This window comes from Sturnira hondurensis, unplaced genomic scaffold (assembly GCF_014824575.4).
Source record: "Sturnira hondurensis isolate 20B ecotype Veracruz unplaced genomic scaffold, ASM1482457v3 Scaffold0001989, whole genome shotgun sequence".
NCBI lineage: Eukaryota > Metazoa > Chordata > Mammalia > Chiroptera > Phyllostomidae > Sturnira > Sturnira hondurensis.
In genome coordinates, this window is record NW_028074620.1 from 216,973 (window position 1) to 287,500 (window position 70,528).

At 34.8% G+C, this 70,528-nt stretch overlaps 2 pseudogenes; one reads left to right on the forward strand and one right to left on the reverse strand.

The window, feature by feature from the left end:
• Window positions 1-33,023: 33,023 nt before the first annotated feature.
• On the forward strand, window positions 33,024-33,178 carry LOC118981650 (uncharacterized; annotated as a pseudogene).
• Window positions 33,179-57,546: 24,368 nt separating this feature from the next.
• LOC118981520 (heat shock cognate 71 kDa protein-like) lies at window positions 57,547-58,752 on the reverse strand (annotated as a pseudogene).
• Between the last annotated feature and the right edge of the window lie 11,776 nt (window positions 58,753-70,528).

Consider the following 70,528-nt stretch of genomic DNA (forward strand, 5'->3'; position numbering starts at 1 on the left):
TGCAGGCCAATTCCCAGCAGGAGATGCATGAGAGGCAATCACACATTGATACTTCTCTCCCCCTCTCTCCTTCTCTTCCCCCCTCTCTGAAAATGAATAAATAAAATCTTTTTTTAAAAGAATACGGTTTTGTAATGCAAAAGTCTCCAAGATTCCCGGACAAATTTTGGTGAACTGAGAATGAGAGATTTTGTGTGTTTATACAACTAATTTTTTGTGTTTATATAACTGATTTAAATTTCAAAATCAGGTGATCCCTTTATACACCAAACAATGACATGAGATATACCAATTAGAAATGTACACTATTATGTTTTCCCATATAATAGGTTCTCTTTTCATTTTAATGCTGTCCTCTTTAGCCATGAAGAAGCCTTTTAATTTGATGAGGTCTTATTTGTTTATTCTTTCCCTTATGTCTCTTGCTCTAGGATACATATCAGTGAAGATGTTGCTGCATGGAATGTCTGAGATTTTCCTGCCAATATTTTCCTCTAGGACTTTTATGGTGTCACAGCTTGTATCTAACTCTTTTATCCACCTTAAATTTATTTTCGTGTATGGCGTAAATAGGTGCCCAAGTTTCATTTTTTGCATATAGCTTCCAGCTCTCCCAACACCATTTGTTGAAGAGGCTATTTTTAACCATTTTATGCTTCTTTCCCCTTTGTCAAATATTAATTGACCATAGAGACTTGGGTTTATTTCTGGGCTCTCTGTTCTGTTCCATTGGTCTATATGCCTGTTTTTATGCCAGTACCAGATTGTTTTGATTACAATGACCTTGTAACACAGTTTGATATCAGGTATTGTAATCCCTCCTGCTTTGCTCTTCTTTCTCAAAATTGTTGCAGCTATTCAGGGTCATTTATGGTTTCATATATATTTCTGAAATGTTTGTTCTATAGCTGTGGAATATGTCATGGGTACTTTAATAGGGATTGCATTGAATCTATAAATCACTTTGAATAGTATGGCCATTTTGATGATGTTAGTTCTTCCACACCGTGAGTGTGGTCCATGTTTCCATGTTTTTTCAATTATACCTCAAATGAGGGTTTGATTTCCAAAATATATAAGGAACTCACACTCCAGACTCAACTTCAGGAAGGCAATCAATCCCAAAAAAAATGGGCAAAATATTTGAACAAACACTTCTCCAAAGAGGACATACAGAGGGACAAGAGACATGTGAAAAGATGCTCAGCATCACTAGCCATTAGAGAGATGCAAATTAAAACCAAAATTAGAAACCACTTAACACAAGTCAGAATGGCCAGCATAAACAAATCAACAAACAAGTGATGGAGAGGATGCAGAGAAAAGGGAACCCTAGTGCCCTGTTGGTAGGAATGCAGGCTGATATAGCCACTATGAAAAACAGAATTAAATTTCTTCAGAAAATTAAAAATGGAACTGCCTTTTGACCCAGCAATTTCATTGGTAGGATTATATCCTAAGAACCCTAAAACACCAATCCAAAAGAACCTATGCACCCCAATGTTCATAGCAGCACAATTTGCAAGAGCCAAGAGCTGGAAGCAACCTAAGTGCCCATCCATAAATGAGTGGATCAAAAATCTATGGTACATTTACACAGTGAAATTCTATACAGCAGAGAGAAAGAAGGAGCCCCTACCCTTTGGGACAACATGGATGGAGCTGGAGAGCATTGTGCTAAGTGAAATAAGCCAGGCAGTGAGGGACAAATACCGTATGATCTCACCTTTAACTGGAACATAATCAACAAAAGAAAGCAAAGGAAATATCAACAGAGACATTGAAATAAAGGACAAACTAACAATAGCCAGAGGGGAGGGGGAGGGAACCATGTAGGGGTGGATTTCAGGGAACCACTATAAAGGACACATGAACTAAACTAAGGGAGAGAGTGGAAGAAAGGGAGGGAGGTGGGATTGCCTGGGTTGGGGGGAAGCGGTGGGAGGAAAATGCAGACAACTGTCACTGAACAACTATAAAGTAATTTTTAAAAAGAAATGTACACTATTATGGGTATCTCAGAAAAATTTTCTTCTTTTCAATGTATACAGGAAAAGATGTCTATGACAGCAGTATAGGAAATAGGAACAATTATAGTCATAGATTCATGTTTAAATAGTACTTTTTGAATGCTTATAATTTTCAGACTCATAATTTAACCTCTTAAATGTTTCCATGTGTTGTTTTGAATGAGTACCACTGCATTCAATTCAGAGATATCCCTTGACCAATGCCATGTGTTGACAAACTTCTACCAAATAACTCAATTTAAACAGTAATGGGTAATTTGTAGTGGTTCCAAGTGAAAAAGGGGAGAGATCATCTTTCATCCATCACAAAAAGACATGGAAAATGTCACCTTTAAAGTTTGGAAGAAACTAAAGTGCAAAAGGAGAAATAAAACAACAATGATATACCAGATAACCACAACCTCTAGATAAAATCTCTGGCTCTTTAACTATATTATAGAATAAGTAAGTTATTACAAAAATATTTTCATTAATTTTCAACTGGCATTTCCTCTGAAGCATAACCTAGCATTGGGTCATGTATAATAGATATTCTATAAACAGTTAAATATAGAACCTTACTTAAAATTCTAAATTTTGTTACCATAATATATTAGACTTAAATGTACTTAGTATTATACTGAAACTTTAAAAATTTAACATGTACATATCCTATATTATGTCATTCAAAAAATGTAAATGAAATTAAGTTATTCAAGTTTTTAAGCTTTTAATTATAATTTAATGCTCTAATAGACAGATACTTTCATATTAAAATATTCTTTCTCTGAAAAAATCTTTATTCCAATTGCATTCCAAATATACGTTGTTATATTCAGTACAAAGCAATTTATGACTGTTATATTTGGGGGCCAATTTGTAAATATAAATTAACCTTCTATTTTTGTTAATTATTTGCATATTGAATTTTACTTGTCTATTAGTTTTATTTATTTTTTTGTTTAGGTTTGTCACGGGTAATTTCTATTTCTTAGCTTTTTTATTCATTTTTTTTTATTTTTATTTTTTAAATGTATATGTATTTATTTAATTATTTACATTGTATTTTTAAATTACCATTTATCCCTCTCCCTCTCCCCTCCCTGCTACAGTCAACACACTGCTTTCCATGTCCATGAGTCCTTTCTCCTTTTTGCTTGATCCCTCTACTCCCTTCTCCCCCATAGCTATCTGAGTTTGTCTCTATTTTGTTTATTTGTTCATTAGATTCCACATATAAGTGAAATCACATGGCATTTGTTTTTCTCTGACTGGCTTATTTTACTTAGCATAATGTTCTAGAGATATATACATGTTGTCACAAAGGGTAAAATTTTCTTCTTTTTAAGGCTAAATATTATTCCATTGTGTATATATACCATAGCTGTTACATTCACCCATCAACTGATGGACCCTTGAGCTGCTTCCATATCTTGGTGATTTTAAATAATGATTCAATTAACATAGGTGTACTTATGTTCTTTTAAATTAGTGTTTTGGGTTTCTTTGGCTATATTTCCAGAAGTAGGACTGCTGGGTCAATAGATAGATGCATTTTTAATTTTTGAGGTATCTCCATATTGCTTTCCACAGTGGTTGTACCATTCATTCAGTGTTCCCACCAATAGTGTAAAAGGGTTCCTCTTTCTCCACATCCTTGCTAGCACTTGTTTGTTGATTTATTGAAAATCACCATTGTGACCAGTGTAAGATGACATCTCATTGTAGTTTTAATTTGCATTTCTCTGACAATTAATGATATTGAGCATCTTTTCATATGTCTACTGGTTATCTGTATGTCCTCTTTGGAGAAGTGTCTGTTCAGGTCCTTTGCCTATATTTAACTGGATTTTTTTTGGTGTTGAATTTTGTAAGTTCTTTATAAATTTTGGATATTAACCCCTTATTGGAATGGGAGAACATATTTGTTGGTATGCCACTTTGTTTTATATCCAAACTTTATAACTAAAGGAAGTTTAAATATTAAACTAATAAACTACAACTTGCAGAAACCTTCCAAAGCTATGTGATATTGTGCTTTTAATGGTATACCCATTTTCTTAAAGAAGACCACAAGCTTTTATAAGCCTCAGGTATCATCAAGCTTGGATTTTACTGTATGCTGGCAACACATAGTTGGATTTTTAAAACTAAATCTAAAATTATTTCTTTTAACGTGGTATCTAACAGACCCCTTATCTCAACTATCCCTTACAGTTGAGATAATCTTATTTCTGCCACTTTTTACAGTATTTATACTGTCCTTTTCATATGGCCTCATCCTTTTGTTTTTGAACAGTTCCTTTCTTTCTGGTTTATCCAATTTTTAAATCAAGGTCTTTGTCTTATATCATAAGGTAAAAATTCTTCATATACTGTGCCTATAAACTCTGTATAAGAGCCATGTTTACAAATATTATCATACAATCTGTGTCTTGAATTTCCATTTCTTTAATCATGTTCTATGAAGAGCAAAAATTTTTAATCTTGATGACATATAGTTTAACTAATTTTTTGAGTTTTTTAAAGATTTTATTTATTTATCTTTAGAGGGGAAGGGAAGGAGAGAGGGAGAGAAATATCAATGTATGGTTGCCTCTCATGCGTCCCCTGCTGGGAACTGGCCTGCAACCCAGACATGTGCCCTGACTGGGAATTGAACCATGATCTTTTGGTTCACAGGCCTGTGCTCAATCCACTGAGCTATACCAGCCAGGGCTTTTTTTGAATTTTTAAAACAACTTTTTAAATAATTCATGCTTTGGGTCTCTTTCAAGAAATTTTTGCCTAAGCCAAGGTCACCAATGTTTTTTCTTACGTTTCTTTGAGGTGTTGTATAGTTTGAGCTTTTATATTTAGGTCAATTTTCTGAGTCAATGATTGCATGTCAATTTGTGTATATGTTATGAGGCAAGGGTCAAGGCTTATTAATTTTAAGTCTCAAGCAAGTAGAAAGACTTTATAATCCAGGCATCAGAAAGACTCTTAAGAAGGTTATTGCCTTAGTAACAGGGCTAAAATAGTTCTACTTAAGTCTCTTCTAAATGTACTCTATAAAAACCCTTAAAACAAAACTCAGAATGATCCAGCCAATTCCAAGTAACTGCCAGGTAGGGACAAAAACCATTCCAAGCCCTTCGTAATCTTTGGGAATTGTTTGCCCCCTTGTCTGGTAGTTCTTTCCCTGGCCACAGGTATCCACCTGGAATGCATGCACAGATTAGTACTCAACCAAAGGCTTGAAGAGATTTCTCTTCCCATCTCAGGATCTGAAGACAACTTTCTCCTTGTGAAGGTCACTTTTCTCTGGTATTCGGCCTCACAAGTTCTAGCCTCCTGAGCTCCTTCATGAGGTCTCTGCAGTCTGTTTCCACACATGACAGTTGCCTGAAAACCACCACCAGACAAGACAGTACATGTGGCAGTGACAGGGCTCATCTCATTTACATCTCTTTCCTCAGGGATACATCCTCCTTTGTTATCCAACTTCTGAAGACTGTTATTTCTTATATATCATCTGGTTTTCTGTTTTATAAAGCAGGAGGTAAATCTGGTCCCTGTTTCTTCATAGTGCCTGGAACCCAAGTATATTTTGAATACTGTATGAGAGTGACTAGCCACTTTTCTGGAATAAAACTCTTTCAAATGTTTATGCTATAAATAAATCAGTGATGAGCATGAGCATGTTAGATAAATTTATTTCAATACAAAAAGAAAAGCATAGCTAAGAATTATTGAAAAGTAAAATGCTCAATTTATAAATTTGGTCTTGCTACTTTTCCAGTTTCTCAAATACTTAATATTATTATAGCAAACAAGTAAATAAAATATAATCAGGTTGATAATTTTTTAAAAGATTTTATTTATTTATCTTTAGAGGGGAAAGGAAGGAGAGAAGGAGAGTAATATCAATGTATGGTTGCTTCTTGTGAGTCCCCTGCTGGGAACTGGCCTGCAACCCAGGCATGTGCCCTGACTGGGAATCAAACCGCAATCGTGTGGTTCACAGGCCCGCACTCAATCCACTGAGCTACACCAGCCAGGGGGCAGGTTGATTTTAGTCTGACTACAAATAATCTTGACTGGCTTCAAGATTTTTGTGCTTAACACTTTGTTTCCAAGAAATACTAGTTCAGTCTGGAAAAGGTCCATTCATCGTTAATAAAAAGAAAATGGTTTACATGATATCAATGTAATCTGGCAGCCAAAGAGAGTGGACTGGAATGTACATGTATGAACAATGACCACTCCACTGAACTAGTGTTTAGGGGCCATAGATACTGCTCAGTGGGCAAATGTATTTTGTAGCCATCATATTCAAAATCATTAAGTGAACAGAGCAACAAATCTGTATCAGAATTTCTGTTAAGCTTGAACATTCCTCCATAGAAACTATTCGGATGATTTGGGAGGCTGCAGCTATGGGCAACTCATGATTGACAGCTTCATTACAACAACATGCCCACTCATGCATCATGTCTCATGCAGAGTTTTTTTGGCAAAACATCAAATCAGCCAGATAACTCATACCCCTTAAAGCCCTGATTTGGTACCCTGAAACTTCTGTCTTTTTCTGAAAATTAAAATCACCTTTGAAAGAGAAAAGATTTCAGACCTAGATGAGATTCAGGAAAATACAATGGGGCAACAGATGGTGATTGAGTGAACTGTGTGAGGTCCCAAGGTGCCTGCTTTGAAGGGGACCCATGCATCACTGTCCTATGTACAGTGGTTCTTGTATCTTCTTCAATAAATGTCTCTATTTTTCATATTACATGGCTAGATATTTTCTGGACAGACCTAAAAAGATACACTATGGGCTGTAGTCTGCCATTTAATCATCAGTATGATGTTTGGTTATTTTCTTGTAGTCCTAAATTCTCCAGCAGCTGGTTCCTACATAGGTTGGAAAGATACACAGAACACAAATAAAAGTACAAGCTAGGCCTCGGTAACATCAGCAATGCAATCTCTCTGCCAGAAACTCTGCTTACCCCCAAAGAAATTAGTATTGCCATTATAAGAAAATGTCTCTCTGAAATATGTGCTAATGCATGATCATTTTTTAGAACACAATAATTATTATTGGTCATATATATACTGTTAGTTTACCTTTCCCCCTCAGTAAAAACAGCGATTATATATTGATGAATGCATATCATGCTATTTATATTCACACCATATCCATCCTCTTTATATACATACACAGACACACATCTACTATTTTCCCTATCTCCTTTTTTATTCTAAAAATCAATAAAACAACTACCCTATATTTCCCATAGCCTATAATACTGCACCCTCTCAAAATTTTTATATGTATTCATGAATATGTTTAATGCAGAATATGATAGTAATGGTAATAACAGGTCTAAAGACTGACTTTTCCCAGTTCCAGAGATTGTAAGCATGTTGAATTAGCTGTGACAAGAAATATATTTTCAAAAAAAAGATTCCTATACATCTTAAACGAGAGTTACTGGTCTTTCTCCATGTCTCTTTTGCCTTCCTTTCTCTTTCCTTCCCTTTCTTCTTTTTTTCCTTTCTTTTCTCTCTCTCTGTCTCTCTTTTTTCTTTCTTTCCTATATGGTAGTAATAGGCATTGCAGAACATTTAGAAAGTGCAAAGATGTTTTAATTTGTTCCTTTCTATGATTAGTGACAGTGAGCATTTTTTCATATATATATATATTTTTTCATATATATATATATGCCCTCTGACCTCTCTCTATAGAGAAGTATCTATTCAGATCCTCTGTTCATTTTAAATTAGATTGTTTGATTTTTTATTTGCTTCACTACTTTACTGAATTCATTTATCAGTTCTAGAAGCTTTTTGGTGGAATTTCTAGTACTCTCTATATACAGTGGTATGTCTTCTGAAAATAATGACAGTTTTACTTCTTCCTTTCCAGTGTGGATGGCTTTTACTTCTTGCCTGATCGCTGTGACTAGGCTGTGTTGAAGTAGAGTGGCAAAAGCAGACATCCCTGTTTTGTTGCCAATCTTATAGGAAACACTTTTAGTTCTTACCCATTGAGAATATGTTGACTGTGGACACATCATAGATGGTGTTTATTGGGGCATGTTCCCTGTATTCCCACTCTGCCGAGAATTTTTATTATAAGTGGGTACTGGATTTTATTAAATTCTTTTTCTGCATGTATTGATATGATCGCGTGATTTTTATCTTTCATTTTGTTTATGTGCTGTATCGCATTTATTGATTTGAGGATATTTTACCAACTTTTCATCTTGAGAATAATTCTTACTCAGTCATGATGCGTGTTGTTTTCAGCGTATGTCTGGATACAGTTTACTAATACTAATATTTTGTTGAGAATTTTAGCATCTGTGTTCATCAGGGATATTAACCTATAATTTTCTTTTTTTGTAGTGTCTTTATTTGGTTTTGGAATTAGAATGATATTGGATTCATAAAATGAGTTTGGGAGTCTTTCCTCCTTTTAAACTTTTTGGAATGGTTTGAGGGTAGGTATTAGTTCTTTTGTGAATGTTTAGTAAAATTCACTTGTAAAGCCACTAGTTCAGTACTTTTTTATGTTGGGCATTTTTCATTACTGTTTCAATTTCATTATCCATCATAATTTATCCTTTTCTATTCCACATAGATAGTAAAATAAGGTATCAAATATGAAGTACCAATGATGTGCAAAGCTGTGTGTTACTTGCTGTGCATAGATTATCCTACTTAGTCTTTGCAATGAGTTATCAGGAGAAATTTAAATTGAGAAAGCTTCATATCCAAACCATGTACATCAATATATCATAAACTTCTATTAACAGAACAAGTGTTTTAATACTACAATTCCATGCTTTGAACTACTCCTATTCTGACCTACTACAATACTCAGCTCATTTAAGAACCCAATCGTTCATTTTTCTCTGACTCCATCATGTGCTTCAGTTCTGTCCTGAATATGAATTGTAAACTCGGGTCTCATAATGATTTGGTATCTCATCCTCCCACTGAAGTACATATTCCTCCAAACATCCCAGTTTAGATTTTAGAATTCAAGAATCTGAAATAAAATACATAATAAAAATTATAAGTAGGGTATATGATTCTTATAGTCATAGAATTTGAAATGAAACTTAAAACTTAAAACACTAGATTTAGCTAAGACAACAATTTTAGTGACTGGGAATAGAAAGGTAGATTAAGACAATTATATTATATAAATTCAGACTACTTGTTTGTAGGAACCGAATAATATGTAGACACCAATGATAACTTTTTCACTTTTCCTTGCAGTTGTGCAGATACAAATATAGCTGTTAAATTTGTGGTTTATTTAGTTTTCAGCAGGGACAAATAAAGATAACACATATTAAATGCCTTGGTGGAAGAAAGGCAAATGACTAGGGTTACCGAATATTTTTAGGGTCATAAAAATATCAGAAATACAATTTTAAAGTCTTAACCTATAATACGTACATTGAAATCACTCTCTCTGAAGGTTATATACTTAGTAGCAGAGCCAAAATTCAAACACAGAGTGTACCTCCAAAATCTATGCATTTCTGCTCATGCCACCCAGTTTTTAAATTGTCTGCAGGAGATAATTACAATCCCCATTAGATTGATTGTGTTAAATATGCACGATTCCTTCATGCTATTGAGGCTTCTACTATTTCACTGCACTGGGGTGTGGTGAGCAGTTAACAATCTGGTTTCCCTTGGTACTACTTTGCAGAAGATAAAACCATTCACATTCACCTTTGCATGTGGCAGATGGTATTTTCAAAGGAATGTGTGCAATAGTAAGAAAGTGAAGCTATAGAGTATTTTCTCTGTGTGTACTGCTTTAGATTCCTTTGGGTTAATCATTTCGTCGTTTCTCTTATATTTACCAAGTCTGCACTTCAGTGCTATTAACTTTATGAACACCTTTTTCTTTCTATCATACCCCACCTCACTCTCTTTTCTGCTGAACTATGATCAGAATCTAACAAGTAATACACTTTATTTAGTGTTTCTATTGATTTTCAAAACAAGCTCTAAAAAGTTGCATTCCTGAATCTAACCGTGAAAGTCAATCATACAAATCAATACCCTTTACTTCATACATATTAGACCAGACAAGTGACTTTTTAAATTACATGCTTTCTCCCTAAGCTAAATATATAATGCACATTCTTCTTGGTGTTTTCAAGTCATAGTCATATCTTCTTAGTTTCTTCTTAAAATGAAGTTTTTGCTTCTTTATATACCACTGAGGCAATATTATGATGAAAGCTGAGTTGGATTCTAATATGCCATCTTTCAATTTGTCAGCCAAATTCTCCTCTCAAAGATGCATCACTGAAAGTGTTGCAAAGTAACAGCATGGTTGCTAGATTCCCAGTGGAGATATCACTGGAACATGAGAAAAAATGTCTCCTAACCTGAGAAAAGTCACATGGGAGCCAGAGGAAAAAAAATGAGCACTAAAATACACACCACTACTCTTGGTAGGTACTTTTAGATTAGAATCATAGTCAGTATTAGTTTTGATATTATAACTTCTGTGGCATTGATAAATATTCATGACTGTGCAATTATTTTCAGACTTTCCAAGACTCTTGAATTTCTATAGTAGAATGAAGATGGAAAATCTGACCAGATCTAAAAGGTGTGACATGCTATTCTAAGCCCATGAACATAGCTCCAACTAAGGAATGTACCCAAGCTCCAGTTTCTATGAGCAGGCTTTAATCTATGGCTGACACACTGGTGACATTAGATAGGGAATGTGAGCCAAGTCACAATTCTTTTTAAAGGGGTTGCATTATTGATACCTAATCAGAAATTAGGTGAACACCTTTGGGTTTTAAAAAAATATTTGCTAAAAGTCAGGTGTTAAATGTTAACTGTGGTGATTATCATAGGTAATTTAGGCATAAAATCTGAGCATTGCAAGCAAAAAGGACTTTGTGACTTGGACTGAATAATAATTACCTCACCTGTTCTACTTTACCTTCTCCTTTTGGTCTGGCATAGATAATTATGGGATTCATTCTTCTCCTTCCCCTTCTTCATTCCCATCTCTCCCTCCTTCTCTCTTTATCTTTCTTCTCTCTCCTTTTGTTCTCTCTCATTATATTTTCCTTTATTCAAATGGAGAAAATTAAAATTTCTAACAGAGTTATAAATATTATCTAAATTTGACCTGTTGTCATGTAGACTATGAGGTGTTTTCATGATATTATAAAGCAGAATTAGTTTGAGAAGTTACATTTACCTTTTAAGTTTTATTAATACAATAAAGACAAAGTGTTTTAATCAAGAAATCAGAAACTTCTGGTTCAGGTCTTCAACTCATTAAGATTTCTTTTATAGAAAATATTTACTACACTGAGTTACAGCTAAATTAAATAAGGTGAATGGATCTCTCCTAAAGGGATAAACTAAATTAAACTGGGATGAAACCAAATCTAATTGTATTGCATCTTAATAATTAAGTAGCAAGAATTCTTAGTGTGCCTCCATCTCTTTTCTTTAATAACACTCATATTTTATCAGTGTGACTGATATTCTGTATTTTTCTTAGGGGAACCTAAAATAAAACATTAAAAACTAAAGTACTCTTAAAGATTATTCATTTTTGTTAATGACATGTGCTCATATTTCTAGGACAAAAGTGTTATAAAGTTACTAATTGTATATTATTATTTATTATGCATGATCTTGATAAATGAGTTCCTTTGTTTGTTATATGTTTATTTATTCAACATTCATTAAGCAACTTCTTACATGATAGATTCTGGGCATAGAGAAAATAACCTCCTTTCTTGCTGGTCTTCAGTCTATTTGGACAGATCTATAAACTAATGAAAATAGGTATATAGAGTGATAGATTGGTAGGTAGATATTAAGTAATGAAGCCTTTTTAGTAAAAAGCTTTATAGAATATGCTTTGAAATACAAAAGAAAAAGTGACAGATTTTAACTGGGGAAAATCCAGTGCAGATTTACATTGAGATTTTGCAGTCAAATAGTGAATGAGAAGGCCAATCTAAGCAAAATACTGGTTAGTACTTACTGAGCACCCACTATGCATTGTACCTAATGTAGAAAAACTGAGGACTAGAGAGGCATATTAATGTCATACTGTTTAGTAGAGAGTTTGAATTGGAACTCAGATAATTAGAGTCTAGAATCTATACTCTTAATCTAGATAGCAACACTCCAAATGAATGGTAATATAAACTCTGATTGTTTTGGATTTTATGATCTAAGAATTTTGGGAACCTATGGTGATGAAGCTAGAAATGTTACCATAGTTCCCTTTTTCCTGGCAGCAGCAGATATTATTTATTCATTAGACCTCAATTTATATGCCAGTTTCTTTAGTAAGCTTCAGTCACTGGGCCTCTTCACCACAGATTTAGTTGGGTACCCATCTTTACCAGTTATCCATTTATTCCTTGGACCTGGACCTTTAAATGTTTTTTCTTTGGTTAGCACATTTTAAACTCTGTTAATGAAAGAGAAAGATCAGGAGAAAAGGGTTTTCCTACTTCCCTTGAGCTCTGCTCAGGCAATATCTACAGTGAGCGAGGCTTCTCCAGTGCCCAGTAATACACTTTCCTCTTCAGGCACTTTGAAGCAAAGTGTCTCTGATGAAACACCTCCTCGTGAATGGTTTTCATCAACCCCAACAAGGCCTATTTCTGGAAAGTTGTACAGAATAGATTTCCAGAAAGTTCTGCTGGTGCAAAGCTATAATGATTTAGCTGCCATCCAGTGAACCATGGCAGGCCCTTGACATCAAGGTCTGAATCTCGGCCCTGGGGAGGTGCACATAGGCTCTTTCTTAGATGTTCTTTCTCAGAGTTAGTGGTAGTGGTTGCTCCTTATATTTGCTATTCTGGTGTTCTTTAGAGTTTTATTTTCTTCTGATTTTATCAATCCTTATTTATTCCAATCCTCTGTTATGGTTAATAATTCTTTATATCACACTTTCAAATTACCATACAGTTTTCCACTTCTGATTGGACTCATATTAATTCACCATCTAATATATTCTCACAAGTCAATTTTTGTCCTCTCAATTTACTCATCATTTCATATTGTAAGCTCCTTTCAAGGCTAGTTTTCTTCACATAACTTTAGTTAGTTCATAGTAAATATCTAGTTATTAAATACTAAATAAAAGAAAGACTAAAAAAAATCATCCCCCACCATTTGCCTGCATTGTACCCTAGAGAAAATCTTATGCTCTAAAATATCTAATTACACACATATATATGTGTATATATTGCTCTTCAAATGTAAATGAAGGTTTTCTGCATATTTTAAAAATTTGATCCAAATTTTATAACCAAATGGTATAAAAGATGAACATAGTAAAAAGTTGAGTACAAAAAGTATAAAGACTTTTTCACATATGATTGTCAGTGAGCTTATCATACTAACTTTTCTGAGCCAGGACCTCCTAAGAATGCACGTATGGATAAAATGCCAAAATTTAGTGTGTTTATGCACCTTCTTGCTTCACATTGAATCAAACTTTTAATATTGATATTTTTTTTACAAAACTCTTCTTTGTATATAGAATGTAGTAAATATCATACTTATGATATACCTAATGTTATCGAAATAGCATCATATTTAGCTCTTTAGCAAGGGAAAAATGGCAATAGTAATGAAGGGGAAAGAAAGAAGATTTAATAAAATCATCTGAAGGAGTATAATATTTAGAAAACAATCACTGTATTTTCCTTAGTAGCCTATGCTCACTTTTTCTTCACCTCCTGATTTGGGCTGGTAGGAAATTCACCATAACTGTCTCAAGAGGAAGATAATAGAGCAGAACACAAATAAAAATGCAATACTTAATTTTTAACTTATATTTCAGGCATTAAGTAATAGGTTTGGCAGAATATGACTATTTAGCCCTGGCTGATGTAGCTCAGTGGATTGAGCGTGGGGGCTGTGAACCACACAAGTGCAGTTCGATTCCCAGTCAGGGCACATGCCTGGGTTGCAGGCCAGTTCCCAGCAGGGGACTCATGAGAGGCAACCATACATTGATATTTCTCTCCTTCTCTCCTTCCCTTCCTCTCTAAAGATAAATAAATAAAATCTTTAAAAAAAGAATATGACTATTTAGAATTAGTATTCCTCATTAATTCTACTTGGAACATGAAAATCTAGACAGCACTTTCCCGTACTGGCAAAGGGGGAAAGAGTTATAAAGGGAAAGAGAGAAGCATAGAGTCTAGTGGCTCTGTGATAAGACTCTATGCCATGTTTTTCTCCTGCCAAATACCAATGGCAGGAATGCCAGAAAACTCATATTCCAAGCTGAGATAATTAGAATATTTATGGGACTTCATCTAGGAGAATTACCAATAATACTTCAAAATAATTATGGACCGGAGACTACTCCATGGCTCCTATTTTTTCCCTTAATAGAGGCATTTATTTCAATTTCTTGTTCTTGTTTTATTTATTTATCTATCTATCTATTTATTTATCTATTTATTTATGGAGATAAAGGAAAAATAATTTGACATTCTACTTCATGAATTCCAGGTCAAGAGGAGCCATATTGACACAGATGTAGAAATTATGATTTTAAAATTTTTATTTAGTTAGTTTTAGAGAGAGAGAAAGGGAAAGAGAAAGAGAGAGAGAGAACGTAAGTGTGAGAGAGAAACATCAGTCAGTTGCCTCTCATATGTGCCTCGACCAGGGACTGAACCTCCATATACCTGGCAATTGATACGGCGACCTTTTGCTTTGCAGGATGATGTCCGACTCTTTGATCCCCACCAGTCAGGCCAGAAATTATTTGTAGAAATTATTACAAAATCTTGTATTTTGAGTCTTTTGTAAACTTTCCTGGTAGAGGAATAAATGTATTCTGTACTTTGATGGAAGGGAAATAACAGTTTGTAACCAAAGTTAATCTATAACGGGTTGTATTATTGTTTCCAATTATATAGGTGCTGCTGCACCTGTAACAGGAGTACACACCCCTATCCCAAGTCGTGTTACTTGTACTGGTTTTTGGTAAGAGGGCTATTACTATTTCACTCTGTCCCATTGTCATAATATTCCGCCCTATGACTTGCTCTGACCAGTGAAATAGGAGAGGTGACATGAGGTATTGTGAACAGAAGCTTCAAGATCCATCTTGTGATCCTTCTAGTTATCTTGCATTTCACTCTGTGTCCCCTCAAATAGCTTGATTCTAGAATATAAAAAGACCCCTGCTGAAAGCTGGCTAATGAAATATAGAAGACTTTATGTCTAGTCCAGAATCTGAAAAAAGCATTAGAGTATCTATAGCTTTAGGCACAAATGAACTGGAGAAATCTAACAAGTTTAATGCTACCTAGTGCTATTTAACCTTCATGGCTTAATTCATGAATCTTCATTGAACTTTAGATATTTTCAGATTATAAATTTATGTAGGGGACCATCCATGTTCTATAGGGGATTATTGATGTCCAGTAGTATTTCTCATCTTTTTCTGAGTAGTTCATGGAGGGTATCCAGATCAATACATATCTGCTAAGGCTACTCTGAGGTGCTTGAGAGTTTAGGACAAAACTAAGACATTGGGTACACAATCTGAGAACTAATGATATCCTATTTAACACTCGAAGGAAGAGTGAAGTATTAGAATGGGACTAATTTTCTAAAAGCATTGAAGAAGAGTAATCAAGCATAGTATTCTAGGAGGGAACAATACCATTTTTAAAGTAAATTGCAAATTGTTAAGATGAGTTCCAAGTAAGAAAAGTCAATACACATTGGTAACACGCTGAGATACTATATAAATAGCAGTGAGTCAGTGAAAATTTTGTGAATAAAGCCTGCTGATTTAGGTCAACATTGAAAATTATGAAAAAAACTATAAAGATGATAATCTTTAAAATCTTTATTCTTTTACTGCACAAAAACTGATTATACTAGTTGTCTAGTTGTAGAGAATAAAGAAGCCCAAAGATTAGCACTTGAATTTTCATCACACCTTTTATGAAACTGGTAACAGAAATGTGCATTTTTAATCTGTAAAAAATTGAATTATATGCATAATATTTAAGTCCCCCAAAGTTATTAATTTAGTAAGAATTGGCCATTTCCAACATGTTAAAGCACCTATAAAATAAAGCACATTATTATTACTATTAATACTATTATTAGTTTTATTATTTTGCTATTATATCATGAGCCCCGACAGGCCAGGTATTGTGTCTTTATTTACTCACTTTTTAGTGAGCCAACATATAGCACTCTGCCTAGAACAGAAACAATACTTACATGTATTAAAGCCTGAATGATTGAACTGATGAAATTAAGACAATTATCTTGCCCCTAACCACTCTTCTATAAGTAACACACACAAACTATGTTCATAGAAGTGTCATTTTCGTGATTTCTTTGACTTAATGAAGCATTAAATTTTATGGTAGTGAATGAATACTGAGGTATTGGCTTCTTTGTTTTCCTTCTGCAGTGAATAAGTGTTTAGGGGCATTCAAATAGTGGAAATTATGGCTATTTTTAAAACATATACAGTAGAAAAGTGGGAAGATTATGATTTACCTCTTCTAAAGTATTTATTGGAAAGTTGTGTCCCCAAAGCATAATAATGTGAGTGGGCAATGACAACCTAAATAATTCACATATACTTTTTCAAGATAGCAAAAGTGGGTTCCACACCCAATTAATTGTTTATTTTTAAGTTAACAGGTTTATTATCTCTAAAGAAAGGATAACACTTGTGGAAGTTAGAAGTTTTAATTAGGCAATAAAGAACATCTATTGGTATTTCTTCCATAAAGTCCCATAAAGGTCCAGATGTTGAAATATTAATATATTTACAAAACATGTGATAGATGCAGAGAGAATGATATAATGATAAACAACAGAGGCATCAGTTGTTACAAGGAAGAATGAGAACACATTCTTTTGAAGTTAGGATGTACCATAGCATGCCTGTTAATGTTTAAGTAGGAAACCAAATTCTCTGCCTGCTCCAGTATTTACATTTTCCTTGGAAAGGATCTATTACATATCACTTGTCTAATCTATTCAGCACAAGAAACAGCTTTGATAAAGAGAGAGATTGCAGAATAATGGAAAAGCCCAGGATTAGAAACAAAGAATTGGGGTTAGGAAGAAGGAAACAGAACTCACATTTGTTCAACAATTGACCAAATGTCAAGTGCTATTATAAGTGTTATCTGATTCAATTTAATCCCCTCAATAACCTAGAGACAAATGCAGTTCACTTTGAAAGGTATGAAATAGGATCAGAGAGGTAATGGAAATAACTGGATGTCACACAGCTGTTTTATTGCTGTGCCTGTCTTATACCAGCTTCTACACTCTATTCCTGCCCTGCTTGTGTGGCTCAGTTGGATTGAGCCTTAGCTTGGTAACTAAAAGGTCACTGGTTAGATTTGTAGTCAGGGCACATGTCTGGGTTGTGGGCCAAGGCCCCCAGTTAGGGCTGTGTGGTTTCTCTTCTTCCCTTTCCCCCTCCCTTCCCCTCTCTTTAAAAAATAAGTAAAATCTTTCACTCTGTTCCTGCTTCTGCTGTTAATGAGCTCTAAGAATTTTTTGAGTTACATTCCCAAAGTCTTTGCTTTGGTGTCCTCTTCTGTTGTACTTAGATAATACCATTTATTATTGTAATAATATGTTCAGGTATTGGCATTTAATTTAGATGTGTTTTAGTTATTCTGATGATAAAGTAAAATAAGGTTCTGAGTTCCTTTTTAACAAACAGAAGCACTGTGCAATACATTACTTGTAACTCACAGTTAATTTACTCACAGTGGAGGGAGTGCCACTGCCTCAGCAGTCTTGGACTCTCTGCCTCCTCATTTCTCATGAAGCACACCTAATGACATGAACTAAGCTATTATCATCAATAAAGCTAAAATGTGATCTTTACGTGTCTAGCCCCTTTGTCTCTTACTGTTTCAGAATTTGAGACAGAGGGGTTTAATTTTTTTCCTGAAATTTGTTGCTGACATTCCTCTTTATTTGTTCTTCATTTTCATCTACCAATTTGTGGATATAAGCTTTTTAAAAATGTCATATTTTTGATGTGACATGAATTTGTATCTATTGGTATCTATTTTAAAGTATTTCTATGTATTCCTGTAAATCTTGACTCTTACAAATAAGTTAAACCATTGCATTAGAAAAAGTAAGAAAATTATGAGAGTATATTTTAAGTAATTGCACGATTTACTTTTTTTAAGGAACTAAACTTTAATATGTACTAGCAACAAAATATACTTGCAATCTTTGGAAACAGTTGAAAGATTTAGTATATATTACCAAAATATCTACCTATTGTTCTCTAGTACAATATATAATATTTTCCTGAGTATGGGATTCTTATCACAATTCATGTAACAAATACACTAAATGCCAAAAAAATAAATTAGGTTATTTGTAGACAACATCTTACATATATAAAATTTCAAGGAACATTTGTCATATAAAATTATATTCAGGCTCATAAATATATTTTAAAGTTCTTATTAACCACAGAATAAAATAACAAGTATCATTACCTTATTAAGAAAATATATCTATTTATTTGGAGAAATACTTTCCCTTTTGGATGCTTCAGTCAACATTTCATATTTTTTTAGGTTAAACAAAATGTCCTAATTATTATTCCATTCTTAGAACTCTGCCAAGTTGCTTAATTGTGATATCTTCACTCATTTGGGTTTTGTCTACAGTTTCTGGCACAAAGGTCGTAAAATCTTGGAAGTTTTCTAAGTAATGAGGACAACAAAGGTATCTTTTGTTATGTTAATGAGGGAACTATTATAAAGCATTAAAGGATGGGGACTGGTTGCCAGAGAGGAGCCAACCATCTGATTAGATTTTCAACCTGTGTACCACAAGAATTTTTAAAACATGCAGTACCTGATTATTTACGCAGGGCACTGACCTCTTTTCACTTAGATTGTCAAATAAAAATCTTACAACAGTCAACACAATAGCCCTCCCATGTGAATGCCCGCATCTTGAACCATAAATATACAGATTCTGGCACAAATAATGCCCTTGATTTATTACAAAATCTGTTATTACAAAATTATAAGCATGCAATTTTGTAACATAACAATATCACACTCATGGCATTTTAGGTGAAATGAAAACTATAAATTATTACATTCATGTTATTACCCTACCAACCATACTCAAGCAGGTGTTACTTCTGCTGAACCCTGTATATAGGTCACATAATAGAGTTGTATCTTATTGGTCATGTCTCATAATGAAGTTGCATCTGATTGGTACCAGAAATCCTAATACAAGTACAGACACCTGATTTTTCAAAAAGATACTTTGGAGCAAAAAGGGTAGGTAATTATTATTTTTATTATTATCGATAAAATACCTTTTTTTGTCAAATTGGCAAGTAATATATGATTTTAGGTGTGCTGTAGAATTTTAGTAGTTAGTTTTTGTGTCCATGAGATTTAAAAAAGATTAACAATCTCTGGATTAGAGGGTTGGAACTTCCATTCTGCCTTCTGAACTCCTAGGATGTGGGAGGGGCTGAAGGTTGGGTAGCCAGCGAGGCAGTCAATCAGGCCATTGCAGGGAAGTATCTGTAAAAACCCGAAAGAAACTTACAGAGGTACTAGTTTGGTTGCTTGATTATTTGGCTTCTTGAGAGGTGGTTCTAACTTAAAGTTGGAAGGAAAGACTCTAGATTTAGTGAATAGAACTGTTCTAAACATTAAAAAACAAAACTGCAAAGGACAGAGTTCAGAGAGGTTCTGTTTTTGTGAACATGTGGATAAATGCAAGAATGTTGTGCTTGGAGAGAATATGGAAGTTCCACACACCTTTCCACATACCTTGTCCTGTGCATTTCTTCCATGTGGCTGTGCTTCAATTGGCATCAGAACCCCTTTTAGATACAGTCCTGAAGTGGGTAGCATTCATGTAATAAGTACCAAGTCTCAGAAAATTTTTGTCACAAACTCTTTAAGAGTCTCCTGATATTACCATCTCTGTTGATGAATGGGTTTGAAGGTACAAGTTAGGTGACAACTTAAATGACATTCATAAAATCACAGAATTTTAGAACTTGGGAGAATTTTTTAAAATTCTCACCTGAGGATGTGTTTATTGATTTTTACAGAGAGAAGAAGAGTGGGGGAGAGAGAGAAACATCGAAGTGAGAGAGAAACAGTGATTGGTCACCTCCCACATGCTCCTGGACCAGGGATCAAACCTCCAACCTAGGTGTGTGTCCTGACCAGGGATCAGGAATCAAATCTGCAACCTTTTATTGAATTGGCCAGTGCTCCAACCAAGTGAGCCATCTGACCAGGGCAGAATTTTGGGGAATTTTAAAGTTCTTCTAGGCTACTAATATGTCAAAGTTTAATAATTTGAATATTCCCTTTGAAATGTCCCGCTTATATCTGAATCATCTTTACCATTATGTATGTCATATTTTTGATAAATTATTTTATTAAAAAATGAGTAAATGTATATATGCATAATTATAACAATCTTGTATAATAGGATATAAATTCATTTTCAAATAAATTAACAGACTATATATGTATGTGAATAAAATAAAATGTAATTAAAATTTATATGTGTATACAGAGATATATATTACATGTAATATATGTGTACTGTGTAACATTATATAAACACAAAGTCCCTAAGTCATGCAAACAATGATCTTCCTGAAAATCACTCATTTGGTTTAACTCACTGTCCTCCATTATAAGACATCTCTGAGAACAAATTTGAGTAAATATCTGTATTGCTGTAGTATTTGTTCACACAGAAGAAGTTAAATATTTTTCCAGGTAATAGCTTTTAAAATACAAATCATGCATCATAGAAATGTACACCTGAAATCTATATGACTGCATGAACCAATATTACCCCCTACAGCCTGGAAAAAAAAGCCCTAGTCAGGTGCCTCAGGTGGTTAAAGCCCAGTCCTGTATACCCAAAGGTTAAGCATTCCTTCCTAGGTCAGGGCACATACCTAGACTGTGGGTTCCATCTTTGGTCAGGGCACATATGAAAGGCAACCAATTGATGCTTCCCTCTCACATTGATGTCTCTCTCCCTCCCTCTCTTTTTCTTTCTTTAAAATCAATAAAAATATATCCCTGGGTGAAGTTCTAAAAAATGAAAAGAAAAACCTCATCTTAGAAAAAATAAAGTAAAATCTATTTAAATGGAGTTTTAGAATTTATCCTTGTTTAAAATAAAAAAAAAAAATCATGTAGAAGCCATGAAAAGATATACTCAATAAAAGTTGCATACAAGAATTGTCTCCAGCCATGGGGTCTCAAAGATCAAATTCAGTAGTGATGGAATTGATCATAATATGTCACAGCTTCTAGCATAAGTGGCTAACTAGTTTTCTGTCATACTGGATAAAAACATTCTTGATACTTTTGCAGCTTCATGTAAAAAGAATATTGCTTTTGTTTTGCAGAATGCTACTCAAAAATTAGTTTTATAAACAAGCAAAAGCAGTTGTACTACTCAGAGATCTTTTTCTCCTTATTTCAAAATATCTTCTTCTTTAAAAGAAATGATACATAGGACAATGATTCCTGGCCCACATTGTTCATTCCAGATGGATAGACTTTCAGCACTTTCACACTTTAACTTTTTCTTCTTAAGTTTACAAAGATGGTTACTGAAGAGATAGTGAATGAGCTTGAGACAAAATGAGTACCAGAGAGAATGTAGAGACCCTTACCTCTTTATATCTACAATCTCAACAGCTCTCTCCAAACAATACCCTGCATGTCCGCTGCCTTCCAAAATTTTTCATCTAAATCCATCACATATTTGAACACATGTACCCATTAAGTTGAATATAGTTATATAAAAATAATTTTTAATTGTATAGTGAAGATTTAAAAAATAAAAATTTTTAAATTGTATAATGAATATCAGTTTTCTTTATAAAAAGATCTTTACTCATAAAGAATCAGAAAAAGAGGCCTTTAAATTACCAAATGTCAGTGACAAATGCTTAGCAAAGGTTTCATGTGTCTCCAGTTATTCTCATTCAGTGTAAGAGTCTCATTCTGATCCACATTTGTGTTTTTATTTAAACACATGTACACAGTTACAATACAGTATAATGGTAATAAATGCATGCCCAGTGTATATGAACCACACAACGGTCATGGTTGCTTGGCAACTACTGACAGGTACTGTATATTGAAGAGTAATGAGATACAAAGCAATGAATGAAAGCCTTATCAACTGCATTGATTTCAGGTGAAGAGAAACCATCTTCAATGCAAAAATGTCTTCTTTGAGTTATGAAATATGAACAGAAATAATAAAATTTATTTGACTATTTTTAAGAATTAAGCTAAATCAACAGTTATATTGTTGGAGAACAGTAAGTCATTTCATGAAAAAGTAGCTGATTGTTAAAAAGAGATAGATGTACCTAACAAATTAGCCCCTGAGTATACTCCTTTGTGATAAGGTGAACTACTGATACTTCTGTGAACACATAGCTTTCTTCCCTTTTTCCCAGATTGAAGAAAGTTTCATTATACTTGAATTTCAGTATGCATTTTTTATGTTGGTCCAAAATAAAACCTATTATGCTACTTTTGAATATTGCATTTTCTCTCCACAATCTATATTCTATAGCTGGCTAATGTTCTAAACATAGACTTGAAAGAAAATAATTTAAATGAAAATAGCTTTGGTCTTTACTCTCGTTAAATCTCTTTAGTTCTGACCTTTTAGGGTTACATAATGTCATATGTCTTACTGAAATGCCTATTTTCTAAATATATTATGCATGGGTGGATATATCTGCTTATAATTTTGTACCTTCTAGTTTTCAGACACTTATTTTCATCTTAATAGGTACCTTTATTCTCTAGGTTGAGTAGTCAAAACACATGTTCATAGATATCTATTGAAAAACAATTTTGTCAAGTGTTTCCAGTGATATAAAACATGATGTCTGAGGAAAATTCATACTTAGCATCTGAAGACTGTTCTTGTGTATCCAAATCTAAAATATTTATGAATTTGAGATTTTTAGTCGCATTGATGTTATTTTAAACTACCATTTTAATTCCTTCAGTTGTGAGAAACACCATAAGCAACATCAAAATATGAGGAAAAGCAGGTGAAAACCCAAATTCAGCACCTGTTCCCTTGAGTCTAGGAAAAAAGGTGATTAAACTGGTGAGAGAGGCACATTATCTTTTCTTACTCTCCAACTCCTACTGGCTCTCCAATAAGAAGCAAATTAGACAAATATGTGATTCTAAAAGATGCTCTTATTTAACTAATATTAATTGAGTTCTGTGGGGGCAGCTTTGCCAGCAAGTCCCCCCATCCACCACAGATGAAAGGAACTCTGCCAAGACATGATCTACTTGGGGAGGAGAGGTGGCCAGTTTCTCAGAGGAAAAAGGGCCAGAAACCCCTTCCTCAATGGCTTTTATTGGGTTGTAATACACAGGAATACAGGCAGCAAGGATCAAACAGTAGATAACATTTCAAAGAAATCTGAGGGCTTAGTCTGAGTCAGTGTCTTTCAGGAAAGGGGGTTGCAGAAACTTTGGGAGACATACTCATTTCCTGCTCGGGCCCTTATCATACGAATGAAAACACTCTTAGCAAAGCAGGCTTCACAGGATTTTTTAGGAATTCTTTCTTATGCTCCATCACCCGAGAATCTGCTCTAGCTGGCAAGGGGCTGCACCTCCTCCCCCCAGTATAGGTTTTAGGCTTAAGTGGATTAGAGCCAGAAAGCACTTCTCTCAGACATAAATGGGGACTTGGGCTATGTCAGATAGCTGGGAGGCAAGGGTCCATAGCTCCCTCTTTGTTGCAGCCCCCCGAGTCCTTTTATGTTGGCCTCACAAATGATCATGTCTGGCTTAGGTTGCCCCTCCTCTGAGGGGTCTTAGCCATCTCTGACTATCTGACCATGCATTGGGGGCAGGGGAGTAAGCAGAGACAAGTTTTGTCTCCTTAGCAGCTCGAATTCCAGAGATCGCTCATTCATTCTTAGCCATGGGAGGCAGTTACAATTTCTGATGGCAGAGCAGTTCCCAACAGAGTTCTTCCTATATACCAGTATTAGCCTCATTTTATAGATAAGAAAGCAGAGACATAGGGAGGTTAAATAACTTGACCCATAAGAAAATGTTAGCTAGTGTCAAAGCACAAACAAAACTGATCTGAACCCTAAACTCTTAACCCCTGAATTTCATTGCATCTTGGGATTGCTTAGCTCACATGAGTGCCCAATTAAAGGGGTCATTGTTCTCTGTAATTCTAGCTACTTGACCACAATATAAATAGGAAGTTGAAATTTCCAATCTCTACATTCATAGGATATTTCTGGAAATGAATCTGCATTTATAACCTAAACTTGTGAGTTCATCTAAAGTGAGTCAAGCTGGCCTTATCTCTTCAAAATTTTCACTTTTGCTGCCATTTGGTGTTATTTCTGTGTTCCTTTGGAAAGACTTGTCTTTATCTTTCCCAACTGGACAACTTAACCTAGAAGAATTTAATCTCACAATTATCCAATCTGTATCTGGAGTTCCTTTAATATCTTGCAATGAAAGTCATTTATGCAAATATAAATTTAAAAAACTTGCCTTTCTAGAAATGTTGAACTTTTCAGCAATCAACTTGTTTTCATTCCTTTGCAGAAAATATTGTGGATGAATAGCATGGAGTGCCTTAAGAAATTGAGTTTACATGCTATCAGTTTATTGTACAATATTTGATATAGGCCATTGAAAGTTGCTCAAAGGAGATTAAAATTTCCAGTTCAATGTTTTCTTATCACAAATGTGTATTATCTAAGTTAAAAAGAGTGAATTGCTCCCAAAACAGTATACACATTTTAATTTGGAAATTTAAAACCCTAGTGCTTTAATAGAGGCTGGGGGGATACAAATAAATTGTTCCATTTAAGACTAGGTATTTTAATTCTGTCTTCTAATTATGATCAGAAATCTATATAATTTCCTGGAAAATGTTAGAAGAAAAGTCTCTCAACCTTTAAAAAATTGGAATAAATCTATTTGAAATAAGAGAAGATAAATTAATAGAGGTTATTAGTTTTGTCATAGTTGAATAATCAGTAATTTATGTTCTTGATACACAATATAAAATCGACAAGAATGAATTTCAGTTTAGACCACAGGTAATGTTGATATGAAATAAAATTCCCAAGTAAATTGACATTAAGGAATTCATATTTTCAACTGCAAAAACTCAATCTAGATATTGTCTTAAACATTGAAATGTATTTTATTAAATGATCAGAATAAATGTAAAGATATCTTCATCTATCTATAAATGTAATTTAAGATGCTAAATGTAGCCTTGATACAGGATTTGAGATATTTTTTCTATTGCTTCTCAAAGAAGTAAAATGGGAACTATACACAAATAAAAGTAAAATATTGGCAAGGGGTAGAAAAAATCATCCAAAGTTTTTAAAAAGTGAAATTCTATTTAATTATTTAAAAATTGAAGTTCTATATATTAATACATCAAGTAAAGATAACAGATAAGTATTACTTTTACATTACAACTCTCTTATTTGAGTCATAATTGAGTAGTTCTTTTCAAACATTGAGTTATAAGACTATGTGAGTGAGGACTGAAGTTCTCATGGAAGTTTTTGTCTATAATCCACACACAGTTAATATAACAAAGTCTTCTGGGTAATAGTGTGGATGTTATCAATTATCTATACTTCACATATTGGAATTCCTTTGGATAGCCAACCATACAGAAGCTAATGACGCCTACTAGACTAAGAAATATTTGGAATTTTTGATCCTTTATAGGCTGCCCTTAGTGTAATTATTTATCTGAAGGACTTAATACCTCTGAACTGTAGCTTGATGACTGGGAACTCAACATCTACACAAAGACCACCCACATAACCAGTAACTTTTGGCTAAGACTTGTGATTTCCCTGACTAGATTCTTATATTGTACTAGGTCCCCAATTGCATTGGTCAGTTTAAGTGTAGAAACATGCTGTGCCCATATCTTAGACTGACTTCTACCATGATGTGGAATCTTCTAGACACTTGGGCACCAAACCTCTCTCACTTAGTAGAACCATTCTATAGAACAGATTCACACATGTATCTATTTTTTCTTGTTAATGTTTTTCCTTCCCTGATAACTTATATTGTTGTGGATTTAACAGAATCTATAAGTAACCTACAAATTCTGGGTTATGGAATGTTTTTATGCATCTCTATTATTGTCAGTGTATTGATTTGTCATTAATAATTATATTTGTCATTAAGTGTCTAGGTACTTTTCACACACACACAAGCATACATTTAGGGTTATAACAACTATTTGAGATCAGTGTAAATATCCTTTTTATCAAATGAGGAAACCAAGGCACAGGTTTTATGAATATTTCTTGAACTCATAGCAAGAAAATGACAGTATTCAAATCTAGGCAATTTGATGTCTGAGTCAAAGCTCTTATCCATTTTATTTCACTTGCTTTTTAAATCATTTTTATTAATGTTCAAATACAGTTGTCTCCTTTGTTCCACCACCACTTTCTTCCATCCCACCCACTCCCACCTCCCACCCTCAATCCTTACTTTTTAATAGAGATACCCATGTAGACTGGTCAACAATTCAGAGAATGTGTTAGTATAGTCTATCTAGAACTCAGTATAGCATTTGATGATATATATCATAGAAATAATTTGCATCTATTTTGGAGATGCAGATGTGCTGAATATTTTCTTTCTTTTTTTTTTTAAAGGTTAGAAATTCCAGTTGTTTTTTTTTTTAAGATTTTATTTATTTATTTATCTTTAGAGGGGAAGGAGAGAGGGAGAGAAACATCAATGTACGGTTGCCTTTTGTGCGTCCCCTGCTGGTAGTTAGCCTGCAAGGAACCGGCCGGCAACCCAAGCATGTGCCCTGACTGGGAATCGAAACGCGATCGTCTGGTTCGCAGGCCCGCACTCAACCCACTGAGCTACGCCAGCCAGGGCCTGAATATTTTCTTTAATCAAGCAGAGTTGTAGCTGCAGCTCAGGATTAAAACATCCATGATAACTGGGAGAGAAATGTGTTTTGAGGCCACAAAACCATCACAATTTCAACAGTTACACATATTTATTAATGGCTTGTGTTTACACATGCAAAAAAATAATCACACTTAAAGATGAGATTTAATTGCAAGAGAGAGTAAAGGCTTTTAATTCCTGAACCAAAAATATCTTTATAGTGTGGAAGAGTAAAAAACTTTTCTCTAGATTTTGAAGTTTTTCACCTTCTATTAATCAACTTATCATTAGACAGATAAACAGAATAAAGTGACCAAACTTAATGACATACATATATATGGAAACCCCATAAACATGAATGATTCAGAGATACTTCCATACATAAGACATTCAGAGACAAAAAGGGAAAATTAAGTTTATAGGATATTTTGAGCTAAGGATGAGGTAAGGCACCTTGGGGTGTCAGATGGGAGGAAGGTGATTCACAGGATGGCAATAAGAGCAGATGTTCAGTAATTAGAAATGTGCCCTGCGCTGTTCTAAAGGTAAATCATAAAAGTTTTTCCTGATGGTAACTTCTACTGTGGACAAGTCCTCTAATTAGAAATTCTTTAATAAAGAGGTAAAAGTTTCTCATAAGCCTGAAGGGTCTCAAATGCCTTCAGTTCAAAATAATTCATACACAAAAGTAGCACACCTTGTGGAGACATGTCCTAAAAATCCTTCAACAGACTGCAGGAAAGGGCTGAATATGAAAAAATGGCATAAAACAGGGAGGAAAAAACCCCTAAGATTTTGTATTTTCCTTCTATTTTCAAAACAAGTACTGAAGCCTGCATGTGGGAGATGTGGACAAGCAGCAGCATCCATGGGAATGGGTTAGAGACATTACATCAACAATCAGACTTGGAAGAAAAAGTAAACAGAGCTTTTTCTAAACAGAGTCAGAAATGCCATCCAGCAGAATTGCCTTGCTTGTCTTACACCTCAAACATTTGGAATGTTAAAACCGGGCAAAATAACATTTGGATAGGGCCTAAAGCAGTACTGTATTCCAAACAATGGTTTGTGAAGCTAATAGGAAAGCAGACATTTTGATTATTGGACTGAAAATTAAAGATATTTTTTTAAATTAGTATTGGTACGTTAACTTACCTATATTCATAGAAATTTTTTTCTTAGTTTGGTAATACCACCGAAATTCTTCCTTTCGATTTATGTAATTATTTCCCTTTCCTTTTTCATAAATACCCCTTGCTTTCACCTTGGGATCTGAACATTATTGGGTGTCTGCCTGAATCAGTGCTTCTGGATTAGCTATTCTTTTGGCTGTCAGATAAACAAGTGTTGCCTCTCACTATGGCATTTTATTTCAGGTTAACTGATTCATGTGAAATATGTTTTCTATGGGAATCAATGAAGATGATTCCAGCCAAATGGTGTGGAAAAAACAGGATGATATCTACAGTGAAAGAAAGAATACTTCCATTGTATTCTGTTCTAGTCAAACCACAGGCTTTTATTTTAATGTCTACCCACACTTGCACTTAAAAGGCAACCTAATCAGTACAGATATATTGCTGAGGAGTACAAACATTTTGGTGAAGGATGCCATATGACATGAAATTGCTTGAAGAAGGTACAGCTTGAAAATTAAATGGAAACGTGTTTAAAGTATGTCAACTTTCCTAAAAAGAGTAATTAGACAGTTGTTCAATTCACCCAAGAGTAAACTTAGGGGAAAAGGGTGGAAGCCACACTGAGACAACTTTGTGATCGACATAAGGAAGTCTATTAAATACCCAGAACCGCCAAGTCAGGAAGTAGTGAATTCTGAAGCCTAAAATTGAGAGCTCCTTTGCTATACAGTTATGGAGCAATTTCAAGGACAACTGGAGTGTTAGACTTTATCTAAAATTTCTTCTGAACTACAAAAACTTAGGGTTTTTTCCTCTTTTCACCATTTTGTCTGTACCTGAAAATTGAGGTCAGAAAGGAAAGTTCAGAAAGGATAAGTGCTAATAAGTCTACATAACTCAACACCATGGAAATCAAAGGCCTGCTAAGCAGAACTGGCTTCCTTGGGGATCATCATCATTTGTCTGCACAGAACTATTATATTATAACCCTTTATTTTCTATTCTCTGCCTCCTGTGCACTAAGTGTCAGTTCAGATCCAATTTTAAAGATATTAAAAATGTAGCTGTAGACTTTAACTTCTATAATAACAAGGGCTTCATTAGTCATCTGTACAACATGCAATTCCTTGAATACTGTTGTCCTGATGCTACAAAGATGCTTAAAGTATTTAGTGTAATAGAGAGTGATTGCCTCTCTACTCATTTGGATCCTTTCAATTTGACTCCAGGATGAGTGTTTTAAATACAAGATCTGCACAGTTTCTGGAGAAGAGAGCTTCTTGCTTAGATGTTCACTGGCTTCACTGACTGGGTCATATCTTTCAATAGAATCTTCATTCTCTGAAAACTGGTAGAAGGTTAAGAGATAAAAGAAGGGCACTGCCATCAACTGAGTACCCACCATGTAGTAAACACTGAGTTCTTCCTTCACATTTACTATTGCGTTTAGTCCTCACACCAAATTAGACACATAGGAAAGTGAAGATAAGGAAAGTGAAGTTCAGCTGTGACGAGGGTCTTACTCCAAGGCAGAGCACTGGCTGGCTTAGAGCTGCAGTCCACAATTGCACCCTCTGATTTTCATCATACTGAGGAGGGCGGAAATACCAACAGACGCGGCATGAATGAGCTTTCAAAAATCTAGTCCTTAATTGCTGCAAATCTACTCCCTGTAAAGATGTGCCATTTACAGACACAAGAATACAAACAAGCCCAAAATAATTAACATCAGGCCACAGGGGCTCTGAGAAAGCAGAACCCTAGGAGTAGAAAGTAAGTCTCCAGGCTTTTTACAGTCCTCCGTGTTGAGAAATGTAACAATACATGTTTTTAAAGCTCCTGAAATAATTACATAGACAAAGAATTAAAGGGAACTTATGCAAACTACTGAAGTTTGAGAGAGCTCTCACTATACTTCTGAAAACTACTTACATTTCACTAGAAATAACCCAGATGTGTGAATGTCCAATATCCTAGATATTCCTGATACCAAATAGGATTCTAATCATTAAATCCAAATATTCCCAGAAAAAACCTCAACCACCACACCACAATAGTGAATCTCCCATCTGCCTTTCCTTATAGAAATTAAATTTCTTGAGTTCTTGAATACATTGCAAACCTTTGTTTCTTTTCTGTCTGGAAAAATAACAGTGTGACCCCTGACTGTCAACTTGCTTTTCAACTGCTAATGTGATTCAGCCAATAAGTAGCAACCAATGGTGACTATTGCGATTCAAATTAAAAGGAGGAGAGTGGAATGATGTGCAGACAAAGCTCAGATGTGGGTTTGTTGATATTTGTAGCAGGAGGTTAATTAGCATTAACAGAAGTATCAGCAGTCACTTGGATTTACTCATAAGGTAGTGACTGCTCTCAGCAGTATAGTAGAGAGGAAAACAAGTCAGAATAGTTTTCTTTTTTCCTCTTACAGAAAACCATTTACAAAAACAAACATAAAGTAATTGGATTCTTTTTTGTTTGCTCTCTGTTTCTCCTTTCCAGCTAAGTGTTTGATTTAGCTATTTCTTTTGTGCCTTCCAACATGGTTTGAGTAGTAACAGAGTTAGTTGTACTTTCCTCTATCCATTTCTCCGGGGCCCCTCCCTTTGGGAAACAATTTTATATATAGACTCTTTTATTTTCAATCAACGATGGGTATATTATTCACAAGTTTTGGGTTATACAGATGCAAGGTACACAACTACCGCTCTGATCACTCTTGACCCATTAAAACCTTTTAAAGCTGCTACCTTCCACTAATCTTTGCAATGATCAGGATAACTATCATATCCAATGTTTCGCCCATAAACAAAGGCCCAGAAAAGTGTTCTATTTGTTTGCTTTGTACTTTTCTTTATTTGTTCTTCAATGAAGAGAAACCATGTTTTGTTTTTGTTTTTGTTTAAATAGCACTTCCTTTTTTCTATATTCAGGAGAGCTTAGGATCATTTGAAAAACTATTCTAGATATTCTCAAAATAAATGTCCACTATTTAGTAGCTATAGAATTATTTAATATACACATGTTCTTATATTATGTAATCATTCTTTGGTGTTTTATAGGAAGTTTAATATTTTTATCTACTGAGAAATATTAATTAGTAATGAAATATCAATCAATAATAACCATTATGTGAATTAAATTATCTCCTGCATGCAAGGTTGCAGTTATTAGATTTTGTGAGGATATTTCTATTAATTTCTATGTTCTTTTGTGGAAGAAACTAGAAATAGATATGAAAGAAGACTAAGTAAATACATATGTATTCATCTATCAGTAGAGTTTTTAAAACATTCTGACAATAAATCAAAGAAATGCTTAAAATAAGGGGTTGAGTCGGCCACATTGTTTCCCCAAAACATAAAAGGAAGTTAACAGTAATATAATTTCCACTTAGATTTGCCAAATCAGGTAGAACATATCTAAATATCTTTACCTATCCGCCTACCTATTTACCTATCATAACTTTAGCTATAGGTTATTTACACAGCTGGCACCATGTATGCTTCTCAGAGAGATGAGTGTTTGTCACTAAATTTCATGGACTAGTGGATAGACAAGATGAATTGATAGACCCCCAAGAAATAATTTATCCAACCTTATCATACCGTGGAGGATACAAATGTAATGGGGTAGGCCAGAGCAGAGGTCCCTGGAAAAGAGGGGAATCCCCCAAGCCCAGTAAAAGGCAGGGTGGGGCTAGAAGGGTGCTGAGGGAGCTGAAGGCACAGTGTTTGAGGCACATTGCATAATAAAGGCAAATAAAACAGCTTCCTGAAGGAAGGAGCTGTGGAAGGATGCTGCTCCCAGAGCAAATTGTAAATGTGACTGAGAACGTAGCTGGGGGAGAAGCTCATTAGTGTCTGTGTGAGCTGTGGGGCCGAACGCCCCACTCTGAACTAACAGATTACATAAACGCCTTTGCATGGCTGGGAAACTTTTGCCCTGACTAAAGAGGGTGGAAGACATCTGGGAGCTGACAAAAATGGCAAACACAGATGTACCATAGGAAAACCTGGACACTCCCACCTGCTTCCCGTGCATGTGGGTATTTGGGAGGGCTTTTTTAAAAGTAAAAGGTAGAAGAGGGTTCTCTCTTTCTCTCTTTCTTTCTCTCTCTCACACACACATACACACACATGCTTGATACGAAGTGACTCTTTTGCTCTGGAACTTGGTGCAAGCTTTTTCTCTCTCTGCTCTTTTGGCATTTGGATGTTCTGGCCCTCTGGCCCTGCTCTCTGCATGTACAGGAGTGCTCACAGGACCAGGTGATGCTAGACCCACCAGAGGCTTAGACCCTTCATGGATGGAAACCCACTCCTGGAGACAGGGCCCCATGCTGAGACATGTACTTCCTGGACTGTTACATGGAGACTGAGAGCAAGTGCACCCCAGGCCCTGAAGGAGAGAGCTGCTGGGAGAAGATGGCCACTGTGAAACCCTCAAGTGCCCATACCAGAGAGGATGGACATTTGTTTGTATGACTGGCTTAATGGCAGATAAGGAAATGGGGAACATCAGGGCATGAGAAGTTCTGGATCTCATGGGAGAGAAGGGTTCAGAGCAGGAGTGTTCTCAGCTCCTCAGGGTTGGAAACCTGTTGATAAAAGCCTGTTTCCTTCAACACAAATATTGGGTCATGTGGGTTAAAGACACCAAGTGGCTGAAACCCAGTTCGCATGATTACACAGAGGCCCACAAATGGTAAATGAAAACACTAAAACTATAGTTACTTACAGGCTGAGCTAAAGCTAGAATCTAAGTCTCTGATTCTTCATTCAATTGTCTTTCCTTAAATCTATAATACCATATAAGTTATTGCTTCTCAGCCTTTTGCTAAGATCAAGTGTACTATCTATTCTTATAACGCCATATAAATGTTATCTTAGAAATCAGAGTAAAGGAATCTTTGGTTTTAATTTGATTTATCTTCTACCTTCTCTTGTGAAACTGCACTGTAAGGAAACATACTGTGTAATCGATGAACTAAAGAATTAGTTATCTGTTAAGAGGGAGGAGATTTTAGGATTTTATTCAAGGCTACGGGATTTGGGGAAATGAGTCCTCTGCTATAACAATCTCACTTAGGACACTAAGAGAACATCTCTCAGACAGGTCTTGCTTTTTTTCTTAGCCTGAACACTTTCATCCTTATTAATCCATATGCATCAGGGTATATAAAACCACAAAATACCCCACTAACCCTCTGATAGTCAGCTTTTCCACATAACACAACCAAAGCATGTCTTCTTTGGCATCTTTCATTGAATTAATAGACTTCTCTTTTGAAGAGTGATTATAATTCTATATGACACAACTATATGTCAAGAACTTTATCTTCACAGAAACACTATGAACTATGTACTGTAATTATATTTATTTAATACAAGTGGTAATTGAGAACTATAAAGGAGATATAGTTTGCCTAAAGTTGCAGTGTCTGCTATGTAGAGTTGAACCAAGGTTTGTCTGGCTGTTGTGGCTGTCATAAAGCGGGACAGAGGGAAATTTGGGGAAATTCCTGACAAGTGGAGTAAGGAAGTGGGATCATCACACCAAAACCTTCACCTCCACACATGATCAAAGGGAAACTGTTTAAGACAGAAACATCCTTGAGGTGATTACAGAGGTCAACAACAAAACTGACTAGAAGCAAATCATTCCAAGATGGAGGAAAAATTGACCAGAGACAGACCCCAAAACTCATTATACCATCATTGTGATGAAAACTGACACCGTAAGTAGAAGGTGGCTGAGGGGGACAAACGCCATGACACTTTTGCCACGATACCTCTAAAATGTCCCATGTTAGGAACAAGGTCTCCTTCCAATTAAGAGGTGAAGACAGAATTTGAAAACACAAAATTAAAAAAACTGGAAACCATGAAATCCCAAGAAGCAACTGACCATGCGTGCAACCTACTGGTAAGTTGGCCTGTGTCCACCAGAATGTGAAATTTCTACTTCTTTCACAACAGTGCCTGTACTCTGGCCTCTTTCTCTTTCTCTACCCAAATAAGACTTGCTTTGTTCTTACTTCAGTTTGTCCTTAAATTTTTTCCTGGGTGAGTCAAGAAGCCGGAGGTTGTCTGCCAGGACAGGGTAGCCTTCAGTGTGGAAGTGGTCTGGTAACAGTACTAATTTGAAATTACAAGAAAAAATAATTATTGCACTTTCTAAGCAAATTCAGCAAGAAATAAACAATGGGCCTTGCTTCTTCACATCAAAGCCTCTTGAAATGATGATGCTTAGCCGGTATGTTCTCCTAAATTGGTGTATCCTTTGGGAACAATTAAACAATAATTACTTATAAATGGCTTCAGGGAAATGCTGAAGCTGGACTCTGTTAGTCTACAACTCCTAAACAAAATAATTGCAAACACGGCCATGCTTAAAATATCTTTTTGTTTTGGTGGAATACTTGATGATATATGGTATAAATTAGAGCACATTTATCTTTGTAAGACCATGCTACATATTTGATTCAAAGTTGATTTTGCACAATCATTGCCCTAATAGAAAGATAATGATGCTTAAAAGTAAGAAGCCATATACATATAATCAAAATATATCATATGTTTACTAAGTCTAGTAGTTTCTAATGCCGGAAAGGGTTATGTTTTCGTAAGTATATTTTTCAATGAAAATGAATGTAGTACCTTCTTATCATTAAAGAGAGGATTTGTTCTTTCTCCTTTATCAAAACTAAGCTATACTTTTAAGAAAGAAAGGTAGCACTATAAATTATGAAATTAGACAGTTAGGGTTAATGTGTTGGGTATACTGATACAAAAATCATAACAAAGAAACTTCATGAATCTTGATCTCCAAGGACTATAAACAAAAAAAGAATGTTACATTCAATTTTGAAACATTCAGGTGCTCCTGGTGCCCCCAAACATAAAGAAGAATGCAAGTTTAAAAATGAGGCATGGACTTGCACTTTTGGCCATCGATTAACTTTTACCAGACTAGCACAAATGCTATAAAAATAAACAAATAAACAAATGAACACAAAACAAATAAAACAATAACAACAATTAAAAAACATCCAGGAAAGTGGATTAAATATATGAAAAATCCTTTTTCATCGATCAGACAAAATAGCATACAGGTCTGATTCCTAAGGGAAGAAAACCAAGGGAGTGCATACCTGTGATTACACTGGCTCTGTCTCTGGAGGGACAAGCCAACCAGAGCAGGGCAGGTTCACTAAGTGGCAGAGACAGACAGCAGAGGTCAGGCAATCAGAAGGCTGGAATGTGCTGGGCACAACACTAGATGGGAGGGAGATACATAGACAAAATCTCCAGAGACTACATAGATGCTCGTGTTGCAGCTGATCAAGGCCTGACAGGTACATGGTATTTGGGCAGATGGAAGAATATTCATGCTGGGTGGGTGAACCATGCATGCTGCAAGCTGCATGTCCCCTTGCGTGTCTCTGTGTGGCACACATCGTGGCCCTTACTTCCCAGAGTGGCAACCAGCAGGGAGCCCCTAGCCCTTTTTAAATACTAGAACTATCAAAGCCGGCTTCAAGCCAGAAAATTACATAACATAGCATAATTCTGCTCATGCGAGCCCACTTCATGTTATGGGGACAGTTTATTGGACCCAGTCTGAAGGCCATGAGAACACTAGTTACCAGGCCCATTCAAGGTTATGGGAACCCTGCTTCCCTCACTTACCCAAACACCTGGGTAACTAAGCCGGACAGTGCTCATTTGAGTCTTTGCCTGAATTCTAGGCTGAGCACGAGGAGAGGGAGATACTGCAAGTCTACATGAAGAAGAGCTTCCAAAGAAAGAATAACTACCAGGAATTATAAACTGTAGAAATAACAGCTTATACAAAATTTGGAAATGTTTGAATTTCAGGCAGACAAAGTGAAAACAACACTGGAGTCTAGACGTCAGAGAGGCCATGCCTTAGAGTCTGATTAAACTAACTCTAGAATTATAGCTACTCTTAATTTGCCCTAACAAACATTAAACTAAATTTTAAAACAATCATGTTTATCTGTAGATTAACTACCTGACTAAATTAATGTAGAACAAATACATAACTTTCTTTAGAAGAAGCAACACATTCTAGACATTCAACAATGTATCAATACAAAGTTAAGCATCGAACAAAAAAAATCACTAGGTTTGAATAAAAGCAGAAAAACACATTCTAGTGAAATCTGAAGTGTTAGAACAAAAAAGGACATGAATAATGACAAGAATTTTAAGCTTTATAAAATGGCCAATATGCCCAAGCATTTAAAGAAACACATGAAAACATATAAATTGAGATTGAAACCATGAAACATAAAATGGACCTTCCATAGTTCGAATAATACAACAGCTTTAATTTAAAAGAAAACATTAGATGGGCTTCAGTATTGATTAGACAGGAAGAAGGGAACCTTGAAGCTATAACAAAAAAATTATTCAAATTGAAACAGAAAGAGAAAAAGGCCCAAAAATCCCCCATCATCAATGACAGTGAGTAAGCAATCTAAAATAAAGGCCTTCAGAATCCTCAAAGAAAAAACAGAAGAAAAAAGGGGAGACCAAAAGTATTTAGACAAACAGTTTATCAAGCCATTTAAAATAAATAATCTTGGCATTGGTACTTCTAAAGTAAAAAAAAAAAAAGATAAAGAAGAAGTGCTAATTATATGCCAAATGTTCTGAGTAGCTTTATATATAAAAATAGTTAACTATAATTATAGTTTTATATATGTATAGTTTCAGATTAAAAATTATATGGATAATTATTTTTTAAGATTTTATTCATTTATCTTTAGAGGAAAAGGGAAGGAGAGAGGGAGAAAAACATCATGGTATGATTGCTTCTCATGCATCCCCTGCTGGGAACTGGCCTGAATCCCAGGCATGTGCCCTGACAGGGAATCAAACCACTACCCCTTAGTTTGCAGGCCACTGAGCTACACTAGCCAGGGCACGAATAATTCTTATTGAAGTTTACTTTCTTCAGAGTATTCAAATTATCTACAGTCCTAATTTTTTATTGGTTTATTTATTTATTTAATGTTGGAAACTTAGACTACAAGCTCCCTATCATTTTGTTTATTATGTATCTTCAGTACCAAAAAAGTTCCCAATATGTAAGAGGTATTTGATAAATGCTACCCCTATGCTATTATTCTATGCTACCCCTTTGTACTTGAATTCATTCTCTTTTCATTCTTCTTCTAATGCTGGCCCTGAACATTTTTCCTACTTCTGTATTTTTCAGTATATCTGAACCTCACACTGAATGTTGTCCATAGAGTTTTCAAAGTTAATCCTATGAATTAATTCTGTCTCCTTGTTATATTCCCTGATTATTCACATTGTATTGTGTGCCAAATTCATCACTTAGTCAAATCATTTGATTTTTAATAATATGTTGGTAAATATTGCTCAATTTAAACAACTAGTCAACAAATGGACATTATTGTTGTCTTTTTACTCTTCTATTACTGTAAGTTTTCACATTTAATTTTTACCATCCAATCATTTGCATGGTAAATAATTCCAAGTCTTACTCACTTTATAAAGTTTGGTGCACTTTTTGGTTAAGGTTTCTTTCCCATTTAAAGAAGAGAGGATTTTAAATAGACCATTATATGCAGAGAGTATGTCATAGATATCACATAAAAGTTATTTTATTGTTGACTTTTACATGTACCTGAACTGCTCAGTGCATGGGAATATAAGTGTATTGTAATAACCTAATTTAACCATTATAATAACCTAATTTAATAACATTTTTTAAAACACTGTATTAGGAGTTAGACAACATGGTTCTAGTCTTGGCTTTGTCACTTGGTGTCAAAGTTTTAGATAATTTGTGATATGACTAAGTTCATGTAGTTTTCAAAAATTCTTGAACAGTAAAATCAATTTTCCAAAGAAATCCTTCATTAGAACTCATTAAATGAAACAGATAAAGTGAAGCAGATCTGCTTACAGCTGAAAAAGGAGAGCTAAAGGCCTAAAGACCTCCAAAGAAGTATGTCCATCCACTCTTCTTTCAATTTCCATCTTTCCACTTGGCGAACTCCAAATCAACTCCATGGAATACAGTTTAGACAGTAAGTTCTGTAGTGTTTCTTCTAGCTTTACATTTATGGTGAAATGTAATGACTAGGTGTATTGCAAAGATTGAGCTCTTGTTGTTATTTTACTATTGTTATTTGTTTTGTTTTTAAGGGGAAGTACAATTATAATTCATTAAGAGGAGGGAAGCTATCTCATTTTCTTTAATCAATTGTATGACCAGAAGAGATGTCAATTCGTTTCCTGAAGTCCATAAAAACATTTTGACTAGTTAGGTAGATCCCCTCACCTTCATATTCCACCAGCATAAAATTGCCCCAAATTTTACCTTTTTGTGTGTGCAGTATTTTAGAGACAAATCCAAAGGCAGAATTCATTCTGACGATTTCTTTCCCTTCTTTTCTTTTTTCTTTTGGAGGGAGTGAGGAGAAAACAAGGGCTAATGCTCATTTCTTTAAATTAGTGGCAACTGATAAAAACTTAAGATCATTTTGAAATGCAGAAAATGTTCAATCTCTAGACCATCTGCAGCAAATTTACAGCAAACACCCCTGCATACCTGGAAACAGTTTTATGCTACAAACTAGGAATTTCTCCAAACTTACAATTACATGATCCAAAACAGGTAATTTTCACCCCAATGCTGTGTTTTCATTTCAGGTCTTAGTTAATGCTGTCTTGATGGTTGCTGTTTGATGAATCAGCTTTCCTGTTAAGAGAGGTGCAGGGCCATCATGTAATGAAAACACTCTGTATTTTATGACTCCCTGGGCTGCAGTTCTGCATATTAAAATGGAATTTCAATCTCACTGTTAGAAATAAAATCAAAACTAGCATCTGTGGTTTGAACAGAACTGAGAAAAATGCTGCTCATTTAATGTTAACAATATTTTTCATACTAGACAGTATAAAAAAGAGGATCTGAATATAATTTTAAAATGCCTATAAAGTAGAAATAAATTGGTAGAAATCAGCACAATAGTTCAGTGCATGGGTTAGTTCATTATAGCTACAAATTTGAAATCTACAAGTTTTCTGTTATAGTTAGAAGTTTGCCTCAACACTCACAAATTAAGTTTCCTGCTGTTAGCCCAATAGCGCTGGTAGCAGGTTCCTTCTGTTCCTCTGATTACAAGTGTTGAACCTCTCTGCTCACTCTTTGAAAATTTCCTTCTTTTTCTAGAAATGATTGCACGTTCACATTCAGGAAGAAGACGTAGGAGAAATCATTTCACAACTCAGAATAAAAATCATGACAACAGATTGGTAAAAAGATTCACGTTTTTATACGGTTTTCATCAACCCTATTTACAAAAACAGCACAAGCTTGATACTGATAGCTTGGTGAAAGATTTCCAGCTCCCAGGCAAGATTGCAACAATAAGAAGCATTTTACTGAGCACATACAAGGCCAGTGAGATAATTGGATGAAGGAGGCCAGTGAAAGGCAGGCGCATGTGCCATAGACGTTAGAATGGCTACTGGGGGAGGGGCTGTATGGATGAAACCTGTCAGTCTAGCAGAGGAAAAAAAAAGGATCTGGTGGTGGGGGCAGACCCTCCTGAAGAGCGCTGAAGTTTGGGTAGAGAAAGCCCCTGGTCCGACCCACACAGGAAAACAAATATAAACCAAGGGAAGGAAGGGACGGGGCTCTTGCCTAAGTGACAAATGTACTGGCCAGTACATTTGCAGGACCTCTTGGCCCTGGAAACCACATGGCCAATGGCAGTGCCGACCCCACACACGGGTTCCAAGGAGGGAGGCTGAGACCTGGCAATGCCTGAGAGAAAAGCTGAGCTGCCTGGATGACCTCTCAATGGTCCTGTGACTCCCAAGGGATGGGATGATACTTTGAATGGGAGAGAAAACTCTGGACACTGTCCTTGGTTTTGGTCTGGCTGAGGGTGGCTGGGTTTTCCTCTGGTGTTCCCAGAAGGGATGGGCTTTGAGAGGAGTGCACCATTCTCCTAGTTTGTACAGCATTTAAATAAAGACTTCTTTACTCTCTCACGGACCTCTGCCTCCAAGATTTGCCTATTGGTGACAGCAGGCAGCCAAAATCCCACTTTGGTTGGAAAGAAGCTCACATGGAGACACAAAAGCAAACTTCCCATTAATGAGTTAATCAACAATCAATAAAGCATGGTGGAGTGTGCTCAGTGTTAGGCTACCCAACTCTTTCATCCTTGTCCTTTATCTCTTTCTCTTGCTCTGTCTCATGTACACAGACACACTCACCACTCACTTTAATTATGCAATACAGCCTAGAACTTTTTTAAAACAAAGTATTACTTCAAGAGAATATAATAAAACCAATATAAATGAAATAACCACTATGTATAAAACTCATATCATATCTCAAGTGTCAAGCTAATGTTGTTTCCAGTCTTCCTCTCACTCAGTCTTCCCAACAACCCACAAAGTGTATGTTAATATCTTCCTTTAAAAAAATGGGGTATCTAAAATTCAAAGTAGTTAAGTAATGTATGCCAGGTTGTAAAACTGCTAAGTTTTGAAATGAGATTTAAGCTGATTCTTTCGTAATTCCAGAGCCCATACTCTTAAATTTTAAATCATAATATTTTATATCTAGTCTTGTAGATATGTTTGGACATTTGATACAGTTGCTATCTTGAACTCTGGTCTTATGAATAAAAAATACTTTGAACTCAAGCAGGAAAGAACAAATGCAATGTTCTATACTTGCTCTTATCGTATTTCTCCTCCTGCTTTCTCCTCTCCTAGTTTCCCCCTCTCAGTAGAGATAAATTAGTTGCTATAAAGACCAACAAGTGACATCTGCAAGTTATAAGACAATGACTGCAGGTAGAAATGACCTTCTCTTCCTTTGGCAAGCAATGGATGTGTGAGATTAGTGCTTAATAAGTGTCTTCTAGAAAACTCTTAAAGATAATTACAACAGTCATCCTAAAACAATGTGCAGCAATTAATTTAACATCTCTACATATGGTATCAAGAATGAGGAAACTTGTTTTAACACATTAGAAAGAAAGATGTTTAAGGGACTTTTATGTCTTTATCAACAATCCATATAAACTTGATTCACCATGGTAAACAAAGTCAATCCAATAATTTCCTAATTTACTTGCAAAAATGTTTAGATAATAATTTAAACTATAACATGAGTTTAGCTTGTTGTAGAGTGATATAAAATAATAAAACACCATCCCTAGTCCCTGTATGCTTCGAGTCAAGTTGAAAAAGTAAATATGTGAAAAATACCAAATCATCTAACATTAAAGTGTGTTGGTCAGGCCCTGACCCGGTCTTCCATTTGGTTGCGGTGGCATTGTCCTGGCACGTCCGGGTTGTGGGTTCAATCAAGTAAGGAATGTGTAAGTAAGTGAAACACGAAATCAGTCTCTTTTCATCTCCAAATCAATATATAAAATTAACAAAAATACTTTAGTCAGTTTTTAATTTCAAAAGAAAGATATTTTAGTATATATTCCTACAATGGATTCCTGAGAGGTGTAGCTTAAGCTATGTCTTGAAGCAATAATAAAATTTCGGAATATAGGGACAGGGTTACATTTTAGATAAGAGATAACTTTGAGATAATAAACAGGGTTCCTAGTCTCCACTTCCAAAATCCAAAATGTTCAAAATGGAAAGTTCTTATAACTCATTCATTGGTAAAAATAGTACCTAAAATAATAAAATGTTTTAATAGTCTTTATGTACCTCATTTATATATATATGCAATGTATGTATGCAATATATATATATATATGAATATACCTCATTCATATATATATATATCTGCAAAATATTAATGTAATTTGTGTTTGTTTGTAGATGCTACACTATATATAGTTTAAATTATTGTATAATATACAGATATGATTCCGTTAGTGTTTTCTAAGAATCAAGACTTAAAACTTTTGGATTATTTCATATATCGTTTCCCAAGTGTTCTGGGTAGGGGGTTATGAAACTTTATTTGGGTTAGGAGTGAGAGAAGGAAAGAGAACTGAGATGTGGAGGAGGCCAGGGTAGACAGCTCACGATGAGGTAGATTACACAGAATCTTAAAGATAAGCCAGTGAAAGAAACTGATGCAGTAGGCATTAGGTGGGTGTGACTCTTCAAGATGCGGGTAACATGGTAGCAGTACAAGAACAAAGGAAAAACTGCCTGCCAATATATTTTATATAGTTTAGAATGAGGGGGGAAAAGAGAGGTAAAAAACAACAAAAAAACAACAACAAACCCCAGAGCATTACTGCAATACTTCTGTACTTTCCGATAGTAAGGTCATGGCCCAGCTATTTAACTTTCAACACCTTAGTTTCCTTACTGATAAGTAGAGATAATAACAGCACATATATTATTAGGATGTTCTGAACATCAAATGTTTTAATACATGTATGTTACCTAGCAGATTCACTAGCATACATAAAAAGTCCAATAAATAGTATCTATAAATATTATCATCATTATAGGACTAGCGACACTGAATAAGAATATTATACAAAAAAGAAATATAAACACTTTTAAGTCTACATTTGATCATGTTAAGCCTGAGGATTGATGCTCTGGTTCTTAAATGATACAGAAAGCATCATGGAAATTATTACCTATTAAATCAAATGCAAGGGAAATGATAAAACACATGTTAATAGAACCATACAAACTTCTAGCAGATGTTGGATTCATGGTCAAAAAACTACTCAGCTATCAAACAGGCAAATTTTAACTAGATAGAAAGGTTGTAGCATTTTTGGCCTTTTTTCCTTCATAAAATCAAGATAAATGAATGACAAAACTACTGTGCCTTCAACTGGACATAACCAATAAGGCCACAGGAATACAAAAACAAACAGACAAAGCAAAATCACTACCTTGATCACTACAGAATCAAGCTACTGCTCCCAGTAGGCAGTAGCCATGCACCCACAAATACAGAATTATCCTGGTGTTATGTTGAAGGTATACTTTACATTAGAGACACTGCAATCTAACTTTAGAATCCCTTCTCTTCAAAAATACCATGACAGACAAAAGCCACAACACTTATGTGAATTAAATTCATTTTCCCAGTTGAGTTTGTCATACTTGGAATATTTGTTATTCTCATACAGAATATAATCAAACTTTTCTTGAATATTTTAAATAAATAAAAATTTGATTTACTAAATGGTAACTTAGGAAGAAATATTTTGCTTTATAGAGAGATTTATTAGAAAAATATTCTAGCAATGAGTGTTTCTATGGTAAGCTATGCCTTCAACCTTCCACTAGAAAAATTTCCCTGAACATGCTTAATTAAGCACCTAGCAAACATGGAGCTTTTTTTGCAGATACAAAACTAGAAGTGATTATTCCCATTTTTTGGATGTCACAGTCAAGTCTCTAGGACCACATTGCAACTGAGCACCCTAAGTCAACAGTCTGGAATAGATTCCTCTCCTGAATGCTAGGACTCTCCCTGTTATCGATGTGTTAATTCACCTGAGCTGTGAAGTTGTCAGACGATAGTTCAAATTTTTGGTCTGTCATTCACTAAGTTTGTGACACTTGATAACTTAAATAGTCTAATCTTTTCTCATTTATAAAATAGATGCAATGCTTTACTATTGTAATGATTAAAAATGTACAAATAGTCCGGTATAGCATAGAGAAGGTACTTAACAAATAATACTCTTTCTGATATCAGACTCTCACTCTGGTTTCCTCTCACCCTTCAGTTTATTTGGCTTCCCAGTTCCTGATGTGAGCTCAGTCTTTGGACTACTGTGCTTAATTTACCCGTTGGTGGTAGAAAGAGTAAACTCTTAATGGGTTTCTTACTGATTTTTCTACACTAACACTCATGTTAAATGGGGCCAACAGAGTTGAATGCATGCCTAAAATATAATAGCAAATTTTAATGCTTCTATTATATTCAGGCATGATACTAAATGGCAGGATCAGTTCCTTTTCAAAGCCCTGAGGGAAAAAATCTGTTTCTCTGCCTTTTGAGCATCTAGTAGCTGCCTATGTCCCTTCCTTCATCGTCAAAGTGCAACCCTCCGATTTACTTTCATTGTCACAATGCCTTCTCCCCCAAATCTGACTCTCTTGTATTTTTCTTATAAGGATGGTTGCTACTCCACTGAGCCCATCTGGATAATCCAGTATAAGCTCCCCGTCTCCAACTCCTTAATTTAATCACATCTTCAAAGATCCTTCTGCAGTAGAAGGTTGAAATTCACAGGCTTTGAGGATTAGAATGTGAGTACATTTGGAGGGTTGTTATTTAGCCTGTCTCATATATTTTTACTTATATGTAGATTAACTCTCCAAAGTTACATGTATAGAAAAAATGCTTTTAGAATGTTATAATGAGATTTAATATGAAGTTCTGTTATGATCTTTGAACCATAATAAAAATCTGGCAATTTGTTTTTATCCACAAATTGGAAAAAAGTATCTTTCAAAGGGCTGAATGACAGAAAAACACTAAATTAATAAGGGTATTAATATAGCAGGATAATTTAACATATCATTTCTCTGCACATAAAACGTCAGCTATTCCTCCAACAAATACTTGTTAAAAGAATAGCACTATCATGTAACAAGGTTATCTATTACTTAGGATGCTTCTCTACTTATTTTCTTCTATTTCTATTCAAATACAGTGCATGTCTTCATATTCATTTGTATTAGTCACAGTTTCCAATGTACTTGTTTATCTGATGCAAGGTTAATGCAATATCAAAAAATTTATGGAATTAGAATTTCTTGTTATTGAATAACATGTAAGAGGGCCTTTAAAAGCTTTGTATTGCGTGTGACACAAAAAGAAGAAAAAATGAGAACTAATATAAACTAGAGGAATATTCTAATAATGACTTTCTTACACAGCATTTCTTATTGTGCAGATTATGAGCTGGTATAGTATGTCAGAAAACTGTCTACTTTAAAGGGGACTGAGGTGTCATTGTCCTGTGTACAATGTTTCTTGTATTTTGTATGTTCTTCAATAAATGTCTCTATTTTCCATATTAAAAAATAAAAAAGAAAACTGTATTCTTTTTTTAGATTTTATTTATTTTTAGATAGAGAGGAAGGGAAGGAGAAAGAGAGGGGGAGAAACATCAGTCTGATTGCCTTTTTCACTACCACTTCTGGGGACCTGGCACAACCCAGGCACATGCCCTGATTGGGAATCAAACTGGAGACCCTTTGGTTCACAGGCCCATGCTCAATCCACTAAGCTATACCAGTCACGTCAGAAACTATATCTTTTATGGGTCTTTGTAACCATCTTTCCAATATCTGAAATACATTCACTAACAAAGAAGAACATTGCTTGTGCTGGTTGATGTGGCTTAGAGGATTGAATGCCAGCCTGCGAACCAAAGGGTCGCTGGTTCCGTTCCCAGTCAGGGCAGATGCTTGGGTTATGAGCCAGGTCCTCAGCAGGAGGTGTATGAGAGGCAACCACACATAGATGTTTCTATCCCTCTCTTCTTCCCTTCCCCTCTCTAAAAATAAATAAATAAAGTCTTTAAAAATTTTAAAAAGGACATCACCCGCATTATTTAAGGACTGAATAATTAGCAAATGAGTCTACAGGCGAAGCTGATACACTTTATTCTTGGGAAATCTGGGCTACCACATTAACTACATCTTTGCTCTCTGAAAGATACCCATCAAGATGGTAGTCAATGATCTGCTGCAAGAATTTTTCTGATCTGAATTGTTTTAACTTTAAAGAAAACTCGTTTTTTCTTTGTTTTGGATTTAAATAATGATCTCTACCAACGGGTTGAAAAACATTAATATATTAAGTTTCTCTTGGGATAAACAAAATTAGTTTACTTATCACAGACCACATCTAACTGTTAGTCTCTCATTTAGTCAATAGCAGTATGCGCTATTCATGCTCTGAAATTGAAAAATGCTAACCAAGGGAAAAGTAAATGAAAGGGAAATTAAATGCTCTCTAACAGATGGATGGATTCAGTGAGTTACAAACTTCAGTGAGGTGAAAACATAATCTGTGGTGATTCAGGATTTTTTTTGTGTGTGTTATGCATAAGTTTGCACATGTACATCTACTTTGTAACTCAGGAAACTCTCAGCCCTCCTGGGGACATTGGTCTCAAATGGACAACAGGCTTAGAATGTAGTAAAAGTTATTTCAGCTGAATATTAGAGCAAATGTAACCATTACACCGTGTTTAGGTGGAAACAGAAAGAGTTATATGGATACTTCGATTACAATGACAAATTTTCAGCAATTCTTTAGATTCCAGTTCAGTTCACCTCAAGAATTATGTTCCTATTACGTGCAAAACTCGTAGCTGAATCTAAGACATGCTCAGAGACATAGACTTTGCCGATAATTCATATACAATCTAATGGTTGTGTTATATTACTTAAGAGATATTGGGGCAACTTCAATAGGACAATAATCCATGACTGATTTTCTTAAAAATAAATGTCATAAAAACAAAGGAGAAACTGTTATGATGATTTTGTGATAATTAGAAGATACTTAAAGACATCAAAATATGTGTGAAATATTGAGATTGTAATTTGAACAATTATAAGAGGATATTTTTAAGACATTCCATAAAAATTAAACATGTTGGTATCGTACAGGAAAATTATGTGACCTATTGTTTAAAGGAAAATCATTAACATGAATTAGAAGACTATTTGAACTTCCTCTTATAATGTTCAATGACTTGAGTTAATGTATTAGGTCATGTTACAAATATCAACATGCATTTTGTTGTTAATTAAAAGGATATACCTACACACTTTCCCCACAAAAGTATGCCCTGATCCATAGAGCCCTAGATTTTTGGACACTTTCCTTTGCATTTGATGTGTTGGAGAGGTGACATAATGTGCTGATTGGGAGGATGAACTTTGGAATCAGAGGGTGATAACTCTCAGTTCTGGCTTCCCCACTTACCAGCTTGCTGGGTGCCCAGTTCCCATCATCTGTGAAATGAAGGTGGTGTTAGTAACTGCAATGTGGATCGTTGGCAAGATTTAATGAGAGGGTATTACACAAGGCAAACAGCTTAGAAGGAATATCTCAAACTAAATATCTTAAGAGTTTTGGGCAACTGTTGAATTTGCACTCATTTGTATATAGACAACTTTCTGTCATGTGACATTTGGAGGAGGCTGAAGTTAGGAAGAATGTACTGTGGGAAAACACCTAGGTCAAAATGACACTTTGCAAGCCAGAGACATTGAAAACCTCACTCCCCAGGATTCTCAGCATCAAGAGATCACACACAAAAAATACTCCATATCTATAATTTGAAATATTTTTCAAATTATAGGGTCTTAGCTATGGAAAAAAGTGATTTAGGGCACTATGAGTGGAAAAGAATATAAATGTCATCAGAGAGATCCATAGTGGAGCCTTACAGAGACTCAGAAGAACAAAGAATAATTTCTAGCTTGGGAAATAGTGTTGGATTCATGGAAGAAGTTGTCTTAGAAATGAATTTGTTAGAAAGGTTGTGCTTTTGACACACAAAACTGAGGATACAAGGGGTTATAACAAATGTAAGGTAAATTAGAAATAAAAACACACAGAACCATTATGAACAAGGGTTATTTTTCATATATCCATAAATATTAGATAGTAGACCATGACAATATCACTAGAAGGTATTTTTTTCAAAATTCAACTTTGGAATCTTATAAATATTTATTTTTTATTATATTTTGAGCTCTGGCTGGTGTGGCTCAGTGGAATGAGTGCCAGCCTGTGAACCAATGGATCACTGCTTCGATTCCCAGTCAGGGCACATGTGTGGATTGAGGGCCAGGTCCCCTATAGGGGGTGGGTGAGAGGCAACCGCACATTAACATTTCTCTCCCTGTCTTTCTCCCTCCCTGTCCCTCTCCTAAAAATAAACAAATGAAAATATTTAAAATATATATTTTGAGATATAACTGATATAAAATAAATCAATCATATTTAAAGAAAGCAATTTAAAGTTTTTTATGGGTGTACAATTAAAGTAGACATCACACTCAAGAGTGAATGTGTCCATCACTCCTAAAGCTTTTCTCATATTCCTTGACATTCGCAGACCTCGAAAGTTAAATAGACAAAAAAGACAAAAAGAATCATAAAGAGAACTTCTAGAGATACACATTAAAGTGCCTGTTATGAAAAATATATCAGAATATTGAAAGAAATTAATGAGTATAAACACTACAAAGAAATCAACACCACGCAATAACAAAATGGTAAAAAGCATGAGTAAATATATAAGATTTAAAACATTATAATTTAAATCTCTTTAAAACGTGATTGTTGAAACAAAATATTACTCTTTGGGGTCCTGGATATTCATTATGCCTATAAATTAGATCTGCTTGAGATTTTTTTTCTGGAGTTGAATTAAATTATTTACAGACACTTTGATCCTTTGGGCCTTGCTTTTAAAATGTGTCAGGCATCAATAAAAATAATTATTTCTTACTATTGGCAAAACCCTTTTGGTTACTCTACCACTTCCCAGTGAATAATGAGCTGTTCTAGTTTGAGTAGAAGGAGCAGGCACTACCCCTGATCCTGGGTGATCTCTGGACAATACTCCTTTTAACAGTTCTGGAGGAACTGAGTTATCAATTCAGGTAAGAGGATAGTTTTTGACAAATACTGTATGGTATTTATCTTTCACTGCCTGGCTTACTTTACTCAGCATAATGCCCTCCAGTTCCATCCATGCTGTCCCAAAGACAGGAGCTCCTTATTTCTTTCTGCTGCATAGAATTCCATTGTGTAAATGTACCAAAGTTTTTTGATCCACTCATTTACTTATGGTCACTTAGGTTGCTTCTAGCACTTTGCTATTATAAATCGTGCTGCTATAAACATTGGGGTGCATAGATTCTTTTGGATTGGTGTTTCAGGGTTATTATGGTATAATCTCTGCAGTGAAGTTGCTGAGTCAAAAGGCAGTTCTGTTACTGGTTTTTTAAGGAAATTCCATACTGTTTTCCATAGTGGCTGCACCAGTCTGCATTCCCACCAGTGATGTACTAGGGTTTCCTTTTCTCCACAGCCATGAATATGTTTTTCTTTTTTTATGTTCAAAGTAAAGATGATATGGATCCTTATATGTTTAATCTGACTTCTCGCAAATTCACTTAAACAAATTTTGTCATTCACAGTGGAGTCACAGAACTTAGTCCCCCTCTACAATGAGGTATCTTTAGGGAAAAAAGAGGATTTTTTTACAAGTCATTGGAAAGAATAACATTAAGATTGAGAGAGTGGTGTAAATGGCCTGCATGTGGCATTCATGTTTCACTTCATCAGCATTATAACCCATTGTCCATATTGGTTTCCACAATATCCATTGTGAAAGTATTGAGTTTTGTATTTGTACAGAGTGTATAAATAAGTTTTTCTTAACTTGCTCATGGGCAGTAGTTAGCATATGCAACTTTTCCATACAGGAACAAAAGTATAACTTCCAAATGGATACAGAAAAAAATTTGCATTTTGAATTACCAAAAATTCTAAGAATTCAATCTATTACAAATACAAATTCTTTATATTCTGATCTAATTGTGATGTAAGGGGGAAAAAGAGTAAGATTTATATCCTTACTTTACTTATAGACAAATTTAATCAATAGGTTAAAAAAAGAAACATTAAGGTAGAAAAGTAGAAAGAAGACAATACTAACTTTAGAAAATGGGTTCAGTTTAAAAGATTCTGTTAATTTGCTGAATTCAGATTCCAAATTTGTTTGTTTTTTTGTTTGTGTTATATCAAACAAATTAAAAGTAAAATATATTTGTAAAACTTGCTGTGCCCTGGAGGTTACATTTAATAATGACAAGTAGTATAATTTCAATTTTTTCAATTATAATTTCATAAACACATTTTATGTGATTGTTTCTTATAAAAATCCCTCCAAAAGTTTCACTTAAGTAATAAAAATGTTAACAACCACTGAGCATTTATCATAAGCCACATCAAATGCAAAATGCTAAACATTTAATGTCTCATTTAATTATTGTAAGAGGTGCTATTATTAAAATCCACTTTACAGACAAAGAAACTGAGAATTAAAGAGATCAACAAATTTCTCCATAGCACACATTTACCCAGAAAGTCAGCCAGAATTCAAAACTAGGACTGGCGAGCTGGTAGGTGCATTTAACCATGTCTCCTCTAAGTATCCTATAGGGAACAAAATAAGTTGGTTTAATAATGATGATGGTGATGCCCCAGCTGGTGTAGGTCAGTGGATTGAGTTCAGGCCTGAAAACCAAGATGTTGACAATTTGATTCCCAGTTGGGGCACCTGCCTGGGTTGCAGGCCAGGTCCCTAGTATGGGCCACATGAGAAGCAATCACACATTGATGTTTCGTTCCCTCTCTTTCTCTCCTCTTTCCCCTCTCTAAAAATAAATAAATAAATAAATAAATTTTAAAAAGGATGACAGAAATAATCATGAGGAGGAGGAGAGGAAGGAGGAGAGGTGAGGAAGAGTAAAAAGAAAAGGAGAAGGAAGATTGGGAGGAGGAAGAAGAATAAACTTTTATTTGAACACTTCTTATATTTGAACACTGGGTAATTTTCCCATCACTTTACAATAACTCATTTAGACATCATAACAATCTATAGAGTACTCTTATATCCCTATCATAAACAGGTTTATAACATGGCACAGAGAATTACTTCTTACTTGTTCTGTGTCACATAGCTGATAAGTCAGAGGCAGGATTCAAATCTTGAACTGCATGGTCTTTAGATAATATTATACTGTGTATTCAATACGTGGATAATAAGGTAGCAAGAAGCTTCAGGACACACTCTTTGTCAAAAATTTAGAGATTAATAATAATATTGAAGTTTGGTTGATATGAAGAGATCCAGAGTCACTGAAAACCAGTAAAAAGCTTTTGCAGTTATCTAGGTATGGCGTTATGACTATTTTCATAATAGTCAAAATAGAAAAAAATAATTTATTTAAGTTACATAGCAAAAAAATCACAATTTGCAAACTGGGTTTGAGAGTGAAAATGTCCCCAAGTTTATGAATCATGCTGTTGCCAGTGACTTCTGGTAAGAGGACAGTTTTTGAGAAAGTAAATTAATTGGTACTTAATATCTATGTTACTTAGCTATTATATTGTTGCTTTGTCACCTCTTGAGTTGATAGGAAGCTTGTTGCAATATTGTATTTGTTTATACAAAGAGCAGAGGAACCTATTAGAGCAGATTGAGTGTTTGAAGCTGGTTCTGGCCCCATATACTGCTATTCACTAAACATATTACACAGAAAACATCATTTATCATCCAAAACATCAGTGTTTTCAGCTCTGCAACATACCAACCGCACTTGCATAAGGGCTGTAATGATCGAAACAATTCATATTATATATGGCTTTCTAACATATAGAAAAATGGAAAAAAGCATGTTATTATCTCTGTGTCTAGGCTCCTACTCATAGAATGTGCACATCCTTACTATACTGTCTCTAAAAATATTTTTAAAAATATTTTAGTGTTTATGTTATTACAGGTGTGCCATTTTCCCCCTTTGCCCTCTCCATCCAGTCCACCTCCCACTTCCATAGCCAATCCCTGTTGGGAACTGCTCTGCCTGGTTTCAGGAGTAACTGCACCCACCCCCATGGCTAAGGCTGAGTGAGCAACCTCCAGAATGCAAGCCACTAAGGAGACAAAACTTGTCTCTGTGACCAGCACTGCTTCTGCTTCATCCCCTGTCCCCAATACTTGGTCAGTTAGTCAGAGACAGGTGAGACCTCTCAATGGAGAGTCAACTTAAGCCAGACACGATCACTTGGGAGGCCCTCAAGGAAGGACTTGGGGGGCTGCAGCAAAGAGGGTGTGATGGATCCTTGCCCCCCAGCTATTCTGACATAGCCTGAGTCCCCATTTCCATCTGAGAGAACCACTTCCTGGCTGTAATCCACTTAAGCCTAAAAACCTATGACTGGGAAGGTAGTGCATTCCTTTGCTGGCTAGAGCAGGTTCTGGGGTGATAGGGCATAAGAAAGAATTCATAAAGTCCTGTAAAGCCTGCTTTGCTAAGAGTGCTTTCATTCATATGATAAAGGTTCGAGCAGGAAATGAGTGTGTCTTCCAAAGTTTTTGTAACCCCCTTACTTGACAGACACCGATTCAGACTAAGCCATCAGATTTCTTTGAAATGTAACCTATTGTTTGATCCTTGCTGCCTGACATTGATTGATGAGCTTTACCTGTATTCCTGTGTGTTCTGAACCTAATAAAAGCCGCTGAAAAAGAGGTTCTTGGTCCTTCTCCTGTGAGAGATTGACCACCTTTCTTCCCCAAGCAGATCATGTTTTGGTAGTTTCATTTTCATCCATGGCAGATGGGGGGGACTTGCTGGCAAAGTTGCCCCCACAAATCCCCATTCCCTTGTCCATGTCTGGGGGCCCTTCATATGTGTTCTTCAACTTAATCTCTTCACTTTCTTTCAATCAGTCCCCACCTACCCCTACCCTCTTATAGCTGCCAGGCTAAATATTATTTTTGATGGTGGCATGGGTTTATCATCCAAAATATCAGTGTTTTCAGCTCTATCATATGATAGAGCTCTATCATCTCTATCATATCATCAGTGTTTTCATATTTCAGCTCTATCACTTATGTTTTGTGATTTTGAACACATTACTCTAAATTGTTATGTCCCCTCTATAAAATTGAATGTAGTAGTACCTGACTCATAAGGAGCATTTAGGGCATAGTTGATGCATACCAGATGCTCATAAGAGTGCCTGAAACTCATAGTAAGTCAATAAATGTCATCACTATTGTTAATACTTGCATTATTAATGACTCAGTGATTTTTGTTCTTCAGCCATCTAGTGATTCTCTTATGGTTTACTATGGACACATTGGTTTCTTTAAAATGAATATGGACAAAAATTAGTACAGCAATTTTCACAGGTATCATATTTAAAGATATTCATAATGATCTCTCAACATGTAACAATACACAGAATAATATATTTCTGTTGTTTTTAACTGCACAAATACAAAAAGTTGATGCATTTCTTATATGTGTATCCAAAATACCCTAAACTTATTTTTGTTGAACAATAATTATTTATTATTCAGTCATTGAAAGTGTTTTTCTTACTACATAGTAAAGGAAGTATAGTTCTGGTATGTCAGTTTGATTTAAAAGCAAAGTGCCCATTTATTTTTCTTTTACTTTCAATAAATGTGTTGAATAATCCCACGGGAAAAGCTTTTTCTGTGACAGATATTTATCATAGTAAAAATGCTGAGACTATAATATATTTTAAAATGTTACCATGTGACTATTATTTCAGTGCATATATTTTTGTGTAACGACATTTGCCATCTGGCATTCTTACAAACAAGTCTTCTTTCTTTACACGTTGTACATCTTTTTTGCTTGTCTTTTTTCAGTTTGTGTCTAGTCATAATTAATCTCTAGGTTCACATAATAGGCTTTTCCTGCATGTTTTCTTAGCTAAGGAAATAAGTACTCGAAAGTGTAACATCATAGGCAGAGAACAAAAGATTCACATTCTGCTTTCTGGGTTAGAGAGCACTGATGTGATTCTCAGGAGCCAAGCTTCTTAGCAAAGAAATGGAGGATTTATAGCCCTCCAGCTTTCTCAGCTACCAAAGCTCTTGAAGGCTTTCAAGAGCTGACCTTCTTAGCAAAGTGCTGGATTCTTTTAATGCACTCACTATCAAAAGGTAGCATACCTGATTTTCCAGTATTATGTGGATGCTATTAAAAGGAAGTTTCCATGGATACAGACATCAGTGGGAATGGAGCAGGAATGTCCTCTTTTCAGACTTATTGTTGCTCCAAATATTACTAAAACCAAGATCATGTCACTCTTTGTGTTCACATTTCTTATGGTTAGCTTCTTATTTATGAGGCAATGCTGGTGGTAATAATTAATACCTTTCTAAATGGTAGGTTCAAACACCAAGGTATTTATGAGAGATGTGGTATCATGTGCATGGAGGTCAGTTAATTACCAATGGTTTATATAATGAGAGTTTTGTTATGGCATTTTTATATGACTTTAGAGGATACAAATGAATAAGAGACATCATACCCCCTGTACACACCTGCAGGATTAAAGACCCCTAACAAATGTGCTTTATTTAACCATATCATGGTTTAAAAATGTTTTGAAAACCAGTATTCAAAAATCATGAGAAATCACCTGAAATTTATTTGAGTAAACTGTTTGGGAGATAAATCAAGATGGAGGCTGACAAAAGGACAGGGTCCCTTGAATTTACCCCTCACTGGGGACCCAAATCCTTTGCACCAAAGTAGGTAAAATGATTAGGAGGTGGATGAGAGAAATTTCTGTACTTGTTGACATGGGGACACCACACACTTAGGTACCAAAATCCATTGAGGAAGCCCTGGCACGTGCTGCAATTAGAATCACAGAACATAAAAGTTGTTCTCCCAGTGAAAGTGTTGATGGGATTATGAATGTTGGAATGTGTAAACAGGCTTATGCAAGTAACTTGTCTCTCCTTTACCTGAGTGCTTGATGGGAAAAGTTATTCTGTGTGGCTTTGGAACCCTTACCTTACCACATGTTGTAAAATCAAAATTGTTAATAAAGTCAGAATGGAAGCAATAAATAAATAATAAGACACTACCCATTATTTAAAGTAATAACAGTATTTATCAAATTGAAGACCGTCTTTAAATAATGTGAAGTTGAACTTGTATCACAGCACTGCAAAACTCCCCTTCACCTTTCTTTTTGCATTTTGGGTGAGTTAATTCTAAGGTTATATTATGCCCTTATAATTACACATTTGTGGAGTATTATGATTGAAGTCAAATTATTTTTACAAAGAACTGAGTGTCAAATATGACACTATTATGAGTGATTACAAGTATTAATTATCAATGTATAGCTTTTAAAATTGTACTTAACTGCTCATCAAAAGAAATTATATATAATAAACAAGACCTTGAAATTGAAAAAAAGTTATCTTCAAATTATAACTTTCATGCATGTAAATTACTGGCAAGAAATCAATTTCTAAATACCTTTAAAGAAACACATTTAACATATGCTTTCTTCAGTATTGACATTTTCCATTCTTTGAAAAGAGGTAAGAAAATAAATTAATTATGCCTTTAAGTATCTACCTACATTTCAGCCAAAAACTTTGAAGGGTAGGGAAAGTAGAGAAAACTTTCACAGAAATTCATCAAACCTTCAATTGCTGCAAATAGGTGTTAGGTAGCATGAGCAATTTATTAGATTTATTGCTTGTATTTGTTCACATAAAGGAAGTTATAAGGTATTCCACAAAAGAAGATAAAATTGAAGGTTGTTGGTATAAACTGTTATTGTCATAAACTATCCAAACAAAGGATGTGACCTAGGAATAAAAAGTAATTCATTTTATCTTTCTGTCACCTAGATATGTCTCTCCTTTGAGTCATTTCTGAGTATTTTCTATTGTTTTATTTTCCACCTTTGTTGTGAAAGCATTCTTATTGTTTAGTAAGCAGAATTAGAGTAGCTGAAGTTTACAGAGTCAATGGCTGACAAACAATAAGGTCAATGTCTATTCCATCCTGAAAAAATTGAGGTTACAACAGGTGAAATTATCACTCTCTTTTGTTTCTGTGGCTCTAATGGAATGCCAGAGAGTCCCTGACCTCTGCTGCCAGTGGTATCTTACTCTAATAGCAATGTGTAACCTCTGACACTCAATTAAAACAGGAAATAAGGCAAAGAATGGGTCAATATGCATGTTTGGCCAATGAAAGCCTCTGAAAGAAATTCCAAGGGTTTTTTTTTTAAATAAGCCACAGCCTTTATTCTGGCACACAGACATTAAAGTTATGGTCAGTAAAGTTAAAGGACAGAGAAACAAAAAAAATAACCTATATTGTTTGTTTTCTTTCTGACCCTATGACCTGAATATTAAGGTGTCCCACAACAGACCAATTCGCATTACACGTTCTGATTTCCCAGAGTAAGGGTGTTGCAGAAAGTGAAAGAACAGTTGTTTGGGGCATAGAAGTTTGCTGCCTTGAGTAGTCATATCTTTTTATTTAATGTGAATTTATTTTATAAGTAGGAGAGTACCATAGTGTGCTCTTTTCTTATGGAATACAGCAGTGTAAATTTGGAGAAGAGTTGAGGGTCAGTGTTGCTAATAGTTTTGCTGATCAAATGGAGAGGCGTCCACATCAGAGAGAGCAGGTGTATTGTATTCTGATAGATCTTGCAAAGTGACAGTTGGTTTTGGGTAAATGTTTCTTACCTATATTCAAAGATACTATCTCATGTTTTACAGAGGAAGTGATGAGAAGAACGTGGGGAAAAGGACATTTGTGGCAAAAAAACTATGTCAGAAGCAAAAGGTATTGGAATTTATTACATCTACATGCAAATCCTAATTTTATTTGTTAGAAATGTGCTAAGGAATAAATTAAGTGATTTTGATATATCATATTCTGTGAATTAGAGATAATATTATATACCTCTTTATGCTGCATTATTTCTTATTAAGGTTTTTGACTAACTGAGATGTTCTTATATAATTATTCAGTGATCAGCATACGAAAAACATAAAATAAATATTTCTTAGCTCCTCATTAATTTATTTTATGTATACTTATTTCTTTACTGAACGAATAGGTTTCATCTAATAGGAAAGTTGTTTGAGCTCCAGAAACACAGCACCAGAGCACAGTATTTCATGTAAGGTGGTCATACATTTTAATTTCAAGTAAAATGGTTTTGACAGGCTTTTGCATACACACAACACACACAGGCACACAAGCATGCACACACTTCCGAAGAGATATGAAAAGATGTAAGTCAAATGCCCATAGCAGCATACTGTGGGTAGTAAGACTGTGCTATATTTTTCTTAGTTTTAAACTTTCTATATTACACATTTACTGTTTTTGTAACAATAATATAAAATATATATTAATGTTTGCAAATCATCTGCTTAGTCTCAGATGATTCACATGTTATAAATTAGATACTTGATACTCTCTTTCATCGTGCCAATTTTGAATAGTTTTATTTAAGACATTGCATTTTCCACTTTACAATACAGTGTTATAAAGTGCATTATTTTCTTTCCCTGTGCACATAGTCCATATTCAAGTATCGAGAATACTGTTTTATTATACAGCAGCTCAACTTTTAAAACTGCCATGGAATTTGGTACAAATTTGGGCCCTTCAATATTTTGTATGGAACATTGCTAAATATGTGCAAGAGGCTGTCTTAATCAACCTCTTCAATGGTGGGCCCAGAGGAGGTACCCCCAGATGAAGGGGCTCCATCACCAGGGAAGATCCCAGGCATTCTTCCCGGCACACCTCCTACACTCTGGTACAGATCAGTGGTGATTGGGTTGCAGACTTTTTCCACCTCTTTCTGCTAAGGCTCAAATTCTTCCTTTTCCACAGTCTGATTCTTACCAAGCCAAGTGATGATTTCATTGCACTTGTCAAGAATCTTCTGTTTGTCCTCATCATTAATTTTGCCTTGAAGTTTTTCATCTTCAATAGTTGCTTTCATGTTGAATGTGTAGGATTCAAGTGTGTTCTTGGAAGACACCTCATCCTGTAGCTTCTCATCTTCAGCTTTGTACTTCTTAGATTCCTGGACCATGAGTTCAACCACTCTTAGAGAGTCTTTCAGTTAAAAAAGAAAATAGGAATATCATCTGAATACCATCTCTTGTTTTCAGCACTCATAGGTCCTTAATTTCTGAATGCATGTATTAACTGGTGAAAAGTGTGTTTTCTATATGTTGGCTAATACTCACCTCATCTTCTCATTTTAAAATAAAACACCAGTGTGCTATTGTGGTATTGGACTCTGCTAGGGTTTTACTGAGACTTTGCATTAGATTATTGCATTAAACTTGGATATGTGCAAAAATGAGATTGGCCTTTAGCTTCCTTTTCTGTGTGCAAGATAATAAGATTTATTATAAATACTCCACTGGTTTTCAGTAAAGAATTTGGATGTTTTTCTTTATTATAAGTAACATCTTGTTTATTCATTTTTCAGAGATTTGTAGAACTTCCTTGTGGAATCAGCTGTACCTGACATATTTTGAAAGAATAACCCTTAGTCAATTTTCTTTATTGTTTCTATGGATTAAAATTTTCCACTTACTCTGGGTTCTGTGTTGTTAATGACATTTTCTATAAAAAATTCATTAAATTTATTACATTGAGTTTTGTGAAATAATTAAAACATTTACTACTTATTGAATATGTTCTTTATTTTTTATTAAAATATTGAATATAATGGGTCTATGTTTGTTAATAAAATTATATAGGTTTCAAGTGTACACTTCTTTCTTTTTCTTAATGTTTAATCATTTATGCTATCCCAGTTGTCCCGTTTTGCCCTCTTCATCCCCCTCTACCCAGTCCACACTCCACTTTCATAGCCAATCCCCATACCGTTGTCCATGTTCATGGGCTCTTCATGTATGTTCTTTGACTAATCCCTTCACCTTCTTTCAGTCGATCACCACATTCCTCCTCCCCTCTTATAGCTGTCAGTCTGTTCTATTTTCATGCCTTTGATTCTACTTTGCCCATTAGTATAAGTGTGTGTAAGGTTACGACAAAATGGAAAATGCAACAAGGTGTAAAGCAGGATGTTATTGCTTAAGGCTGTACTCCCTGCCCCCAGAATGTTCCAGGAAGATGGGATGAGTGGTTAGCCAAGTAAATAGCCAAATAAGGTAAATATGTGGAGCAAGGCAGACCGCCAGAATCTGCCTGCCAACGAGGAACCCCGCCAATCAAAAGAAAAAGCTGTGTTCAATTGCACCAATTGCTAACAGCCACATCTGCTTCTGGATACTGCTTGCTTGCTGCGCTCTATAAAACCCCTGTAGTCTGTAAGCCAGGCGCGACTTCCATAGTGCAGCTCTGAGGAGCTACGTGACTTGGGTCACAGTTGGGGAAGTTCGCCCTGCACAGGTAAAGCTTTTGGCCAATAAATAACATCACGAGCTCTAAGTGCCTGGACATTTGGTTTCTCACCATTCGAATACAACATGTGTTCATTAGATTCCTCTTTTATAAGTGGTATCATAAGACATTTGTCTTTCACAGACTGGCTTATTTCACTTAAGCATAAGAATGTCCAGTGTCATCCATGCTATTACAAAAGGCAGGGATTCCTCTATTTTCTACTGTGTAAATGTACCATTTTTTAAATCCATTCAACTACTGATGGGTACTTAGGCTGTATTCAAAACCATTATTGTAAGTAGTGCTGCTATGAACATTGGAGTGCATAAATTCTTTTGAATTGGTGTTCTGGGATTCTTAGGGCATATTCCTAGCAGTAGAATCATTGGGTCAAAAGGGAGTTCCATTTTTAATTTTTTGAGGAAACTCCACACTTTACTCCACACTGGCTGTATCAGTCTATATTCCCACCAACAGTGCATTAGGGTTCCCTTGTCTCCACATTCTCACTAGGACTTGTTGTTTGTTGATTTATTAGTGATTGCCTTTTTAGCAAGTGTGAGGTAGAACCTCCTCATGGTTTTATTTTGCATCTCTCCGATGGTTAGTGATGTTGGGTATATTTTCATATATCTATGGGCCCTCTGTATGTCCTCCTTGGAGAAGTGTCTGTTCAGGTCCTTTGCCTATTTTTCAATTTAATTGTCTTTCTAGAGTTGAAATGTATGTGTTCTTTATGTATTTTGGAGATTAATCTCTTGTCTGATGTATCATATCAGATCATTGGCAAATAGGTTCTCACAGAAAGTTGGTTTCCTTTTCATTTTGATGATGGTTTCTTTAGCCATGCAAAAGCTTTTTAATTTGATGTAGTTTCATTTGTTTGTTTTTTTCTTTTATTGTGCTTGCCATAGGAGATATATCAGCAAAAAATAGTGCTACATGGGATATGTGAAATTTTACTGCCTGTTTTCCCTTAGAATTTTTATGGAATCATGACTTATATGTAAGTCTGTTATCCAATTTTAGTTTATTTGGGGGGGGGGCTGTGAATTGGTGGTCTAGTTTCTTTCTTTCTTTTTTTTTTTTTGGCTTATACCAGTCCAGTTCTTCCAACACCATTTGTTGAAGAGGCTGTCTTTATTCCATTGTATGTTTGTGCATCTTTGCCAAGTATTAATTGATTATAAAGACATGGAATTATTTCCGGGCTTTTTATTCTGTTCCATTGATTTGTGCATGTATTCTTATGGTAGTACCAGACTATTTTGAATACATTGGCCTTGTAAATACAATGGGTTTGATATCAAGTATTGTGATCCCTCCAACTTCATTCTTCTTTCTCAAAATTGCTGTGGCTCTTAGAGGTTTTTTTGATTCCATATAGACTTTTGGAATATTTGTTCTAGATCTGTGAAATATGCCATTGCTGTTTTAATACAGATTGCATTGAATCTATAGATTGCTTTGCGTAGTATGGATGTTTGAATTATGGTAATTCTTTCAGTGTATGCTTCCATTTATTTTTATTTTCCTCAATTTCTTTCTTCAGTGTTCCCTAGTTTTCTTAGTACAAGTCTTTTACTTCCTTGGTTAAGTTTATTCCTAGGTACTTTACTTTTTTAAATATTAAATGGATTTTATTCTTAGTTTCTCATTCTGATAGTTCTCTGTTGGTGGACAAAAATGCCATTAATTGATGAATGTTTACTTTGTATAAATACTTTGTCATATTCACTTATTAGGTCAAATAGTTTTTTAGTGGAACCTGTAGTGTTTTCTCTATACATTGTCATGTTGTCTGCAAATAATGACAGTTTTAATTCCTCCTTTTCAATTTACATGTCTCTTATTTCTTCTTCTTGTCTGAATGCTGTGCCTAAGACTTCCAGTACTATATTGAATAGTGAATGCGGACAGCCCTTACTTGTTCCTGATCTTAAAGGGAAAGCTTTTAGTTTTTGACCATTGAGTATGATGTTGAGTTATGCTCCTCCTGTTCCCACTTTGCTGAGTGTTTTTTTATTATAAATGGATGCTGAATTTTATCAACTGCTTTTTCAGCATATCTTTTTTTAAAATTTAATTCTTGTTCAAGTACAGTTTTCTGTCTTATATTTTTCAGCATATCTTGATACGATCATGTGATTTTTATATTTAGTTTTGTATATATGATGTATCACATTTATTTATCTGTGAATCTTGTACCATCCTTAAATCTCTGGAATAAATCCCACTTGCTTATGTTGTATGATCTTTTAAATGTATTGCTGGATCCAGTTTGCTAATATTTTGAGGAAGATTTTAGCATCTATGTTCATCACCAATTTTGGCCTAATATTTTCTTTCTTTGTTGTATCTTTATCCAGTTTTGGGATTAGGATAACACTAGCATTCTAAAAAGAGTCTGGCAGCTTTCTCTCTTCTTGAAATTTTTTGTATAATTTGAGAGGGAGAGGTGTTAATTCTTTGAATGTTTGGTAAAATTCACCTGTGAAACAATCTGGTCCAGGGCTTTTGTGTGCTGGGAATTTTTTGATTGCTGTTTTAATTTCACTATTTGTTTTCTGTCTATCCAGACTTTCTGCTTCTTCTTGATTCAGTTTTGGACAACTATATGTTTTTAGAAAATTTTTCATTTCACACAGGCTTTCCAATTTCTTGGCATATAATTGTTTATAGTAATTTTTACAGTCTTTTGTATTTCTGTGGTGCCAACTCCTCTCTTTTGCCAATTCTTTTCCTCTTTCATTTCTGATTTTATTCATTTTGGTTCTGTTTTTTTCTTGCTGAGTTTGGTTAAAAGTTTGTCAATTCTGTTTATCTTTTGAAAGAAACACCTCCCTCATTCATTGATCCCTTGAATTGCTTTTTTGTCTTTTTTAATCTTTATACCATATAATTTTGCTTTGACCTTGATTATTTCCTTCCTTTTACTCATTCTGGGCTTTGTTGATGTTTTTTTTAGTTCTTTAGGTGTAGAGTTAAGCTGTTTGAGATTTTTCTATCTTATTTAGGTAGGACTGTATTGCTATGAAATTCCCTCTCATGACTCCTTTCACTGTGTCCCATAGGTTTTAGAATGTTTTCTGTTAATTTTCATTTGTTTCCAGGTACTTTTTGATTTCTTCTTTGATCTCATTGTTAACCCGTTCATTATTTAATAACATGTTATTCAGCCTCCATGTATTTGTATGTTTTTGAATTTTTCTTGAGGTTGATTTCTAGCTTCGAGTAATTGTGATCCAGGAAAATGATTTCAAATTTCTTGAATTTGTTAATATTTATTTTGTGTCCTATCATGTGGTCCATCTTTGGAAATAATCTATGTGCTCTAGAGAAGAATGTATATTTTGCTTCTTTGGAGTGAAATATTCTGTAAATATCAATTAAGTCAATTTGACCTAGTATGTCATTTAACTCCTCTATATTCTTATTGATTTTTTTTTTTTTGGTCTGGAAGATCTATTCATTGTTGACAGTGGGGTGTTAAAAATACCTACAATGACTGTATTGCTCTTGATCTCTTTCTGAAAGTCCTCGAAGATTTTCTTTATATATTTAGGTGCTCCTACATCGGATGTATATGTGTTCACATGGGTTATATCCTCTTCTTTGACTGCTCCCTTAAGTATTATGTAATGACCTTCTTTGTGTCTTGTTATGCTTTAGTTTTGAAGTCTATTTTGTCTGATATAATTATTACTATCCCAGCTTTTCTTTCAAGACCATTGGCATGGAATGTTTTTTTCTATCCCTTTAATTTCAGCCTGTATAAGTCTTTTGTTCTGAGGTTGGTCTCTTGTAGATAACATATTTGTGGGTCTTGTTTTCTTATCCATTCAGCTACTCTGTGTCTTTTGATTGTAGCATTTAATCTATTTACATTTAAGGTTTTTATAGATAAGTACTGAGTTGTCACCATTTTCCTCTTTGTACTTGTGTTCTTCTCTCTCTATTTTTTCCCTTCTTCTTAAAGTGGTACTTTTAGCATCTGGTATAATGTTGGTTTGGTGAATTTATTCCTTTAGCCTTTTTTAACCTGGGAAACTTTATTTCACCTTCCATTTAAAAAAGAAAGATTTTATTTATTTATTTTAGATCTAGGGGAAGGGGAGGAGAAAGAGGAAGAGAAACATCAATGTGTGGTTGCCTCTCGCTCACCCCATACTGGGGACCTGATCTGCCCTGAAACCCAGGAATGTATGTTGGCTGGGAATTGAACCAGTGATCATTTGGTTTGCAGCTCAGCACTCAGTCCAATGGGCTACATCATGCAGGGATCATATTCCACTTTTAATAAAAGCCTTGCTGGACAGAGTAGTCTTGGTTGCAGGCCCTTGCTTTTTTTTCTTTTTTCTGTCATTGATTATTTTATGTATCTGTGCATTCTCCAATATTTTCTATTTGATTATTTCTAGTTTGTTTTTAAATGTCTTTTCAAAAATACTTGCTCTTTTTATGATTAATTCTACTGTGTTCTAGCTTATTAAGTTCTAATTTTACTTTAAAATAATTTATTAATTTTTATATTCAGGGTATAAAGTTCATCATGTACCTGTAATATCTACTTTATTATGTTGTTTAGGTCTTCTATAATCTTGCTTTTTTTGACTATTTGATCTATATTGGCATAACATGTATATTAAAGACTCGTATTATGTTTGTGTTTCTGCCAATTTGCCTTGGATCTCTGATAGATTCTGCTTTGTAACAGCTTGTGCTTCTCTATTTGATGGATAAATATACATAACTGTCATGTTGTCATTGTAAGTTGTAGCCTTTAGGATTATAAACTGATTTTGTTTGCTTGTTTGGTAATTCTGTGGCTGAATTCTACCTTGTCAAATGGAGCATATATATTACCAATTATATATATATATATATATATATATATATATATATCCTCCATATTTTTACATACCTACTGTGTCCTTGAGCTTCAAATTTTCTGAATTGCTTTGTTTACATAGGTCTCTTGTACATAGCAGATAACCTTATTTTGCTTTGTGAGCAATCTTTTTTTCTTTTAATAAGCCATTTAATTTTATTTTAAAAATTTTGACATTACAAATTTTTGTCAGTTCTGTGATTTACTTTACTTTGTGTTAACTGCTTCAGATGTCTTTCACTATGTAGGTTGTACTCTTTATTTTTTCTTTTAATAGTTTGATATTTATGATGCTCTATTGTTTTATCCTATTGTTAAGCTTTATATTAATACCAAAATATTATAATCTTATTTTCCTTTTTTAGACAATAATTTTCGGTTCCCCAAACTGATAAAAAATTAAATCATAATATATCCTCTCTCATCCTACTTTTTTTCCCTATCTTCTCTGACTCAACTATCCAATAAATGGCATCTTTTGGGTACTTTTTTCCTATATAGAATTTAAAAATTCCTAAAATATATTCATGAATTGCTGCTGACAGTATCCTTTTTTTGTCTTATAGTTTAATAATATCAGTAGGTTGTTTGGTACAGATGATTCAATCCTCTTTGGCACAGAATATGTCTTTTCAATATGCAGATTCAGATATTTTATTTTAAAGACATCTCCTGAATTATCACTTTAAATAATTCTTCTGTTTCATTATTTTGTTTTTACTTTAAGACTCCAACTGCATTTTGCTCTACCACATTTGTCCATCTTCAATATTTATTACTTTATCCTAGGGTTCCTTTACATCATTTTTTTTTTATTTCAGTTTTATTTTCTTACCTCTTTGCATTTGATCTGCTCTGTATTTTTACTGTACTGTTAATATTTTTTAGCTTTTTGTAATTCAGTTGTTATTTCAGAAATCATTTTATGTTTCACTTCTACTTCTGTTCCTAATTCATGAAGGATAAGATGGATTTTCAGTTTTCTCAACTCTTCTGATGTTTTAATGGATGTCACTTCCTCTTGTAAATTGTACTTTTCCTGGTTTTATTTGCTCTGCCTTGATTGTTCTTAGATCGATCCAGGGCTTATCCCCCCTGAAACATGGAGCACCTACCTAAATCTACGAATTACGGTGATGATAGCATATTTGAATCAAATGTAGTGTTTCATTGAGAGGTTTTGATTTTAAATAATTTTTCTTAGAGAAATGAACATTGGACAAGTACATGGGAAAAAAATGAAACTAGATCATCAACTTATACCACACACAAGGATAAACTAAAAATGGATAAAAACCTTAAATGTAAGTCACAAAACCACAAAAATCATAGAAGAGAACTTAGACAATAAAATTTCAAACATCTCTTGAAGCAATATTGTTGTGCATATGTCTCCTAGGGCAAAGGAAATAGAAGAAAACACAAACAAATGGGACTACATCAAAAGAAAAATCTTCTGCATAGCCAAAGAAACCATCAACAAAATTAAAAGGAAACCTGCACTATGGGTGTACATATTTCCCAATGATACATCTGGTAAGGGGTTAATCTCCAAAATATATAAATAACTTAAACAAGTCAGCCCTAGGGAGAAAAACAACCCAATTAAAAAATGGGCAAAGGACCTAAATATATACTTCTCTAAAGAAGACATACAGGTGACCAAAAGACATGAAAAAATGCTCAACATTACTAATCTCATCAGAGAGATGCAAATCTAAACCACAATGAGTTATCTTCTCACACACACCAGAGTGGCTACCATCAATAAATCAACAAACAAGTGGTAGCGAGGTTGTGTGGAAAAGGGAACTCTAGTGCACTGTTGGTGGGAAAGCAGACTGGTGCAGCCACTGTGAAAAACAGTATGGCCATAAAAAAGAAATACATCTTACCTTTTGTGACAATGTGGATGAACCTAGAGAATATTATGCTAAGAGAAATAAACCTGTCAGAGAAAGAGAAAAAACAGTATAATTTCACTTCCACGTGGAATCTAATGAACAAAATAAACTGAGACATAAAATAGAAACAGAGGCCTGTGTACATGGACAGAATGACAGCTGTTGGGTTGGCAGGGAGGACTAGATGAAAGGTGGTGAAGCAATTAGCCAAAGAACATATGTACAACCCATGGACATGGACAACAGTGTGATTGACGGCCAGAGGGAAGGAGGAGCAGCAGCTGGGAGGACGTGAGCGAAGTGGTGAAATGGGGACATCTGCAATAATATCAACAATAAAAATAAAGGAAAAGAAATGGTTTTGAAATAAAAATTAGATTTTCTTTATTTTCAGAGAAGATCTGCCATAATCTATTTTTCAATACTTATGTGTCCCCTTAAATAGTTTTCTCTTGTTTCTGTGACCCCTATTTCTTACTATTATCTTTTTTATAATTCCCATAATAGTTTACCATGTAGTGGACACGCTTTGTTAAAATTTTATGTTGCCCTTAGAAAAATCTGAATTCATAAATAAAATTGGAATGTAACTTTATTTTTCAAATCTAAAATTAAAAATTTTAAGACAGGTTAATTTCGGCTTCATAAAATAATTTTGGAAAACTTTACATTGCTCTCTGCAAGTTTAAAGGATTTATACTAAATGAAAATTTTCTCTTTATTACAAGCTCAGTGAATTTGATCCATCATGCTACAAATATGGCACCTTATTAGCTAGTTTTCCTTTGCAAAATTCTATGATTATTTTTAAAATATATTTTATTGATTATGCTATTACAGTTGTCCCATTCCACCCCCTTCATTCCCTTCCACCCCTCACACCCCCTCCCACCCACATTTCCCCCCTTTAGTTCATGTCCATGTGTCTTAAGTTCTTTAGTTTTTACATTTCCCATACTATTCTTACCCTACCCCAGTCTACTTTCTTCCTATCGTCTATGATGCTTAGTCTCTGTACCTTTTCCTCCTTTCTTCTCCTCCCACACCTCTGTTGCTACCCCTCCACGTGATCTCCATTTCTGTGATTCTGTTCCTGTTCTATTTGTTTGCTTAGTTTGTTTTTGTTTTTGTTTTAAGTGTAGTTGTTAGTAATTATGAGTTTGCTGTCATTTTACTGTACATGTTTTTTAATCTTCTTTTTCTTATATAAGTCCCTTTAACATTTCATAAAATAAGGGCTTGGTGATGATGAACTCCTTCAACTTGACCTTATCTGAGAAGCACTTTATCTGCCCTTCCATTCTAAATGAAAGCTTTGCTGGATTGAGCAATCTTGAATGTAGGTCCTTGCCTTTCATGACTTGGAGTACTTCTTTCCAGCCCCTTCTTGCCTATAAGGTCTCTTTTGAGAAATCAGCTGACAGTCTGATTGGAAGTCCTTTGTATGTAACTATCTCCTTATCTATTGCTGCTTCTAGGATTTTCTCCTTTATTTTTATCTTGGGTGATATAATTATGATGTGCCTTGGTGTATTCCTCTTTGGGTCCATCTTGGCCAGAAGTTCCTATGATTGTTGTTATTCATATCTGACTCATTCCATTTTAGTTTTTTCTCAAATATCTTTTCCTTCACTACAGGTTTTGTTGGTATCTTTCTCCGTGTTCTACCTACTTACCTAGCTATCTATCATTTATTTATTTTACAGTTATATATATATATATTTGTTGAAATTAGTTTAGATAATTCTATTTTAGTCTATTGTATTATTTATCATTCATTATTTTATTACATGGCTTTGTGATTTTTAATTTTAAAAACTTCTCCATTTGTTTAAAATATGTTTTAGAGAGCCCCATACCCTCCCTTCCCCTCAACAACTCCTCCCCTCATTTTTTTTGAATTCTTGTTTTTTTATTCTGTTCTGGTTGAATGTTTATTTTTTTGTTCTGCTCCAAACCATTGAGTTGAGTCCAGGTTTCCTTCCCTTTATTGTTGGTTCCCTGTGCATTTTCCTTTAATTCACATTTCATAGCCTTCACTTTTTCTCCTATTTTGCGACCATACCCAATAATTTCTATGAGCATCCTGATTACCATTGTTTTGGACTCTGTATCTGATAGGTTGACTATCTCTTCATCACCTAGTTGTATTTTTTCTGGATCTTTTTTAAAATTTATTTTTATTTTTTAAATATTTTATTGATTATGCTATTACAGTTGTCCTATTCATAATAATAATGACCAAACTGAAAAAGTTTTCCAGAAGTGTATGAGTTATTTAAATAGATAGAATTCCAATTGAATGTAATATTATAATTGAATATAATTTTCCAAAGAAGTGCTGAATATGAAACACCAGAAACTTGTTGAGCTTATTAGTTGGGAATAGTTGTCCTATTCCCCCCCTCCATTCCCCTCTACCCTGCACACCCCTCCCCCACCATTTCCCCCCTTTCATTTATGTCCATGTGTCACAAGTCATTTAGATTCTATACTTCCCATACTATTCTTGCTCCCCCTCCTATCTATTTCCTACCTACCGTCTATTCTACTTATTCTCTGGAGCTTTGATCTATTCTTTCACCTGGGCCATATTTTTTGTCTCAGTGCCCCTGTTACTAATAATGGGCAGAACCTTAGGTATTCACCAGGGCAGGGCAAACCATGTCCCTGTGTTGTGGCACTCTATGTAAGGAAGGGGTCCGAGAGGGAACGATTCTGCTGGGTGGGCTCTCTGCTGGTTTCAATCACTCCCTTTGCTATCTACAAGCAAATTGGGCCATCTTGCTGCTGATTCCCAGGTGGGTGGTTTTGTGTACATTCCAGGATCCTGTGGGTCTCTCCAATGAACTCTCCTGTAAGACTGAAAGTTTCTCAACCCCCCACAGATTTTTTTCAGTCAGAGGTTTTGAGGCTTCATTTCTCTTGGCTGGAACCCTGTGTTGCACGGTCTGTCTCACTCCCCAATTGTTCCTCTTAGTTTATATGCAAGCGAATGTGGGGCCACCCACATTTTCTCAAACATATTGTTATCCAATATGGGAAAACATAGAAAAAGCCTCCGAGGCATAAATTATCTAATAATTATCACCTCTTTGGTCAGAAAAAGTGTTGTGCAGTCTTATGAAAATGAACTCTGTTGAAAATGTCCTCTGCCTTCCTGTTTCAGAGTTACCTAAAAACATCACAGCCAGAATTGCATTAACTGTGGATACTTAAGAGTACTGTTTTTAATTGTAATTAGGAAAGTGCTCATAGAATTTGTTTTAGAAGAGCATTTATAGTAAAGAGTCTAAAATTTGGTTGAAGGAATTATTTCATTAGCTTCATAATGCCACCAAACAATTAAACTTGGGTTACAACTGAATGAACTGCTTAGCAAAAATATTTATATATCCCTTTAAAATATTTAATTAATTCTATCATAATTATGTTTCCATATTAATCATTAGCTTCAAACATTATTTTCCAGAATTTTGCAAGTTTCTCCAATATTTTGGTTTGAATAGGTAATAGAAATACATGAAAGAACTTATTTAGTGAACCTTGACTTTTGCCCTCAACCTTGCACAAGCCTCTAAGTGAATCTCTTTCAGAGACATTGAAAAGTCAAATGGAAGGAATAATCATTAGCATTCAGCTTCAAATATAGGGAAGAAACTTTTCTTTAATAGGCTGTCTGGGTACCTGCAGAATGCACTACTTTCCCAGTGAATGGAGTCAAATGACACGTGACTGAATACTTTAAGTACAAAAAGTATTAGAAGGCAGAGGATATGGATTTGAGTTCTAGTCCCAGCCTTGTAACTCAATAACAGGTTATTTTACCTATAAGATATGAGATTTATGCTGTATTTTCTGTTAGATAAAAGGGTTATCATATGTAAGGTAATATATGTGAAAGTAGTCTGTAATACTAGCTAAGTAATATAGACTATTATTAATGAAAATAATGTTAGTTAAATTTTCCCTGTTGCTTGATATGTATCAAGTACCTTTGTATATGAATTCACTTTATCCTTACAACAACCCTGTGATGAATATATTCATTATTGTTTTGATATGAGGAAAATTACACTGATGAGTGCTTAAGTAACTGGTCCAGGCACACAAAACCAGAGATGGTAGAACTGGGAATTGACATGATACATGCCAATAGATACATCCATTATGTGAGCTTTCTCCATTACAGAACAAGTGGGTATCCTTTTAATTAGCAGAAAATAGAGAAAGTAAATCTAATATTTTGTGCTTCTAACTAGTGTATTTCTCAGTACACTTGTCAGAAGGTGTTTGAACCGCGTGTAAATTTAGAAGAGCTTATAAATGCTTAACAGTATCCTGGGAACATTTTTGTCATAGTTTAAAATATAAACATGAGCATAAAAGGATAACTAGTAAAAGAAGAGGAAAACAGAGGATGAATTGTTCAGATAATTCAAAAACAAGTTGTTGGCTTAAACAACAGT